Here is a 60948-nt window from a genome sequence, read left to right as displayed (position 1 = left end):
GATAATACAGGGGTGTCAGTATTGGCACAGACGGGGTTAATCTCTTCCCAGAAGCAAAGCTTCTAGGGTGGGCTTATCCCATAACTACAAGACCCCCTCCGGATTTTTTGTTGTACCCACTGGAACCCTAATGGGGCCAAGCCACAACCTGTTCCTCCCCGCCCCAATTATATCATGGCACAGGGTCTGCTCCCAAGAGGCTTAAAGGAACAGTAACACCAAAAAATGAAAGTGTTTAAAAGTAATGAAAATACAATGTACTGTTGCCTTGCACTGGTAAAACTGATGGGTTTGCTTCAGAAACACTACTATTGTTTATTTAAATAAGCTGCTGTGTAGCAATGGAGGAAATTGTGCTATATGGCACGAGTTAATTAGTGGATAACAGATAACACCATTATGTTCTACAGAGCTTATCTGCTGTGTAACCTGAGCCTTTTCTCCTTTGAATGGCTGCCCCTATTGCTACACAGCAGCTTATTTATATAAACAATAGTGGTGTTTTTAAAGCAAACACAGCAGTTTTACCAGTGCAGGGCAACATTGCCGAATATTTTGCATACATTGTTTGCCAAACAGAAGTTTAATACTGTGTGTAACTAGATTATCTTCCCAGAAGCTTTATAGCCAGGGCCCAGACATACTGATTTAGGGCCCAGTAGCTTCCAGTTACAGCCCTGGCTGATGGGAAATATGTGAAATGTAAGTAAGGAAAGGCTCTATCACAACTGGTCTGGGTCCCGCAGGTTAAAGCAATTCTATCCCAGAGAATAAAATCTAAGAAAGAGTAGGGAGAAGTTTAGAGCCCTCTAGTGGCACAACTGGAATAGTGCAGCCCCCTCCGCCCCAAACACATTACCCCAGCCTTTCCCCCCATTCCAGCACATGCACTCAAGCGGCAATAAACACTGAAATTCAACACACAGCTGAACCCTTTAATTGTGAGATTACACACGTTAAATAAAACATTGCTTTTTCTTATGTAATTGGGGGTCCCACACTTTGGAATTACTTAGAAATAAGCCAGAGGGGACACAGCTTTAGTCTGGCACCTGCATGTAAAGGGCAAATGCCACCCTGGAAGATTTGCCACTGGCATTTAAATCCAGGAGACCCCCAGATCTCCATCACTTACTAATGTTGGTTTCCAAGTTTAGAGGACGCCATGTGCCCTGTGTCCACTTAACTCCTCGAGCTCCATAAAGGATGAATCTTCCAGGCACCATGGGAGTGTGACAAAGTAGATGCATTCAAAGGATTTCAGAGACTTCTGTCTCTCGTGTGTTTTATCCCATAAGGATCCATTGTCTTATTTAGAAGGACTTTAGATTCCATGTTGTTGAAGGCTGTTCTGCCCCTACTGGTCAGAAAAGCCTCCACTGTGCCAACAAATCACACCTCCAACATAGGGCAGATGACTAGTAAATATTACAACCAATGAGAACAAAGAACGTCAACTTGAATGATTAAACTCTATCCAGCTATAAAAAAATAAACCCTAAATCCGTGAATGTTATATAATATCACAAAAGCGTTTCATTACTTTGCCTTTAAACCAATCTCAGATTAGTACACGGCAATTCCATGTGATCCCGTCTCTGCCTGTACAAAAGTTTGTCCACATACTAATAGCCCCGTCCACACAAGCAGCAAATTAGCGTTACTAAGGGCAAACAAATTATTTACAGACAAAACTAATTTTTTAAGCTTTTTTTTTTTACAGAAATAAAAGTTTCTATTCAGTAAGAGTCTGGTCCTTCCCCCCTATATCACATATTTATATATATATTTATACAATGTTCCCCCTTGCGTCCCAAAACAGAAATACTACTTTCTACTTTGCCTTTATTCTACCATTTCCCTAGTTGTGGGGTGTTGGGGCTTTAAGACACTTGATGCAAAGGATCCAGCATACCTATTAAAGGGGGTTAAAAAACAAAATGTGTTCATTAACTTAGTCTTTGTGGCTGGGCTTTTATATGCATGGTGGCATTTTTGGGGAGACTGTGGAAGGGTCTCAGGGAGTTGACGATACCCTTCCTCTCCCCCTTTCATCAGAATGCAAGTTGGGGTTGCAGGGGTGCAACTTGTTCTCAGTATTTGGGGACTTTGGTGTAGTCTTCGCTTTGAATGTTGCGGCACAGGCACATGGAAAGGATGAGACCCAGGAGCTGTAGGGGTTAAAAAGTATAAAACATACGTAAGATCGGGGGGAAAAAAGAGGTAGCCAGAGGGCAGTCACTCAGCATAGATGAGATTAATAGAAGATATATAATACTAAGAAAAGAAATGGAGGATGTGTGGTATAAGATTACCATAACCCCAGGCATGTTCATATGTCTAACTACAAAAAAAAAAAAGTGGAGATCTTATTCCGGGAACTATAATTAGGCATTTTGATACTCTAAATTTAAGATGCCAATTCCTGAGGGTGCCATTTGACCTACCTCGATGACTGCAACTCCCACGCAGACTCCCAGAATGATGCCAAGGTTATCCTGCAGCCAGCTCTCTACTCCCTGCATGCAGCCCTGCAACACAGCACGGGTAGAGCATAGAGTAAATACACAGCACCAGGGGGCGCTACCAGCACATTGACTATAACGCTTCCTGGCATTACTCACCACTTTGTACACGGCCGACTCCAAGGAACCTTTGTACTCACAGAAGCCATTGGAAGAAGTCTGGTTTGTCATACAAGAGCAAGGATACTCATTGGTGGAGTTTTTAATCAGTGCGTTCTCAGTCCAATTCTGATAGCTGGTCCAACCGCAGCATTGGAGCTGGTAAGAAAAGCAACACAGAGACAACTGAATGGAGTGGAAAGGGGGTATTGACCAGTCCTGTGCTTGGCCCAGTCTACAGATACAAAGAGTTACCAGTATTGCCCATATTAAAGCCAAAAGTGCCACCAATAATCCCCCCGAATAGCCAGTAACACAATCACTACCCTCATATATCCAGTGCCACCAGCTCTACCCATAGACACAAGTGCAACCCCCAGATGCTTAGGGACACCCCATAAAAATAAACCCAGTTGTGCCTGCATACCCAATATATAACCAATGCAACTATCACGCCTGATATCCAGTGTCCCTGACATACCCAGCAAAAACCCAGTGTCTTTGGCACAACTAATAGATTCCCAGCAGCCCTGACTCACCAAGCAAATCCCAAGGGTCAATGACACACCCAATAGATACCTCCTATCACTAGCTCATCCAATAGACACCCAGTGTTCCAAACCCACCCTACAGATACTAGTGTCCGTAACAACTAGTACCACCGCCTCTCCCTGCCCCCCAACTCACTGAATACATTACATCTAGTGTAAATGACAAGCCCAATATATGCCTAGTGTCAACAGTTCACCCAACATACACCAACACCCAACAGATATCCCTTACCACCAGCACACCCAACAGATACGCAGTCTCCCTCACCCAATAGGTACCTAGTATCACCAGCTCACCCAACAGATATGCAGTCTCTCTAACCCAATAGAAACAAAGTATAAATGGCACAACCAATAGATACCCAGTATCACCAGCTCACCCAACAGGCACCCAGGGTCACACAAATACCCAACAGATACCCAGTGTCAGTGGAACACTCCAAGTACCACCAGGACATCCTATAATTATTCAGTGCTAATGACTTACCCCAACAGGTACCCCATACCAACAGTATACCCAACACAATGTCACTAGCACACTCCCAAAACCCACTGCCACACCAAATAAATATAAAAAGCTACTAACACATCCAAAAGATCTCCAGTATCACGGACATACCCCACATCACCAACAAAACAGATGTTGTTGTTACCACAAGCAGATGATACCAGCCCTATCCCCTGCTGAACACCTTTAAAACCCTTGAGAACCCCCCATACACGTCATTTCACACACTAGTGGTCCATGCCCTAGATCTTGAACTTACACTTCTCTGGATATAATCCCAGGTGGTCTCACAACTTGTGTTCTTTCCATCTTCATAGTCATATGTGACAATCAGATCATGGATGATGGAGGACATCTCGGTCTTTAGCTGTTTGAGGGACATAAGTAGGGGTGAGATTGGGGGGTTTCAATTTCATGACACTGGTACACAGCAGATCCCTCTGCCAGACTGGAGAAGGGGAATAGAGAAAGTGGGCCACAGAAGCAGGGAGGCTCTAGCGTGATAATGATGGGCTGCTAGAATGGTCAAGAAATAAATTTAGAGGCAGAAGGACAGCACCAGTCGACCAATCACAAATCTCCTTACCGTATCTCGCTGTAGGTAAATCAGAATTCCGGCTGCAACTTGAGCGATCAGGATAATCAGAAGGAAGGTGAAATACTGCAATAAAACCAACAGATGTTCAGTAAAGCCAGAGCAACCAATCAGCAGTTAGTGTTTGCACTAGGCTAATGAAAGGAGAAAGCTGATTGGTTACTATGGGTTACTGTGCTTGTTACCTACCAGGCCCAATAGGCAGCGGATCTCATTCACTGCTCCCAAGCAGCCCAGGAATCCCATCACCATTGTGCAACCCCCAACGGCGATGAGAATGTAGGAGCCTGTTCTCAGGTACCAAGAAGAGGTCTCTGCGGACAGGGGGGAGAACAAAGGACAGGGCATAAGGCACACGCAGAAAAGGACTATTCAATTGTTATTATTTTATATCCAAAAGTGCAATATGGCCTTCAGCAGCCTAGTCTGGATGTTTTTAAACCATTGGAGTATTCATTATTCAGTTGGTGGATCCAGTTTGGCATTAGTTATGGCCAGGTCTCTTTTTCACTGGGCAGCTTTCCTTGCTCCGAAGTGCCCAATAAGAACTGGGGGAATTCAACAGGAGGGATCTTCAAGTTGTTGCAGGGAACTGGGTGTTGTAACATATAAAAACGGCAGGCTAACAGACTCCAGGGGAATGTAAAATATTGACTATTGACCACCTTCCACCTCCCAGATGATGCTGGGTACACTCGGGTACTTACGCAGGACCGATATAAAGCTGGTTTTGTCCACGAGGATCCATATTCCAAATCCAAGGATCACTGCACCAAGAATCTGGGAGGGACAAAGAAAGAATATCAGAGTCCATCACTGCCCTCTAGTGAGCACAGTTAGAACTGCATTGTGTTGGCACTGATTTATGGTCTCTCCCATCTAGAGCTGGAGTGGCCATACTTTACTAATGCGAGGTCTACATTTAGTGATGTTGTGCCAATATGATCTACATCCATAAAAGCATAGTTAGCATTCCGTTCCATGGAAAATATTATTTAAATATTGATTTCTGAGAAAATGGATATTGCTATATTTAACATATAACTATTTCTTATGTAACCTTAATTTAATAAATATCTGAATGAAACGAATGAAACAGGAGGGTGATTTAGACAAGTTGTTTGTTGACAGTGTCTTGAGATCTAATGATCATCAGCTAAAGGTCTACTGGTAGATCCTGATCTACCTTTTGGTCACCCCTGATCTAGAATCTATGAGCAATGTCGTTATTCCTGCTAAATTGTGCAGAGTATAGAAGAATATCCATGCCTCCATAGTTTTATGGGATCTCTCTGTACAGACTATGAGCAAACTTAGGGGGCTGTTCCTGCTGAATTGTGTTTAGTACAGAGGAATACCTTTGTTGCCATTGTTTTATGGTATCTCTCTGTACAGACTATGAGAAAACTTAGGGGGCTGTTCCTGCTGAATTATACTTAGTACAGGGGAATACCTATGCTGCCATAGTTTTATGGCATCTCTCTGTACAGGTTATGAGCAAACGCAGGGGGCTGTTCCTGCTGAATTGTGCTTAGTACAGGGGAATACCTATGCTGCCATAGTTTTATGGGATCTCTCTGTACAGGCTATGAGCAAACTTAGGGGGCTATTCCTGTTACGCAATCATGGCCCTCTTTGGCTGCCTACACAATCTGTACTCAGGCCCGGATTTGCGGAAAGGCCACCAATTTTAGGGGCGGCATGCTGCCCAACCACACCCACATTAGTTCAAAAACATTGGGATGAGCAGGAGATACAATCATTCTTTTTTTTTTAATTTCCCATGCGCCAATCCCCATTTATCCAGTCCCGATGATGAAAATTTGCACAAATAAAAGCGAGGGGACAGGGACGAAGAACGGCAGTGGGCCTAGGGGTGCCGCTTTGTAAATCTGGCCCTGTCTGTACTCATGTATGGAGATTATAGCACAGCAGGAGAGTTAAGGGAAGTAATAAACAAGCATATGCCAGCTAGTCTCAAAGATAACATCACATTATTCTGGGCCTTCTTAAAAACCTCAGAGTACAAACTAAGCTGTAAGTGACCTTTAATAAGGAAGTACACAGCAGTGAAAGGGTTTACACTGTATATCTATAAACAATAGTGCATGCCAACAAACTGGATCAACTGGTCCCACCGGGTAGAGAAGGTGTCAAGTACAGGGAAGAAGGGGAGTGGGGCAGGAGAGGTGCAGGGTGGGGGTAGGCCCAGAATAATGATATATGTATGTGTGCTACAGAACTAGCTGCGCCGCACTGTTGGTGGGAGCTACGGGAGAGTCTGTGCTTGGTACTCAATGGCACAGGGGGGCAGGCGTCTCATATCTCAGAGAAAGCAGCAGGGATGGGTCTCATTACTAGAATCCCCTCTGTAGCTCAGAAGGCTGGGTTTGGTGCAGGCAATATGTACTTTGGACACAACTATGCCGCATTTCCCAGCATGCACTGCATACCCCCCCTTCTTTCTCTTGAAAAAAAATTGCTGAGTAGTGGGGGAAGAATCTGAACTCTGGTAGACAAGTTGCTTTCAGGGATGGCTTTGTCCACTGCCAAAATACCATGAATCCCTTTAACCCCCTGTCTTCCTATCATGGCAGCCTGCTCTGTAATTCCCTGGGATACTACCCCTATGGTCACTCCAGATCTGGGATCCCATCATGCATTGCCTGTTCCTACAGGACAGAAATGGTTAACATTGGGGTGGAAAAATTCATTCCCATAAAAAAGAGGGAAAGCACATTCCCTGCATTCCCAGGCTGAATCCAGCTGTCTCCATTCTGATACAGTCAGGGTCGGCAGCTGCTTTCTATCTGCCACCACCTGCTCCATCTCCCTGTCTGCCCCTTGTACTCATGGCCTCCAGCCTTCTGGAGCCCACAGTCAGTACCAATACCTGGTTTGGGGACCTGGGTCAGTGCACAGATATATGGGGTGCACTATACTGTATGAGCATGTTACAGTCAATAAATTGGATGTGATATCGAGGGAGGTAGGTCACTGTCAGCACAAAGATAACTGCAATAGAGGGAAGCACTATCAGTCCAGACTCCTGGGATGTGCTACTGAGAGGATCAGGATACTTTTAGTGCACTTCATTACAGTGAGATTACTGGAGTATACAACAGAGCAAAGTATATGGGAATATTTGGGTGCACTTTAGTGGGGAGAAGGTCACTAAGTTCAAATACTTGGGGTGCTCTACACAGGGAAAGAGGTCGCTGTAAATACAGAGGCACCAGGGCTGTGCTACAAAGGGGAGCAGGTCCCTATGAGTACAGAGACTCCTGGGGTGCACTATGGAGAGGAACAGGTCAATATCAATATAGGTGGATTACTGAGGGGAGCAGAACCCTAACAGTACACAGTAACTTGGGTGCACTACAGTGGGAAGCATTTTCAATATTCAAATAAAGGGATGAAAGTGGAGTGTGTCTGAACAGGCTTGGTTACTGCTTACAGATTGAGTAGTCTGACTACTAATACTAGTGCCATGCTTTATATAAGGCACAACAGCTGGCAGGCAGTGCACAATGAGATGCCCATCTTTATCTATCAGTGTTTATGCCAAGCAGGATATAGTGGTTCCACTGTCTCACACATTCATGGGTTAATGTTCATCCAATGAAACGTTCCAAATACAAATACACACACTGTCTCTAAGAAAATATTTTTCCTTTTTTATGGATCTGTCATTGTCAGGTGCACGTTAAATTCTGTTAAAGGGGGGGGGGTGTCACCATCTTCAGTGGCACCCAAGGAGTTAAAACAAAAAGACCAGCAGGAGTCCGTTATCTGAAGCTTGCACAGCACAGACAATGTTTGCCAACAGGAAACCATAGATCACAGAGCCTTATCTCTTACTTATTTTGGCACAGTCTTTAATCAGAATAGGAGAGGGGAAAAAGCACAGATAGCTCAGGGTGTGTGCTGGAGCACTAATTCTAACCTACAAAAAAAAACCCACTATGTTTGTTCCAGATCTAAAATTCTCAGCCATTCGCAAGGGCCCAGTGCAGTCAATTTCAGGTTGGGGCACACTTAGGAAAGCAGAGGGTGGAGTGTACATGTTATACCAGGAGACTAAAGGCAATATCTCCCCTAAAGGGCAATAATAACGCCAAGCTCTGATGTTTATCCAAACACTGTTACAGCACACAAATGGGTGTCTGCAGGCTGGCTGTGTTCTATTTAAAGGGATACTTCCTTAATAAAAAGTTATGCCTGGAACCTCTGTGTAAAGACCTGCAATGCTGAAAAAATACTGACAGTCATATGTATGCATCAGTTTAGTGCCGGGGATCATGTGACATACCTTTCTGTTTTGGTCAGTAGGATGGGGCAGTGTTTTTTTTTTTTTAATGGAGCTTAGTAAGAAACTGCCTTTTTTACTAGAGGCTAAGAATTTTTTTAAGACGGGGCTGTACACAGACACACTTGTTTGCACTTGGATCTGGTGCAATACCTCAGTGGAAGCAATGATCTAGTGGGGAGATGTGTGGCCATTAGGCGCCTTCTCCCCCTGAACCCGGCCCTGAATTGGTGCACACTGTGTTGGGACCTCTTTGGAGGTCTATTGGCTCCGGATCTCATCATGCTTTTGGGCTGCAGGGAAAAGGATAAAAGGGTTCCCCTAGCCTCGCGGGGAAGGGAACTTGAAGACCATTGCCCCGTCTGTGTCTTATGTGCAGGGGAAGTCGGGGATAAAGGGTTCTACCCTAGCCTTCGGGCGAAGGTGGTTCAGCAGATTCCTGCTTATCCCTGACAGCTTTTGGCCAGATAACCTGGAGTTTGGGGACTTAGCCTTTTTTAAAACTAAGTCCAATTGCACCCCTAGCACTGTGTGTACACTTGTGTGACAAAACACTTAGGGTGACTGAAGCTCACCTCGAGCTTCAATGAAAAAAAAACATGTAACTGGTTGCTATGGCCACAACAACATGGCTACTGACATTTTTTATGAATAAATATAAATAAATTATACTTGCGCGTCCTAAGTAGAACCCCACCCTGGTGTGCACCCTACTTACAAAGAAGAGGAGGTTGAACAGGAACAGGAAGTACTTGGTGACTTTCATGCAGCCGCTGGTCGCCATTTTGTCAGTGTGTCAGGTCCTGAGAAGAAAGGAACAAGGCAGCCAGTTATCATGTGGCCTGTGTATAAGAGCAGTGTCTCATGATGAGAAATAACCTAAACCAACAGTAATTTTAAACATCTTTATGGGTCATTTTTACACGACCTGGATGTGCCAACCCCCCCCCCCCCGATTTCCTAGTTTGCCTGTGCCCCAAACTTTGTGACTGTAAAAACAGTCACACAAAAATTAAAATTAAATATTTCTGGCTCCCTAATCCTGAGATACAGGATCTGGTTCGGCGTTCCCACCTCACAAGTGTGGCACCAAATAAAGCAAAAATATTTTATTCCTGCAAGAAAACAATGTGTGATGTGGATTCAATAACAACAGAGTTTGGATATACTTTAAAATGGCGGAACAGTGGCTCTTCCTGCTTCCCTTGCTGGTAGTCATGTGACTGTGTTTACTTCCTGTGCAGGGGAACAGTAGGCCCGGTATCCTGTATAACATTATAATAGAAGATGTAAAGTCTCAGAAGACTTAAGATGGCTGGAGGCCAAGGGACCAGAACTACAGGGAATAGGTTTTGTTAACCTACAACTCCCAGCATCTTGCATACGCTGGGAGTTGTACCTCAAAAACGTCTCACTTACAGAGCGCAGAAAAGCAAACGGTTCCTGTTAGCTGTTATTGCAGGAGCCGCTCCCCAATTCTTGGTGTATTTAGCAGAACCTGCAGTGTCAGCTCCAACGTGAAGGCAAGCTGGGACGGCAACACTGCCCGGGGTGCCGGAGGCTCAAAGCAGATTTTCTATTACACCCATATAACAGACACTAATCTGGCATGACTGAAGCAGCATTGTTTTATTTTTAGGGGTGCACTGTTTTTGAAAATACTGGATGACTTTTAGCACAGCACACATGTCATTACTAAAAGCACAGCCTATACATCACACACAAAGCGCTACTACACAGCAGCATGTTTAAAGGGAAACACATCAGTTACTAGTGCTGCTCCAATAGTTTTCCAAAGGAGCAAACTGATTTTTTAAATTTAATTTTGAAATCTGACATGTGGCTAGACATATTGCAAGTTTCCCAGGTGCCACCAGTTATGTGACTTGTGCTCTGGGGCTATGGACACACAGGGTGTTGTCAGTGGTCACACATAGCGGAACTGAAGCGGAGGTCAGCGTGTGACCGCACACAGGCAGATTGAATTCAAATCAATGGAGCAGGGGCCAGAACATATCTGCTTTTCTCAGCCTGCAAAAATAAGCCTGTGTGTCCATAGCTGCTGCACTAGAAATCGGAGTAATATCACCCCTGCCCCTCCCCAGCAATCCATCAACACAACAATAAGTGTGTGTATCTTTAGTATGCTGGGAATAAGTAAATTTTGGGCAGAGACGCGCGCTGCTATTTCGGGAGATTATTCGCCCAGCAACAAATTGCTTCTGCTTCGGCGACTAATCTCCCCGAACTGCCGTCGGCTAGAATGTAAATCGCTGGCGGGATGACACTCTGATTGCTTCGGCTTTCCGAAGTCGCCCAAAGTTTCCTTGCGAGGTGTTCTGAGTACCATCCGGGCAGCGGTTTACGTACATTCTAGCCGGCGGGAAGGCAGTAGCCCGAAGAAGAAGCAATTTATAAATAGCAGCGTGCGTCTCTGCCCTTTAGCCCCAAAAAATACACATTATGTACTATTCATAGTAAGAATGAAAATAACAGCTGGAAAAAAAGTTTTTTCTTCTTTTGCATAATTTCCCTGCTGTAAGGGAAATATTAACGTTAACTAAACATTTACAGGGTGACATAAAAGACAGAATGGACAATGTTTGTTCCGGTCAATGAACAGCACCCATATGATTAGTAAATGTAACCTGCTGATTGGTTGATAAGTTATAAGTACCAGACCAGTGCATGCTGCAGACTGCACTGATTTATAAGCAACAAGTACTTAGTTGTTTATTTCTCATACACAGTGCAGGGGAATCTTATATGGGTGGTTTTTAGTGGATGAGTTGGCAAGACTGTGCACTGCTTGCCAGCAGGGTTGGCAGGGGAAAAGAGGGAGTCCATGTGGAAATATATGAGGAACAGAAAGTTTAGAAACACAGAGCTGTTAATGTTAAACAATTGTAGGATAAACTCAAGCAGCTGCCAAGCATCCTACCAGAGAGTCAGCTCTTGCGCCAAGAAGCAAGTACACAGCATGCTTCATGTATAATCTGGATAGGAATTCCCAGACCTGCTGTCTAGTGGGGGTTTCTGGGAATAGAACAAATGACTAGCAGAAGTCACATGCCCCGATGTAGCAGGATGTTCATACAAGTTTCTCATGACAATCCTCCTGATTTTCTCAGGGCCCGGGGCCAATCACATGGTGCCCTGGGGATCGGGTAGGACACAAATCCTTCCAGTGACAAGCCTAATATAACAGCATCAGCCTGTTAGCAACAACATAAGAACCCTATTTCTGTAGCTGCCATTGGACTACAATCCTTAGCCAGCTGCTACAGGTATAGGACCTGTTATACAGAATCATGCTCAGGACCTGGGTTTTTCCGGAGAAGGTGTCTTTCTGTAATATGGATCTCCATGCGTTGTCTATTAAAAAGCATTTAAACATTAAATAAACCCAAAAGGACTGTTCTGTCTCCAATAAGGATTAACTATATCTTACTTTGGAATGTATTGTTTTATACAAAGAAAGAAATCAGTTTTAAAAAAATTGGATTATCTGATTAAAATGGAGTCTGTGGGAGAAGGCTAGCCCATGATTTGGAGCTTTATGGATAACAGGTTTCCGGATAATGGATCCTATACTTGTACTACTCCCTACTCCACATCCTAAAATGTACTGATAAAATTCCCACACCTAGTGCGTCCCATGAGAATATACACATGGGGGGGGGGTAAAGTTAATTGGGGTGGTGCTGTTTTGCCAAACAAGCAAGTTTAAAATCCATTCCATCTCGCTAAAGAGTCTCTGTGACACCAGGCAGCACTGCTTTAACCCCAAGGCCGGGGCCACTGTCATCCTTCGTTTGCAAGGTCAGCCTCCCGGGGCCACAAGCTGCTTTCTATGTGCATAAAGGGGACACTTAAGTATTGATAGAAGCAGGATGGGCTCATTGTTCCCCCTAACTTGTCGCTGGGTATAATGTGCGAAACACAAGCCCAGCCACACTAGGAGTTGGGTGTGTAAAGGAGGCAGAACAATACTCCCTCTGTATGTGGAACAGTTGGGATATCCCTTAGCAAAGGCTTAAATGTGGCAGCCGACGGGGCCCCAACAACAAAAGAAGCAGAAGAGCCGAGTCTGGCAGCTGGAGCGGCGGAGAAGAGCTGTGTCCGCATCTGACCCTTTGTGTCTGTGCTGCTATTGTGCCCATGTAAATGAAGCAGAGCAGGAGCTGGTTCCCAGGCGACATGGGACCAACTCTCCCAATGACACAGTGAAGCCCTGCCATCCAATGTATAGAAACAAGATTCACACGAGGGAGGTAATTGAGGGGGGGGGGTAGGAACCCAAACACAAGGTGATGGGAAATGATCAGTAATCTCAGCTGCAGGCAAAGCAGTTACTTGGAGCTTTACATCAAGTTAATCTTCAGCGAAAAAACAAGTGGCAGTCATGTTTGACCCATCATCATGGATGTGATTTACTTAGACTTTGCTAAAGCATTTGATACAGTGCCACACAAAAGGTTACTGGTTAAATTAAGGAATGTTGGCCTGGAACATAGTATTTGTACCTGGATAGAGAACTGGCTAAAAGATAGACTACAAAGAGTGGTGGTAAATGGAACATTTTCTAATTGGACCAGTGTTGTTAGTGGAGTATCGCACAGCTCTGTACTAGGTCCCTTGCTTTTCAACTTGTTTATTAATGACCTGGAGGTGGGCATTGAAAGTACTGTTTCTATTTTTGCACATGATACTAAATTGTGCAGAACTATAGGTTCCATGCAGGATGCTGCCACAGAGTGATTTGTCTAAACTGGAAAACTGGGCAGCAAACTGGAAAATGAGGTTCAATGTTGATAAATGCAGGTTATGCACTTTGGCAAAAATAATATAAATGCAAGTTATACACTAAATGGCAGTGTGTTGGGAGTTTCCTTAATGAGGAGCTAGAGGTTTTTGTAGATAACAAGTTGTCTAATTCTGGGCAGTGTCATTCTGTGGCTACTAAAGCAAATAAAGTTCTGTCTTGTATAAAAAGGGCATTAACCTCTTATGCCTCTTTATAGGTCCCTGGTGAGGCCTCATCTGGAGTATGCAGTGCAGTTTTGGACTCCAGTCCTTAAGAGGGATATAAATGAGCTGGAGAGAGTGCAGAGACTAAGTGCAACTAAATTGGTTAGAGGGACGGAAGACTTAAATTATGAGGGTAGACTGTCAAGGTTGGGGTTGTTTTCTCTGGAAAAAAGGCACTTGCGAAGGGACATGATTACACTTTACAAGTACATTAGAGGACATTATAGACAAATAGCAGGGGACCTTTTTACCCATAAAGTGGATCACCGTACCAGAGGCCACCCTTTAGACTAGAAGAAAAGAACTTTCATTTGAAGCAACGTAGGGGGTTCTTCACAGTCAGGACAGTGAGGTTGTGGAATGCACTGCCGGGTGATGTTGTGATGCTGATTCAGTTAATGCCTTTAAGAGTGGCTTGGATGATTTCTTGGACAGACATAATATCAAAGGCTATTGTGATACTAAGCTCTATAGTTAGTATAGATATGGGTATATAGAATTTAATTAAAAGTAGAGAGGGGGTGTGTGTATGGATGCTGGGTTTTCATTTGGAGGGGTTGAACTTGATGGACTTTGTCTTTTTTCAACCCAATTTAACTATGTAACTATCCCTTGTTTATTTATATAGTGCCTGCAAGTTACTCGGCAAGTTATAACATTGATTAAAGAAATACAGATTGCAGAATTAAATAAGGTCTGAGTGCCCTGTCCACAAGAGCTTAAAATCTACAAGCATAAGATATAGACTACTAAGCTGATGATAAAAAAACTAACAGATACTAATGCCCATGCCCTGGTAAGGACTGTTCTGACTATAAACGGACACCCCAGTTTCACGACTATTCCAATGCTGAAGTGGGTCTTCTGGCAAATCCCAGAAGGGACTTTCTAGAAGTGCTTAATAGAAGCACTGTTGACATTCTGGCCTTTGTCTAAGACTATCTAGAGAACGAAGAGAGGATGTTGTTGTATGTCTGTATGGTAACTGGAAATAAAATCAAGATGTAAAAAGTCCCTGAAATGCAGTGTCTGGAGAGGTGGAAGTCAACCAGGAGGCCTTTATCATTGGGTCTGCTAACCAGTCTCACCACTCTTCCTTCTTCATCTCATAGAATGATGAACAGTCAAAGTTGTGTTTTCCTTAAGTTCTCCAACCCTAGTACTTAGGCAGCCAAGGATTTCCATCCCTAGCACCCAACGTTAGCACCCAGGCGGCAAAAGGGTCTCCAACGTTAGCACCCAGGCGGCAAAGGGTCTCCAACGTTAGCACCCAGGCGGCAAAGGGTCTCCAACATTAGCACCCAGGCGGCAAAGGGTCTCCAACGTTAGCACCCAGGCGGCAAAGGGTCTCCAACGTTAGCACCCAGGCGGCAAAGGGTCTCCAACGGTAGCATCCAGGCGGCAAAGGGTCTCCAAAGTCGACACCCAGACGGCAAAGAGTCTCCAAAGTTGACACCCAGTTGGCAAAGAGTCTCCAACGTTAGCACCCAGGCGGCAAAGGGTCTCCAACGTTAGCACCCAGGCGGAAAAGGGTCTCTAATGTTAACACCCAGGCGGCAAAGGGTCTCTAATGTTAGCACCCAGGCGGCAAAGGGTCACCAACGTTAGCACCCAGGCGGCAAAGGGTCTCCAACTGTAGCATCCAGGCGGCAAAGGGTCTCCAACGTTAACAGCAGGGCGGCAAAGGGTCTTCATGACACGACCATCTAAACGGTCAAAGCAACAATTAGAGATGCTCAAGCCAGTCTGAAACCCCGTGATACAATCTGCTTTATCCAAACATTGGGTGGAAAAACCAATCCAGGTACATGGTTCCCAAGGGTCCCTTGTGCAACATTTGTCCCATTCGTAATGACCCTACAATGCAGATCCTACAGATGGCTGGAATGGAGCAGGTTAGGATCAGGTGCATCAGGAGTAACAGTCAAATTCAAGACAAATGTCCCCTTTAACGGTTAGTTTATTCTATTCAAAATATCTCAAATAGAACACACAAAAAAAAAAACACCTGTGAATTTTGTAGTTAACCATAACTACTTCTATTTCTAATGATGACTTGTAAAAAACAAATAAATAGCAATAGAAATGCACTTCCGCCTGCAGAAAAAGGAAATAAATAGCAGATGCAGATTACGGGCAACTCTAAAAGGAATAATGACTCATTTGACACTCCGAGGGAACTCACTACTGAAAGTCTAGAACAAAAAGTACCTATTTGTGCCTCCCCCAGGTTTCCACAAGGTTCCATACAATGAATTAACAATAACACAACGTTGTTACAGCTTTGTTGCCCTTTAACACACATGTGCAACAGAGGAATCCTCCCCAAGTAGCACTGGACGGATGAGAACAGGAAAGGAAAATGTTCTGCAGCAGATCCACGTGCCACTGCTGGGGAGGGGGGTGATGACTGAAGCTGGTGACACACAGGGTTTTTCGGATATTGTGCAAAATGGGCAATTTTATACATACACCAACTCTATGCGGCCATGTGAATATGAGCTTGATATAAAGACAAGGATCCAATACTGTCATTTAAAAAAAAGTCTAGTATTGAACATGGCAAACCTGGACTGTGTTCTGACTAATGATCTGAACTTAGTTGGTGTGTCAGCAGTCAGAACAAACACTGCCCATATATAGTGACACTGCACTTTCACACGGTGTTCTGCATACGCTGACAGTCTGTTTACATAAAATGAATGTCAATCAAAGGAGTAGAACTTAGTAATGTTTTAAGATAGAAATGCTAAGTTCTAATTTGGGGGTTGTGTACCAAACCAAGACCCCTACAGCCCTTTAGCAGTAAAGTTTTGTTCCCCTGAAGATGCCCCTGTAGCTCCCCATCTTCTTTTCTGCTGATTCACTGCACATGCTCTGTGCAGCTGTCACTTACTGAGCTTAGGGACTCACAATATACAGTACACATAGAATATAATTGTCACAATACGAGGTTGATTAGTAATTAATTCTGAGTCACAATTACATGGCAGCTCAGAAGTCTGCCTCAGAATATAATAATCAGCCTGTAGCATCAGCTTCTATGGCAAGTGAACCTCACTTTCTGCTTGATGATTTCCCATGCTCCCTAAGCTCATCCTCCCACCAGCAGCCCAGAACCCACTGAGCATGTGCAGTGCCACTGACACCCCTAACAAGATGGGGAGCTGCTGGGGAAAACTTTAAAGGCCTGGATTGTTACTGTTATAGGGTGCTGCACCTCTTGGCTGTTCATTATATAAAATACAAACTACAAAATACATTTCTAGTCATATTCATTTTTAGACTGTAGTTTATCCTTTAACAAGATAATAATGAATAATTCACACTGGCATAACAGGTATTGTTCCCAGTAACTAGGGTGAGTGGCTGCTGGACAAACAATCACAACTGCTATTGTTATTGAGCTTTGTTTTGCTCCTCTATCCTCTGAAAGTAAATATCTTTGATCTGCTGTTTACACAACACAACTCAACGGAGATATAAATACACTCTTCACGATAACAGTAAAATACACTGATTACTAGTGATGAGACATGAGTCACCTTACAGTAAACTTCTGGTATGTTATTGAACTGCCATTTCTAAGCAATTGTTCAATTGGCCTTCATTATTTCTTTTTTTATAGTTTTTATACCGTTATTGCTTTTTATTACTCATCTTTCTATTCAGTCCTCTCCTATTCATATTCCAGTCTCTTGTTCTAATCAATGTATGGTTGCTAGGGTAATGTGGACCCTAGCAACCAAATGGCTGAAACTGCAAACTGGAGAGCTGCTGAATAAAAAGCTAAATAACTCAAAAACCACAAATAATAAAAAATGAAAACAAATTGCCTCAGAATATCCCTCTCTATATCATACAAACTTTAAACTGGAAGTGTATGAGCTGCAGCTTATTGGCCTCTATATTGAGCCAAAATGACGGACACACGGACTGATATTTAGTCATGGCTTGGCCAGTTACCTATAAAGGCTGGGTTGAATATCCATTCAGGTGAGAACCAGATTTGCCTGTGGATGTGGTCCAGTCCCCAGGGGTCTGCAAATGTCCTAAATATGATTGGGGCCATTCAGGCAACGATCCATGGGTAAGTAAGGCAGTCATATGAGCTTAAAGGGATACTGTCATGGGAAAACATGTTTTTTTCAAAACACATCAGTTAATAGTGCTACTCCAGCAGAATTCTGCACTGAAATCCATTTCTCAAAAGAGCAAACAGATTTTTTTTATATTCAATTTTGAAATCTGACATGGGGCTAAACATATTGTCAGTTTCCCAGCTGCCCCCAACTTCCATTTTTAAAACCACCACTTTAAAAAAAAAAAATAAAAAGGAAAAGATGCTCACAGTAACCTAATTTACAACACATAACATTGTGGGCAGTAATTGTAGGATGTGTGGGTTGCAATTCTAGAAAATATTCAGTTCACCCTTTCTGTGTCGTTAACTGGTTTCCTTTAAAAATGCAGAAACAGTCACTTCCGTTATTCGCAAGTCAGGGTGATGGTGCAAAGCTCTCGTGAATGATACAGGAAAATGAGTTTCACACCAGAGAGGCTGGAAGACTTGGCGTCACCTGCAACTGACATGAAGGAAGTGAGTAGACAACATATGGAGGTGGGTGTTGGCATAAAGGTGTGGAAGATTGGGCAAATCAGGGGCACGGTTGGGACAATAAAAGAAGCATAGGCTGATAATGGTTTGGATCATGGGCATTACTGGGCAGATCAATTAACTACTCAATTAGTCAATTTATCTACTCCTGATACAGAGATGCCAACCTGGATCCGAGGTGATGCAGGGACATCTTAGCTGTACCTGCCCCACCCTGAATGCCACCTCGGCCCAGCCCCTGCCATGCTCTATTGCTTTGGATGATATCAGAAGGCTTTAGGGGGACAATGCTATGCATTTTAATGGAGCTATGGGAGCAAATTACTGACAGTGGTAGGCCAGAAGATTAAATTATGGAGACTCCCAAGAAATACAAGGGAGTTGACATTAAATATTCATACACATTAATAAACCCATATACTGCCCAATAAGTTGCAGACCAATTCCAAAAACCCAAAAGCCTTGAGACAATTTCATCACAACCCTCCTCTCTCTCTCTACATCTCCCTAAGGGCAGAAGACAGTTTTAGACAAAGTCGGATCCAATGAGAGAGGCGGCACTGAGCAGTTTATTGGGTTCTCATGTGAGTTTAGGTTTGTGACACTCCTTGGGATTATTTTTACAATCCTTCTTCCAACTATAGTAATCATTCATACTATTTTTACAACCCTTCTTCCAACTATAGTAATCATTCATACTACTGCAGACAATGCACTCTCATTGGGTTAAATGCTGCTACTTTCCTTTCAGTATGACCCTCAAGTGACTTGATGTATTTCTAGATTTGTCAAAACCATGAAATCATCACCTATATGGAACCTGTATGATTCTTATCAGAATACCTTACGCGTTTCACATGCTATCACTAAATGCTGGTAGTAGAAAGAAACACATTAGTCTATTTTTATCTGGCACTTCTACTGTTAAATAACCTAATATATTTTTACCTACAAACCCTAGGATAATAGTCTCTGGGAAGGGAGTGTGGCTTTTGGATAGCAGGTATAGTATGGAGAGATGGTGCCTATAGTAACAGTGGATAATAGTCTCTGGGAAGGGAGTGTGACTGTGGGATAGCAGGTATAGTAGGGAGAGATGGTGCCTATAGTAACAGTGGATAATAGTCTCTGGGAAGGGAGTGTGACTGTGGGATAGCAGGTATAGTAGGGAGAGATGGTGTCTATAGTAACAGTGGGATAATAGTCTCTGGGAAGGGAGTGTGACTGTGGGATAGCAGGTATAGTAGGGAGAGATGGTGTCTATAGTAACAGTAGGATAATAGTCTCTGGGAAGGGAGTGTGACTGTGGGATAGCAGGTATAGTAGGGAGAGATGGTGACTATAGTAACAGTAGGATAATAGTCTCTGGGAAGGGAGTGTGACTGTGGGATAGCAGGTATAGTAGGGAGAGATGGTGCCTATAGTAACAGTGGGATAATAGTCTCTGGGAAGGGAGTGTGACTGTGGGATAGCAGGTATAGTAGGGAGAGATGGTGCCTATAGTAACAGTGGATAATAGTCTCTGGGAAGGGAGTGTGACTGTGGGATAGCAGGTATAGCAGGGAGAGATGGTGTTTATATTAGCAGTGGGGAAAACACATAAAATGGCTAAAAGTAGCTGTCTGTTGGTGGCAGCTTTAGAATGTTATACATGTTCTTCACAGCAATTGCGGATAGTTTCAGCATTCATGGGCTCTTCTTCTCTTGCTGGGTAAAATTTGGAAGAAAAATAACAGAACATCAATAAATACTGAAAATAACTAAAAGATGTGTCATATGCTGCGCTTTTTGCCTCCGTTCTCCCAACAACCAGATAAACAGGATTATGATGAACTGCCCAATTCGCACCAAATGCGTCACTCATCATCACACATAAACTACTGGCACTCTCTTCTGCTTTTTGATACTGACACATGTGGCAACAACCGCACTCCAGTCTCGGTTTACTGGCAATTATCCAACACAGCCATAAACTACCTCCAAATCTCCCTCAAATGACCTTCAGGCTGGGCCCCCGTAACTCATACAAAGGTTACAGATATATAGAAACATTGGGGTAACAGTCACCCTGCTATAGTTCCAGGGGTACCCAGAGCACAAATAAACACTCACCCCAAAACTCCCCCTAACGGACCTTCAGGCTAGGCCTCCTTAGCTCATAACAAGGTTACAGATATATAGAAACATTGGGGTAACAGTCACCCTGCTATAGTTCCAGGGGTACCCAGAGCACAAATAAACACTCACCCCAAAACTCCCCCTAACGGACCTTCAGGCTAGGCCTCCTTAGCTCATAACAAGGTTACAAGTTAATGGATATAAATTGACTATATAAAGGGAATATAATGCCAAGAAGTGGCTGTAAAGTTATCTGGGGGGGGGGGATTCCCAAGTACTTGACCACCTTACAGAGAACAGGGGGCTTAATAACATCTCTCCTTCCCTTGCTGGCAGCCCCAGTCCCATGGTACATACTCATTAAACTGCACTTTTAGACTGACCGACATTGAGACTCAACCCCCCCCGCCCAATACTTTTGTAACAGTCTGTGCTGAGAAGGGGTTAAATAAGCTGCAGGGGTTGAGCAAGGGGTGGGGGTCCCACTGTACAAACATGATGCTTTGACAGAATCCCTCTCCGCTGGTCTCCCCTGACAGCCATTGTTCGGGATAAGCCCCTTTATTCTCTCTCATCTCTGCTCCCCCCCAATCCTTCCCATTCCCATGGTGTCTCCCAGCCTTCCCTACAATGGGGGTGGGGGGGGAAGAGAAGCACACTATCGCTTGTACTACACTACTGCTTAGAGGTGCGACGGTGTACGTGTAAGGATGATGCTTAGTTCTGGGGCTTCATATTGGCCTTAACATAGACACAAACTTGGTGGTTTCTACAGTTCAGGCTCTTTCATAGGCAGTATCTACAATTGAGACATCCCACTGGGTAACCTGGGGCTGCATAGGACTTCCCAGTGCTTCATCATGGGCCTTTCTTCTATAGAACATTATTACTTTATGTGCTTTTGACCCTAAAACATGTGGGTTGAGCAGATAATCAGAACTTTACGTGAGCAAGGCTGGACAGCATTGTCTTAAAGAATGTACAATAAAAATGCTAATGGGTTGATCTTACAAAGAGAATTAAACAAGAAAAAATGACTTTGTGTTGCCTTGAGTGACACCAAGGACACAACTTTCAACTGGGCCTTAAAAAAAAATCATCTTGTAATATTTATTAATTTTTGGCAATGAAAACAGGGAATTTTGGCCGCAGGATATACAGTGAGAGGTTACAAAGGGCCATTCTTCCAGCGTCACCAAACAATGTGGATGAACGGAGCTTGTCTTTCAGATCTGGAGCCAAAAGTCTAATGACTTGATTCATAATTGCCATTTAATAGAAGCAGGAATAATATTTCAATTAGCATGATGCCAGGTGGGTGGAGAGCATGTGTGAGGGAAGGTATCCGAGGGCAGTAGGACTCAGGGTAGGACTTGGGGTATTGTGAGCCAGTGATGGCAAAAGATGGTACATAAAACACCAAAAAGCAAGCATATCTTGGTATAGGTTAATGGAGAACTAAACCCTGCACAGACCCCCTCTCCTCAACGCGACTCCCCCAAGAAAGACCCTGCTCCCAATAAACTGAAAATGCAGACCAGTTGGCAGTCACCATGTCTGGACACTGGAATCCTATATGCTTCAACAGCTCATGGTCCTAGATGGAGATCACCACCAGAGATCCAAGAAAAGTGACACCAAACCTTAGCCCTGAGACAGCTGACTGCTGACCCTTTACAGTCATGGTTATGTTCATCTTCAGCATCTTGACAGCCAAACATTTAGTATCAATCTAACCGGATTCCTGTTCTTGGAAGGATCAATTATACAACTTGCCAAAAGAAGCGTCACAACATTCCCTCACCCCACAGCAAGGGTGTCACCCTACACAATGAACCTCATTAGATGCCTTCTCAACAACAAGAGATAATTATAGTTCCACGTTGGGGCCGGAAACCCCCAAGATCATTATGTGGATAAATTTAGACTCAAAAAGCTACAACTCTGGGAGTTCTGGTCTGTTTAGATGTTTCTGTCTGGAGAGATTATACGAACAACTGGGGTTTTTTTCTTCTCCTTGCTCAAGGCAAAGTTCTTCCTTGAAGTTTCCAGGTTTCTGTCCCATCCCCCTTCTGATAAGACAGAGGTTTTATCCTCCAGCTTCACAAAAAGATAATTATTGGCCCCAAGTGTTTGCCACCAAATGGCTCAGCAGGAAGAAGACAAGTGTTTTCTTAGCCTTTTCATTGGATAATCATCTGCTGATTGGGTCACTTGTAATTTTATCAGAGTTGGACATTCTCTGTCTTCAATTGGTCATGGATAGGCCAATCCTCATAAGCTCCTCTTCGACTCCTCATGGTAGTTGCACCATATCCGCCAGTGTATGGATTTTCGCTGCATGCCAAATTCTGGTTCCAACCAATATCCATGCTCCATCCCTGGAGCATGGTGGAATTCAGCAGTTGTCCAAACTGCAGCTCTTCAGCTGTTGTTGTACAACGGCTCATAGAACCACTGTGTTATAGTTCAACGACATCTGAAGATCCTACTTATACTTTAAAATAATGGGGCAAGCAAAGCCTCTTTTGTCCCAGGCCCTAGCTACCCCTCCCTGAGGGCCCCTGTGAGGCTGAAAACCATCTCCATTCATCCATTCATACAGTTATGACTTTCCTTCCAGTATACTCCAACCTGAGCACAGCTGCTACAGCCCTCTTTATTTATGTACCTGGGTTCAGGAAGGAGCAGTCATAAACCCTGACCATTCGGTGACATTTGAGGCCCAGGAATTCCCAACAGCTGCAACGTTACAACAAAGCCCTGTAGGAAACGATCCCGTCTTTCCCTTCATTCCTGGCTGGAGGTGCGACATAGAACAGCTCTGCACATTCTCACAGCTCCGGGGTGGAAAACAGGATCAGGGAATCGGCCAAAATCCATCCCACAGACCAAAGAGGAGACGCTAAATTACACGCATGGAGCAGAGAGGACAGTCCCAAGCCTGGGGTGGGTTTGAAGGAAACAGTACATTGCGACGGATAAAAAAAGACCAACAGAAACTTATGAATAAATGCACACCAGGACTATAAAACCCAGACAAACATCTAGCACCTATGTATTCATTTATATTGTGCCCTAAATATTACGTTTACCCCATAACCATAGTTGGGCCCGGTACATACACCTCCACTGAACCTCAACTGTTCCAAGAAAGGGAATTGGGAATGCAAACAGCCAGGCATGTGGATACTGACACTGAATTACAGTGTATGACCCAATGGTGTAAAAGTGCACACTAACTGATATATATGGCCCTTATCTTCAAGGCTAGAATTGTTCTTATAACCAGCCATTGTACTGCGTGCAGATAAGATTGGCAGTCAACATTTATTGTAAGGGGTTCCTGATTCCATAATTACCTACAAACTACCTGGTATAGCCCGACCCATATTCCCATAATTCCATCTGTACATGTCACATGGTACAAACAGACAAACCCCGGCTACAACATTGCTCTTACCCTTCGACTTCTCTTCTTACACAATGCTAAGGAAACACCGTAGAGTTGGGCAGTACCATAAAATGACACACACAGGACCTTATATATGTGACCATATAAAGGCACAAGGATATAGGCTCAGTTATACAGAGAACTCTGAGTATCACTCATGTATTATAAGGGATAATGTACCCCCTACTCTAAATGATAAGGATATTAGAAGTCACTGAGGGGTTGTTCTGTGACCATATAAAGGCACAAGGCTGCAGGCTCAGTTATACAGAGAACTCTGAGTATCACTCATGTATTATAAGGGATCATGTGCCCCCTACTGTAAATGATAAGGATATTAGAAGTCACTGAGGGGTTCTGTGACCATATAAAGGCACAAGGCTGCAGGCTGAGTTTTATAGGGAACTCTGAGTATCACTCATGTATTATAAGGGATAATGTACCCCCTACTGTAAATGATAAGGATATTAGAAGCCACTATTGTGAAGGCCCTATGCGTATGTTTGGTTATTATTGTACCTTTAACAGGACAATCTGAGTCAAATTCTGAATTAAAATGCCTTGATTTGGATTGTTTGGGGACAGGATGTTACACAACGCATTTGTTGCCAGACATAAACAAATCCAGATAACAGCTACTGATTCTCATGCCAAAGTACACTGTGAACAAGGGAAGACTATACAGGCCACTCGTTAGTAACAAGTACAAACAGGCTAACCAGGCTCTTGGGCCATATGTCTCACCTAACGACATGTAATTAGCAGGTACCACTCGTTAGAGTTGCTCTGTGTGATGCCGAGACTGTTCCACTGTTAGGAATGTAACAGAAAAATCTTCATAATCACATAGGTGAAATATCTCCTTATAATACACAAAAGCCATGAATATCCTGTAAATTATATCCTTATAAACGGTGAGTAGTGATGTCATCAGTTATAAACGGAGAGTAGTGATGTCATTTCTGTCACATGACTTACTAAAATTTGTGTATTATAATAAATAAAGTACCCCCAGTTGTAAAATATGAGGATATTAGAAGTTACCTCGGAGTTCCATGACCTGTATAAAAACACTCGGCCTTCGGCCTCGTGTTTTTATATGGTCATGAAACTCCTCGGTAACTAATAATATCCTTATATTTTACAAGAGGGGGTACTTTATTCACTATATAATACACAAAAGCCATGAATATCCTGTAAATTATTTCCTTATAAACGGTGAGTTCTGATGTCATTTCTGTCACATAACTCACCGAAACTTGTGTATTATAATAAATAAAGTACCCCCAGTTGCAAAATATGAGGATATTAGAAGTTACCTCGGAGTTTCCTGACCTGTATAAAAACACTCGGCCTTCGGCCTCGTGTTTTTATATGGTCATGAAACTCCTCGGTAACTTATAATATCCTTATATTTTACAAAAGGGGGTACTTTATTCACTATATAATACACAAAAGCCATAAATATCTTGTAATTTATATTATAAACGGTGAGTTCTGAGGTCATCAGTTATAAACGGTGAGTTCTGATGTCATTTCTGTCACATGACTCACTGAAATTTGTGTATTATAATAAAGTACCCCCAGTTCTAAAATATGAGGATATTAGAAGTTACCGAGGAGTTCCATGACCTGTATAGGAATCTTACACCTGCTTCTCTCTAAGAATGCTGGGTCTCACATAGACTGGATATATCCAACCTCCCCCTGGGATAAGACAGCAAAGAACTGGAGAACCAGTACAGGGAGGTGAGTCTGGATCGCAGCCAGGTGAAACAAGACTCTCAACTCAATCTCAGATCCCAGAAGGAGGAGGAGGGGAAAATGAGATTCCGCCGCCCAGGTAAACACAAGGTGACTTCTGCCCCCGGACGCAAGGTCACCAGGAAAGGCCTTGGGGCAACGACATACAGAACCCTGGAGAGTCGTATACACATGAATGGAAATAGCTACATTGTTGCAATGATTCTGTGCAGCAGGGGATTAGGAAGTCGGACTGATATCAGTCTGCCCCGGGGCAGGTAGTGTGTGTGTGTGCAAACAGTGGCCAGAGATAGGAGAAACAGCTCTTAACAGCTCTTAACACTCTATGGAGCACCATAGGATCCAGGAAGGCGACTAACTGAAACTGGGGGTTGCCATTAATTGGGGTTATCAGTGGTTAATATCTGCTGCTGGTAACTGGCAGAGATTTCATAGCCAATCAGGAAGTCCCTGCAGTGCAGATTGTGCACTTTTCACTGTTTAGCCTTTTTTTTTCGTGTAACGCTCCTCGCCATGGTTCTGTTTTATTTTTTTCCACTCCATCCCCCTGTGCTTATGTGGCTGCAGGAGGAGTCGCCACTTTGTACTGCACATCTCTTTCCCTATGGGGCCTATTTACTGGCCTGCACTTTATCCAGTTGCCCCTGTTATAACTCAGCATGGTGACTGATAGACCCTGTGCAGGGTGTCCCCAAGAGAGCAGGGGGGGGGTCACATATGCCCTATTTCCTCCTAATTGCCGACTGTGCCCCCCTGTTGCACAACATGTAGCAGCCCATCTTGGCTCCCATACCCGCATGTGAACTCAGTTACACGTCTGCGGTTGGCACAGGCCGATTTCATAAAAAAACAGCTGGAAACTATTGCTCCCTAAGTCAAACTGTCACCGAGGGGACGAGCCCAGCAACAACAGGGTGCCGCTTACACCCAGCTAGATTGTCAGCTCCTGGGGTTAACCACTGATACACTGTCCTATCGTGAGTTCTTTCTCATACTGAACAAGTTAACCCTTCTTACGGCCCAAATTAGAGGGTTATAGTTACCCTTTAATTGCCGTTCCAGTATTCAAGGCACATAAGCAAACACAGCAATGCTGATTCAGGCAGTGTTCATGCGTGTCTCACAGCCCCGCCCCCTTTCGCAGGTAATAAAGGCAATTAAGACTGTAGCCGATTGGTTAATAATTAGAAACTTTCCAAAGGTTTGCGGATTGTTTCAGTTTCCATTCACTGTATCAGATGGTTTTTTTTAGGCGTTGGATAGAATTTAGATTTCATTCCTGAACCAGCAAAAGTATTTTTTTAGTTGTAATATTGGTGTGTAGGTGCATCTCAGGTCATTTTGCCTGGTCATGTGCTTTCAGAAAGAGCCAGCACTTTAGGATGTAACTGTTTTCTGACAGGCTGTTGTTTCTCCTACTCAATGTAACTGAATGGGTCTCAGTGGGACCTGGATTTTACTTTTGAGTGCTGTTCTTAGATCTACCAGGCAGCTGCTATCTGGTTACCTTCCAATTGTTCTGTTGGTAGGCTGCTGGGGTGAAAGGGAGAGGGTGATATCACTCCAATTTGCAGTACAGCAGTAAAGAGTGACTTATCACAACTGTAGAGGTTCCGTGTGTAGATGAACCGCACCTCTCACACTTTCCACGAAGCTTCCTGCCCTGGTGGTGCAGATCTCTCTAGACGAAGGGAGGGTTAATCCCCCCCAAAACGTTGATGCACAGGTGGTCACTTTAAATAAAAGTAGTAAGCTCCCCACCTGCAACATAAATCTTCTACATTATCAGAGCACAAGTCACATGACTGTGGGCAGCTGGAAGACTAACAATATGTCTAGCCCCATGTCAGATTTCAAAATTAAATATAAAAAAAATCTGTTTGCTCTTTTGAAAAACAGATTTCAGTGCAGATTTCTGCTGGAGCAGCACTATTAACCGCTGCATTTTGAAAAAAACATTTTCCCTTGACAGTATCTCTCTCGTAACGTTTAGCATGTTATAAAATGGCTCATTCTACTCAACTTTTCAATTGGTCTTCATTATTTTTTTTTTATATAGTTTTTTAAAATGATCTTGTCTTTTTTTCTGACTCTTTCCAGCTTTTAAATTGTCTCAGAATATCACTATGTACAATACCTCATACTAAAAGTTAATTTAAAGGTGAACAACCCCTTAAATCAGATTATCCCCCCCATTCTAATATTGATTCCCCCTCCCCCCCAAAAAGAATTCCCTCCTATCCATGGAAAGTCCAATTCCAGTTCCAGAAACTTGGCAATTCCATTCCCGGAAATCACCTGGGGTTTTTTTTTTTTTTAAAGGGGCAGGACAGTTTCAGCTGCCCCGTGGGCAGTCTGAATAAAGTGTAATCCATGGCCATGTGTGCCAGCTGGGTATATGGACTGGGCACCAGGGAGAGCATTCCTGGAAGTTCACCAAAAAGAATCACTGTCAGGAGAATAAAGGGGGAAGCTACAGATGTAGCCCCTATAAATCAGATGAAGTCAGCAAAGCAGCAGTTAATTCAGGGGCCCCAACCTATTACAGAAAGTGCAATAGAAGGGGCCACACAGCTGCCCCTGTAACTATTGAGACCGCCCCTCCCGTATTACCTGTAGTAGGAGGTTGTGAGTAACCCAGGTAAGTCCAGATCCCAGGCTGCTGTTTGTAGGAGGATCCTGATCCCAGAAGACAGTGAATGGAGTAGATCCCGGCTCCGGGCTGTCTTACGTAAGCAGATCCCGATTCCAAGACCACAGTGTCCGGTACAAGCGCCTCCCGCACTCCCTGCAGCTCCTCTGAGCGAAACTTTCTGTGCAGTCGCGTTTCAATCCCCCTAGTCAGGTGGGCGGGGAGACTGACAAAGGTAGGGCGCTCTGCTGCCGACCAGCGGCGGAGATAGAGAATGACAACCTGCCTTGCGCAGCCTTCTCTTGGCAACGCTCCACTAAACAGAACACTGCGCCACCTAGCGGCCAACCTTAGACCTGCGCGTCAAAATTGTAGGCGCGATCGTTCGCCTTTTGCTTATTAATCCTAAACGAATTTCGTTTGTCCTTGATTTTTCCCTTTTTTTTAATACTTTTCTTGGACTCTTTCAAGCTTCCAAATGGGGGGTAGGGATGTCGCGGACTGTTCGCCCGCGAACTAATTCGCGCGAACATCGGCCGTTCGCGTCCGCCGAATGTTCGCGAACGTCGCGCAACGTTCGCCAATTTGGGTTCGCCTTAGCTGGCGCTTATTTTTGCCTTCTCACCCCAGAGCAGCAGATACATGGCAGCCAATCAGGAAGCTCTCCCTCCTGGACCACCCCCACACCCCCTGGACCACTCCCCTTCCATATATAAACTGAAGCCCTGCAGCGTTTTTTCATTCACCTGTGTGTGCTTGGAAGAGCTAGTGTAGGGAGAGAGCTGTTGAGTGATTTGAGGGACAGTTGATAGTAACTTTGCTGTCTAGTAATCTACTTGATACTGCTCTGTATTGTAGGGACAGAACTCTGCAGGGATTTGAGGGACAGTGAGTTTAGGTTAGTTAGCTTTGCTGGCTAGTAATCTACCTTCTACTGCAGTGCTCTGTATGTAGCTGCTGTGGGCACTGCTTCTGATCTCATCTGCTGACTGCTGTAATAACCCAATAGTCCTTGTAAGGACTGCTTTTATTTTCTTTTTTGTTTTTTTACTTTGCTACTGTAAGAGCCCAGTGCTATTAGTCTAGCTGTGTTGGGGAGTGGGACTGGTGTGCTGCTCCTCCTAGTAGTTCACCACTACCAGCACCAACCAGAGTCAAAATTGTTACAAAGTATCTTATTTGCACCTGTTAGCTGTTCTGAGCTCTCTGCCAAAAGCTAATTAAGTTAGAAACTGTTTTTTTTCTGGCTGTTCAGTGCAGAGAAAAGAGGGACTGGTGTGCTGCTCCTCCTAGTAGTTCACCAGCACCAACCAGAGTCAAAATTGTTACAAAGTATCTTATTTGCACCTGTTAGCTGTTCTGAGCTCTCTGCCAAAAGCCAATTAAGTTAGAAACTGGTTTTTTTCTGGCTGTTCAGTGCAGAGAAAAGAGGGACTTTCCAGTACAAAAGAGGGACAGGGGGTTGAGTGGTCAAAAGAGGGACAGTTGGGAGGTATGCAAGTGCCACCTAGCTGTGTGAGCTTTTTCACATTCTGTCTAAATAACAATAATAATTCCGTGTCCGTAAACATCACCTGAGTGATGTTTTTACAGCAGCAATAATATATTCCGTATCCACTACTGTATACATTGCCCTTGCAGGCATTGTTTGCCCAGTCTTTAACCAAGTGCCACCTAGCTGTGTGAGCTTTTTCACATTCCGTGTCCAGAAACATCACCTGAGTGACGTAGTGTGATTTCTGCCCTTTACAGCACAAAACGCAGCGCTGTGTCAACAATGTATTTTTCAGATACATTTTTGCCCTTGATCCCCCTCTGGCATGCCACTGTCCAGGTCGTTGCACCCTTTAAACAACTTTAAAATAATTTTTCTGGCCAGAAATGTCTTTTCTAGCTTTTAAAATTCGCCTTCCTATTGAAGTCTATGGGGTTCGCGACGTTCGCGAACCGTTCGCATTTTTGGACGCAAGTTCGCGAATATGTTCGCGAACATTTTTTCCGCCGTTTGCTACATCCCTAATGGGGGGTCGATGACCCCATCTAAAAAGGCAAATGATCTACAAATGTATGGTTATTGCTACATTTATAATTCATCTTTCTATTCAGGCCTCTCCTTTTTATATTTTTGTATCTTATTCAAATCAGGGTGTGGTTGATAGGGTAATATGGACCCTAGCAACCAGATGGCTGAAATGGCAAGCCGGAGAGCCGCTGAATTTAAAGCTAAATAACTCAAAAACCACAAATAATAAGAAAAAAATAAAGGCTAATAGCAAATGGTCGCAGAATATGCCTCTCTTCATCATACTAAATGTTATTATAAAGGTGAACAACTCCTGTAAGGGACACCTTCAGTGACTGGGGCACATGAACAAATATTGTATCTCTGCGCCATAGAAGGCCCTGGTTATGGTTTCTGGTTGGCACTTTGATCTATGCCAGGCTGATATTTACACACAGTGATTGAAGGGGGCTAAAATGATGGATAGTTAGTGTGAGTACTTGTGTCAAAAATGTAAGGCTCACCCAACAATGAATAGGAAAATCTAGACTCAGAAGTCAGACTATGACATATTTATATAGCACAGTTACCCCAGCATTTATATAGCACATCAGTGTCAGACTGGGACACCAGGGGCCCACCCAAAAATCTTTGACCAGGGGCTCTCGGGACTCTCCACACACGGTCCGAAAATCGCACGAATCCATGATACGTACAATCGGATCGTTGCATCTATGGCCAGCTTTACTCTTCCTCTCCTCACTCAACCTCCCAGTCTCTTTTCTTTACACACTATAATTTATTATTCCATTATTCTTTGTTGTCATATAAATAGGGAATGACCATGAAAAAGACCAAATATTTAGCAGCAGGAGGGCCCACTGACACCTGGGCCCACTGGGACTTTTCCTGGTATCCCGATGGGCCAGTCCGACACTGTAGCACGGTGACTGGCATTTATATAGCACAGTGACTTCAGCATTTATAGAGAATGGTGGCCCCAGCATTTATATAGCACAGTGACCCCAGCATTTATATAGCATGGTGACTCCAGCATTTATATAGCACAGTGACTTCAGCATTTATAGAGAACGGTGGCCCCAGCATTTATATAGCACAGTGACCCCAGCATTCATATAGAATGGTGGCCTGGCATTTATATAGCACAGTGACCCCAGCATTTATAGAGAATGGTGGCCTGGCATTTATATAGCACAGTGACCCAAGCATTTAAATAGAATGGTGGCCTGGCATTTATATAGCACAGTGACCCCAGCATTTATATAGAATGGTGGCCTGGCATTTATATAGCATTGTGACTCCAGCATTTATATAGAATGGTGGCCTGGCATTTATATAGCATGGTGACTCCAGCATTTATATAGCACAGTGACCCCAGCATTTATATAGAATGGTGGCCTGGCATTTATATAGCATGGTGACTCCAGCATTTATATAGCACAGTGACCCCAGCATTAATATAGCATGGTGGCCCGGCATTTACAGTATATAACGCGGTGACCCCAGCAGTTATATAGCACAGTGATCAAATTCACATTTCACCATACTGTGCTACCAATTAATTTCAAATCAATTTCTAAGTAATCTGGGCACTTTAGGGTGTTTTTTCAGACAAGCCACGGGTTGGACCAGAGGATTATGATGGAAACTGGGCTGTACAGGACAAGGGTTTAAAACTAATCTTTTAAGGTTCCCCTGTAGCCTACGGTTCCTTAGCAGTTCATCCCTGTACTGGAAACCCAGAGATTCCATAAAATTAGTAATTTGAAATCAGAAGGTGACAGGGATTGCGCTAATCTCAGCCTTTAATCTGGATTATTTACAGACTAAAATAGAGGTGGGTGGTTTTGTGTTACATAAGGAATCAGGAGAGCGTCTCATCGGAAAAGTGCAGCAATTGCCCTAAAACTCTTTCCAGTGCGGGTTATACCGGATGTATAGGGGCTCTGGGAAGAATCACTGTTTTTTGGGGGGCTTCTTATACGTAAAGCACCTGCAAGTTTATTAAAAACCTTAAAGGGGTTGTTCACCTATAAATTAACATTTAATATGATGTAGAGTGTGATATTCTGAGACAATTTGCAATTGGTCTTTATTTTTTTATTTGTGGTTTTGAGTTATTTAGCTTTTTATTCAACAGCTCTTCAGTTTGCAGGTCCCAATTACCCTAGCAACCATGCCCTGATTTGAATGAGAAACTGGAATATGAATAGGAGAGGCCTGAATAGGAAGATGAGTGATAAAAAGCAGTAATAACAATACATTTGTAGCCTTACATAGTGCTTTTTTAGATGGGGTCAGTGACCCCTCATTTGAAAGCTGCAAAGAGTCAGAAGAAGAAGGCAAATAATTAAAAACTTTAAAAAATAATAATAATGAAGACCAATTGAAAAGTTGCTTAGAATTGGGCATTCTGTAACATACTAAAAGTTTATTTAAAGGTGAACCACCCCTTTTATCAATCCCCTCCACTCAAATCTTAGTGTTGATCAGATGTTATTAGGCTGCTCCATAATCCAGATTTTGTCATGGCCAAAGGTGGGAACCATAACTGTACCTATAGGGTGCTTGTAGTAGTTCATTCATGTAAGTGTAACAGTTTTGCACACACGCACCTGTCAACATCCCCAATTTTCCAGGAGAGTCCCAGCAGGCAATATACCAAATGGAAAAATGAGGGAGAATTGAGTTTTTGAGGATGGGGGGGGCTGGTGTAGCCAGGGGTCCCAGGGATTTATGGTCACCAGGCAGCCCATGGGATCCAGAGTGTACAGAGAGATCCTATAAAACTATAGCAGCATAGGTATTCCCCTGTACTAAGCACAATTCAGCAGGAACAGCCCCTAAGTTTGCTCATAGTCTGTACAGAGAGATACCGTAAAACTATGGCAGCATAGGTATTCTCCTGTACTAAGCACAATTCAGCAGGAACAGCCCCTAAGTTTGCTCATAGTCACAAATACCATAAAACTATGGCAGCATAGGTATTCCTCTGTAGAGCCATCATCATCCCTTTAATATAACCTGGCGCTAATATACTCAGTAAATCAAATTATAATCCCCCATCATAGAAAAGTCTGTGCTACTGGGGCAGATTTCTCTGTTTCAGAATGGTACAAAGGGCTGTGCTGATGTACATTAGTGTGTGTGCTACGGCCGTACCTGTTGTTGCTGGAGTCCACAGTTTGCATGGCAATTCATTTAGATGCATGGCTGCACATAAATCAGTTCAGTCTGCAGCATGCATCTCCACAAGCGTTTTTCGTCGGATCGGCACCCGGCAACAAAATCCGTCGTTATAATTGGACTGAATGAAAATTCGTCAATAACAACTACACAGTCCGACTGTCGGATGAAGACGCTGCTTTCTACGTCCACATCCGACAGTCGTGTCCAGGGCCGCCATCAGTAATCTCAGGGCCCCATACGAAAAAATTTCCTGGGCCCCCTGGGCTGCACCCACCACAAGCCCCACCTACAGGTGGCTATGGTTAATAAAAAAAACATAGAAGAACATCAGAGCAGCCTCTTTCTTTCTCCTGACAACTTCCTTGACTACTTGGTGGTCAGACTGGCCAGAAAATGACCAGCAGGTGGAGCTGTTGTAACAGAATTCATTCATATTAACAGGACATGTATCCTTTGATATCTTGCAATATAAACAAAATAAATAACAAATGTACATTGCAAAATTGCTTAGAACATCATCCTCATCAATTTTACATTCACTTATTTTAAAGGTTTACTTATTTAAAGAGAGAGACAGAGGAATGGAGGAAACTCTTAAAAGATGTTGCTGCTATAATATATATATTGTATTTATAAAGGGGCAGTACAACCCTCCTCGACCCACATGTGTCCAGTGAATAGGGTTGCCAGAGTTTTAATTAGGAAATGTCTATGGTTTCTATTATTTCTTTCATCTAAAATTGAAAGGAAATCCAGTTCTACTTCCTAGTCCCACTGAGCACAATCCAAACAAATCGAGGAGTCCTTGGAAGTAGAAAGTGGCTCAATTCATTGAGCTAATGCTGGTTAAAGAGGGGGAACTGCCCCTTTAACTAGGATTCCTGAAAACATTTGTAAAAATAGAAAGAAGGCGGGGGAAATTGTGTACATACATAACACACCCATGTTACACACCCCAGACATGCCAGTATAATCACTAGATAAAATGAATAACAGCAACATTAACCCCAGATATGCCAGTATGTTTACTACAGAAAATGAATAATCAGCATATTAACCCCAGGCATGCCAGTAATACACCACTGTAGAAATGACCAATGAGCACCACACTAACCCCAGTCATGCCCGTAAGATCATTGCAGGATGTGAACTGAAAATGGGAACGACCAAGGTCACGGGTTCATTGACGATTATAGGAAATTCTAGCTTGTATTCCTGGGTGTTCCATAATTGATTATTAATATTTTCCTGGACTTTTGACCCTGCCTGAACCTTCTGACCTTGATTCCTGCTGCCTGCCTACTGAACTACTGCCTGAACGCTGATGACGATAACTCTTGATCCCTCTGGTTACCGCGAACTTGTCCTTAAGCTTCCTCCTTGGTCCGACCTTCCCTGCCCTTGGAGCGGATAGGCCCCTGCCACTAATTTAAGAACCCCCATTAGTATTTTGGACACTGCTAATTTAATGAATTTGAAACAATAGCTCCACCTGGTGTTCATTTCGGTCTGACTGGACACAGACAATTAAGTTGCTGAGAAGAGGAAAGTCCTGTGATGTTTCGCTTCTTAGAACGGACTCTTCTTGGCTCACAAACTTCATTCTCTGAGCAATACATTTTCTGCCAAGTGTATCTGGTCGGCCAACAGATGGCACTGTTTGCTTCTAATTCATTATATGAGCAGTGTACAAACTACAACTCTCTTGTGCCTAACATTCCTACAATATAAGTACAAAGCTACATTAACCACACCAGCTTTATTTCTCTTTGTCCTGTATTTATACAGACAAATATACAGTATATGCCGTACATAGAAGGACCAATTCAATTGCCGGTGGGGGTGCCAGTGGCATTATAAGAATGGCTTAATATTTCTCTATTGACCAGGGTACTATCTGTATAGAGATGTACTTCCTCTTCATGCCACTAGAGTGCAGCAAAACCCAACCTATGAATAATCTTACATTAGTGGCACTAGGGAAGTTAGTGTCAGAACGGATACTGAATATAAACCAGAATGTAACTCCAGCCTCAAGTTTAAATACAGGGATAAACATAACTATAACAACAAGTTCTAGATATGGAATATCCAGCAGTTCCTGAGTTGCTGTTTTGTTTGGCTCATCAGAGCAATTGTGCAAAAGTGATGAATACATTGGCGGTATCTCTGTGCCTACTAACTTCTGCTGTTACTGGAACAGATCCTATCTGATTCCAATTGGAAGCAACAGTCCTGTCCTGCTTTATGACTGAGATTCTAGCTATCTGTATAACAGAGCATTCTGTCCCAGTGACTGCACAGATCCTGTATGATCCCCATTGGAAGCAGCAGTCCTGCCCTGCTTTATGGCTGAGATTCTATCTATCTGTATAACAGAGCATTCTGTCCCAGTGGCTGCACTGAATGTTTACTGTAAGTAGCAGTCCTGGCAGGATGATAGTATCTGTATAAAGCAGCCCCCGGTGTGTTCTGTTTGCACAGAGATACAGCTGAGATACATTAGTTTATGTCCTTCGAGGACATCATGGAAGAAGAGAAATCATCCTCTCGTTAACGGTAGTAACATTCCATAAAACTGACTAATTAGCATTAACATTTGCAGATTTAAATAAGAAAAAGCCAAAAGTAGAGTTGGAGTGTGTCACAGAGAGAGACCCCTGGGGGGGACTGTCGCCAGCCTCTTTCCATAGAGAAATGACTAAACAAAAGGCAACTGTCAGAGCGGAATTAGCGAGCGGCGTGATTTATGGCGGCTCAGGAAATATAGCGCTGAGATGCAGGATATGGGCTGGATAGAATGGTGTCCATCATGCCAACAGCTGCCAGTGTGTTCCCAACCCTTCCATGGGCACAAGTCCTGCACTATCCAAACCCTTAATAATAGCAATGTTAACACTAAACTTGCTGATATGTTTGTATTTTACCATTGGCCTGGTCAGTCTTGAAAAATGTAGGGTATTACGGGCAAGGTTGAGGGGGCATTAGAGGAACCAATGAAAGCTATAGTAACATTATAGGGGGCATTTCCTACCAGCAGGACATGGTGCAAAAAGGGGGGAGCAATCTGCCATGTTTAAGGTCCTTATGACAAATGTTGTTTGGACTGCGGCAGAGGAAGGGTTAATGTTGCTTACTCCACTACAGAAGAGCAAACATCTGCATGCGTGGGTTCCAAGAATGTCCTCTTCTACCCCGCAAAATGCCAGAGGCTGGGGGAACCCATCCCGCTTTTCCTTCCTCCCCGTTCTCACCATTCCCACTCCCTGAAACCACAAATGGAATGCCTGCGTATGTGATGCCACAATGGGAGTGGGACACACGTAGCATGAACATTTCCATGCAGGAAGACCCCCTACAAATTCAAGCTTCCAGCCAGAGACATTTATAGCACGTCAGTGAGTGAGGGTCTGTACCCATAATCCCTCCTGAGAACCCAATGTTCATTATACACCAGTGTTTTTCCTTGACTTTTGGTTGATAATGTCCCAGCTTATTGGAGTTTCCCACCTACTGATGCTTGTTGGTACCCAACGATATATGGTGCCCACTCTGGACACCGATGAACACAGTTTTGCATGTACACTAAACTTGGGTCTACATTGGGGTAGACAATCCACCAAGGTCTCTATTTGGGCTGTTTATATGGTGGAGCCCTGGACAAAGAAGACTTTTATGGATATTGTTGCTGAGGTTGTATTATGGGGGTTGAAGAGCTGCAGAATGGACAACTCTGTTATAAAGTGTTACTGTGGCCATCTTGTTCTGCTATCCCCATCTTACCCTGTTGTCTCTATCATGCTCTAAAGTTGGCTTCTAAGCCTACAATTGGCATCCTCTTTTAGTGGCACTATTTAGCCCAACTGTAACCATCCATTCCAACAGCTTCCATCTTGCCCCAGTGTGACATCTTGTCTTACTGTTCTGTTGATTTCTTATCCTACTGTCCTACCATATTGTCCAACCATTGCCATCATGTCCTACTGTCACTTTGTTGTCTTATTGTTGCCATCTTGCCATACTGTCTTCATCTTGTCCTACTATGGTGATCTTGCTTTGCTACAGTACACCTACTATCCTACACTCTCCTTAATTACCCCTAGGTGGGTGGGCCCCAGGGTTGTCCCTTGGGTCCTACTCCCTTGCTCTGGTTTCCATTGAGATCTTTGAATGCTTTGTTGCTCTACCTTGGACCTTAGTATAACCATGACCCTTTGGTTATCTATACCTTCCCAAGGTGCTGGATGGAAGGACTGTACTTTGAGCCTGTGAGCAGACTAACACTGAGGTTAAAAGGATCTATTTTTGCCACTTCTGGTTAGCTGGTGACCTAATCCACTGAAGATGTTCTATTAACAGACTCGGCAGCATAACTTCCTTCAATGCGTCGTGTGGGAACAGATGGGGATTTTTATGACCTCCTAGATGTAATACCTCATTTCAAGAAGCCAAGCACTGCTCATGGAGGCGACTTATGAGCAGCTGTCATCACCACCGCTGGAGAAATGCACTCAGCCCACAGCTCAGCTTGTGCACAGATGGACCCGAAGCCTGGAAGATCTTTGCCTACAATGGAAGGAAAGCCGACACACACACAGTGGGGCTCACCACCAAGAGCACAATGGGATTACACGGCTGGCGCATAAGTCATAAAGGGTCTGATGAGGACAGATACAAGTCAGTTTCCAGCTGCTTTAAAATGGAAGACGTTTAGTTTTTCAATTCATAAACTTAGATGACTCAGTGATACATTAAACTCTCTTGAAAGACAAGAAACATGTAGGTTCTCCATTGTTTATGCTTCACTGAAGCATCTCAAGAAGCCCATTCTTGTGTACCAAAAACAGACTGAACGTTAGTGATCAATTGTGACCACAAATAACTCCTATGATTCCCCAGATCAGAGGTGGGATCTGTTATTTATAGAAAAGAATGAGAAAAAGATAACGCTTTTCCCAAAAAAGAGGGTCTTGCCTATTTGCTCATGATGTAACTGTCAGGGGATGAAAGCTGTGGTGGCATCAGAAGTTATTAGGCACCATAGTAAAAATGTTTTAGGGGCCCCTGAAGTGCAAGTGTGGCTCAGGAATAGTTCAGTTTTTAGGTGTTCATTGTCCAGCATTTACAAAATCTTATTGTTTAATTGCAACATGTTGTTGGGTCCTGGGAGTTGTACTTCAGTGACAGGTAGCAGCTTGGGCAAACTGATATAAAGTGTAATTGCCACCATTTTCCGCTACTGTCATCTGCTCTACAGTCATCATCCAGTCCTACTGTCTCTATCTTATCATACTCTCAGTCATCCTAATATCTTCCTTTGGACTTACTGCTGCCATCTTGACCAGCTGTCTCCATCTGATCCTACTGTCACCACCTTGCCCTACTGTCTTCATTTTGACTTACAGTCTCCATCTTAAACTACTGTCTCCAGCGTGTCTTATTCTCACTACCATGCGCTACTATCTTTATTTTGACTTACTGTTTCCACCTTGATCAACTTTCTCCATATTGTCCTACTGCCACCACTTTACCCTACTGTCTTCATTTTTTACGTACTGTCTCCATCTTGATCTACCGTCTCCATCTCATTCTACTGTCACCATCTTACCCCACTGTCTACATTTTGACCTACTTCCTCCAACTTGGCCTATTGTCTCCACCTTACTGTTGCCAGAATCTATGGTTATGAATCATCCATCTTAACTTACGGTCTCCTTCTTCTCCAACTGTCAACAACTTGCCCTATTGTCTTAATTTTGACTGACTGCCTCCATCTTCACATATTGTCTACCTCTTATCCTACTGTCACCACCATGCCCTACTATCTTTATTTTGCAAAAAGGGAATAGGATGGAGCACACAAATTCAGCAGCTTTTACTGCAAAATATCTATGTAGCACAACATGTTTCGGATCTTCATGGATCCTTTTTCAAGTGTAAAAAAGGATCCATGAAGATCCGAAACATGTTGTGCTAAATAAATATTTTGCAGTAAAAGCTGCTGAATGTGTCGGACTGGTGTGGCCTAATCAGGAGAGAGAGCAGCAACAGATGGTGGATTTTTGTTAGAACAAACCTGCCTTGTTTACTATCTTTATTTTGACTTACTGTCCCAATCTTGCCCTACTGTCATCATTTTAACTCTCTGCCTCCGTCTTCAGCTTACCTTACTGTCATCACCATGCCCTACTATCTTCATTTTGACTTCTTTTTCTTCTACATAGCTATAAAACTGGTCACAGCCCTTGGTCACACTTAGAGTCAACTCATACTTTTTTCCATTCACCTCTTTGGGAAATCAGACCTTACCCTACCTCTAATTATTATTATTATTATTTGTTAAAGAAAACATCCCTCAGCACTTATTTTCACTTTATGCATTGCAGTCATGATAAATTAAGTTCTCCAATTTATGTGTGATGGGTCAACTGTGTATATTAGCTACCTGCAGGGGAACCATGCACATAAATTATGACCACTGCAAATTATACACCGAGTACCTTTGCATCTTCGGGGTGTGCCACAGAAGCTGAAGGAAGGTGCAGGATATTGAGAAGGTGAGCTGCAGGATACTGAGATGTAGGAGTTTTAGATGTGGACGAAGGTGAAGAACAAGAGGATTTGAGGTGCATCAGAAGCTGAGGTTCAGCATATGTTAAGGTTCAGAACTTTGAGATGCAGGAGGGTGTACGTCATTGAGGTGGAGCAGAAGCTGTGGTGTAGGACACTAAGATGCCAGAAAGTGAAGGACACTGATGTGTGTCAGAAGCTGAGATGCAGGAGACCAAGATTGTACAAGGTGAAGGAAACTTTGTCAGAAGGTGAAGGACACTAAGACATAAGCTAAGGTGCACTACATTGAAATGCTGGACAATAAGTTGCAGCAGAATCTGAGGTGTAGGTAGGTGTAGGGCCCTAAGGTGTGGCTGAAGCTGAGATGCAGGACACACTAAGGTTGACCACTGTGCAATTTTACGTACATCACAAAGAGCAAGAGAAAATATAATTTCCCACACTAGACTGTGTAAGTATGGCCCAGTAGGCCTAAAATCAGTCACATTCTTCAAATAGTGGGAACAAGTTCCAGTCTTCTGATGATGCCAAAATGGCTGAGTTTCTACTGAAATATACAATAGATCTCAGGCAAGAGAGGCTTGTGGGAAAGCACCGGGTTCCAACCATTGTATTGATTTAGCCATTTGGTTTCCCTAATGAGAAGCAAAACCTTGAGCCCAAGAGAAAGGAACAACTGCAGAAAGAGAAATGTTCCCTTCACAGAGAAAAGCAGACGGACACCACAACTCGGCATCTTGGCTCTCGCTCGCTCTTCCAGCTTCCAGGAAAGGCAAAGTCGGAGCCCAGACACACTCTGGGGAGCAGGCAGAACCAGCACACATTACTTTGCTATGTACTCAGACCTTTTCAAGTTCAGCCTGAACATCTCACTGTTTATTGTTATACTCAGCATATGCTCAAGGCCTTATTTACTGCTGAGCCTTCAAGGGCCATGTTCCACGCACTTTACTGGAAAAGGCTTCATTTGGACTCAATGGGTGTAGCCATTAGGTCGGGCTTAGCTTGTGGTCAGATGTGGGACTAATGCCTACAAAAGGAAACAAACCTTTAAAAAACCTCTTGTATCAACCCCATGAACCATAAGCACAGGTCAAAGGACAAATAGGACCCACCAGGTCTAGTCACCAAACCAATAAACATATTCAGAATAAACCCAATAAATAATCCAAGTTAACTTTTTGTTTGTCTTTAAGATTTGAAAATACAAAGGCATTGGGCGGGAGGGGAAAGCAGATATTGAATCCATAATGGAAAAGTCTGGGCTTGGGAAAGGGAAAGTGTGAACGTTCCATCTGGATCAGCTTCTGTCCTTGGTGGCACCTTAAGCTGCGGATGCAGTGACTGTGCTCTCAGCAGGTAGAGCGTTTATGATGTAGGATGTCAGTCAGTCTCCATGTCCCGCACACCTCTCCCGCTCTGCACTTCATGCTCCCCTATAACTCACTCCATATGGCTAATGGTTTGCAATGAAGCCTCGGCACATGAATGATCCATCTTGGCTTTTGATTCCCTGTCCTGGTGGAAATGTTCAGCATAGCGTCACTGGGTCCTCTTAAACACCACTAATTCGTTCAATGCCAAAGATGTCTCCCCGACATGTCTCTCCGCAGTAGGGAGGTGTCGCTGATATATCACAGTATGGGGGAAACACATGCGTGGCCCCACCAGGAAATTCACTGGGAAGGCAACTTTTCAAGTGCAGCATCCGTGAACATTCCTCATTGCTGCCTGTTTATATAAGTACTGAGTTTGTCTGGATAGATCTAATTTCTCATGGTCGGAGGCTTCGGCATAACAAATACTTCTGGGCATCCCACGTGCAAACTGCCATAATCACAACTCAACAATGACTTATTTTGGTGGTTTGGTATTAAGCCCTATTTGGGGTCCAAGATTTGGGGTTCCAGGGTTACCCAGAGCACAAATAAGCACTCACCCCTAATCTCCCCCTAACTGGCCTTCAGGCTGGGCCCCCTTAGCTCATAACAAGGTTACAGATATATAGAAACATTGGGGGGTAACAGTCACCCTGCTATAATTTCAGGGGTACCCAGGGCAAAAATAAGCACTCACCCCAAATCTCCCCCTAACTGGCCTTCAGACTGGGCCCCCATAGCTCAAAACAAGGTTACAGATATATAGAAACATTGGGGTAACAGTCACCCTGCTATAGTTCCAGGGGTACCCAGGGCAGCAAAAAGGATAGTGGGTGTGTGGGATTAACCTTGTTGGACATTGGTCCCCACCCTTGTGGGGTTCAGTAACTGAACTGTTCTTCCCAATTAAGTTCAATAAAGAGGTAGGCTAGCTGTTCCATCACAACACAGGAATAGTTAATGTGCAGTAGTTTGTTACACTGTTAATGAAAAATGATATGTAATTTGACCACTAGAGGGAGATCCTTGCACAGATTTAATGGCTGAGAGCCATATAACACAAAAAGATGAATTTGCTAGTGCAGGTGTGACTGACAAATGTAGGTGCTAAATAACAGTTACCATAGAAGACAATCAGTATTACATATGAGCAGCCTACTACAAGCAAGAGCTAATCTTTTTGGGAAGGTGACCAACAGGCTACTGTTAAAGTGAGGTGGATGTTCTCAGCCTACCCACTTATGCTCCTTGTCTGTCTAATTACAGCCTCCATCCAACTCCCGCACCTGGTAAGCCACACCCTCGTCTGAGCACTTGTGCAATTTGCACAATTTTTCCCCCTAGTTTTTAAGATATTAGCTGTTTTTACAACAGTGCCGCCTGCTGTTCAGTTTGGCTGACTGCATACATGCACAGTTAGCTGAAAATGTATTTTGTGAGAAAACTAACGTCTCTTGATATTGTTCTGCTTAGAAAATGAGTTTAGTGAGCATAGAAGAGTCACCTGATGTTTCCCTGGACAGTTCCAACATCACAAAATTGTAGTCAGCCGGTTGAAATGAACAGCAGGTGGCACTGTTGTTTCACACAGCACTGGGTTCCCTTTTTTTTAAAGGGATCCTGTCATCAAATGCACCAGTTAATAGTGCTACTCCAGCAGACGTCTGCACTAAAATCCATTTTTCAAAAGAGGAAACAGATTTTTTTATATTCAATTTTGAAATCTGACATGGGGCGAGACATTTTGTCAATTTCCCAGCTGCCCCATGTCATGTGACTTGTGCCTGCACTTTAGGAGAGAAATGCTTTCTGTCAGGCTGCTGTTTTTCCTTCTCAATGTAACTGAATGTGTCTCAGTGAGACATGGGTTTTTACTATTGAGTGTTGTTCTTAGATCTACCAGGCAGCTGTTATCTTGTTACCTTCCCATTGTTCTGTTGTTTGGCTGCTGGGGGGAAAAGGGAGGGGGTGATATCACTCCAACTTGCAGTAAAGAGTGATTGAAGTTTATCAGAGCACAAGTCACATGACTTGGGGCAGCTGGGAAATTGTCAGATTTCAAAATTGAATATAAAAAAACATGTTTGCTCTTTTGGGAAATGGATTTCAGTGCAGAATTCTGCTGGATCAGTACTTTTAACTGATTCATTTTGCAAAAAAATTTTTTTCCCATGACAGTATACCTTTAATTATGCCCCCCGGGGAGCAAAGGGTTTTCTGTCGGGACTCAGAATGTCCGGATTTGGGCTCATATGTGTTTTCAGCAACAAACCAGGGGTAGTGCAGTGAATTGGTGCTTTCGGCTCCCCTCTCCTTGGTAGAGGCACCCCTGTGGGGCAATAGAGAACAGCCTGCAGAAATAGGGATGGAGAACAGGTGAAAGGGTCGGGAGTTTCAGGAATTGGGGGACAAGCTCGGGGTAGAGACAAATATGAAAGGTGGAGAAAGAGAATCAGTATAGAGATATATAGAACAAAGGGAGTCTATCATCGGTCTTTCTGTCTGTCTGTCCGTCTGTCTCCAGTTTGAAAAGCAAATGGAACATAATGGGCTAATGGTGTCAGTTTATTCTGTACAGATGAAGAATTTGAGAACATGAGATCAGGTCTGGGTGTAATTAGCTGGGGCCAGTCCCTGGGTTTGATATTAACACCCAGATATTTTAACTTCTTTACTAGCTCTACAAACTGAAAGTTTTACCACTAGGTGGCGCATGCAGTGGCCTCTAACAACAGAGCAGTCATTCTGCTGACATCCTTGGAAGGTGGCATTGCTGCAAAGGCTTGGGTCATCATGGAAGCCACCACTGCACCTTGGTACGCTGTCACTCGCAGATCTATAGATGACAAGCCTAAGCAAACAGACGCACAATCTCTAACTTGGACAATTTGCCTTCTAGCAAACAATTACTAAATCAAGCGCTTCTTTATTCCCATCTTTTATATGTTTATCAATGGGCAGGGTTTTTATCCCAATTCTCCCGCATTCATTTGTTCTCTGATCTGGGTCTTTGAAGGTTAATCCTGCCGTCTTTACAAGGTCTCCACTGCAATGCGAGGGTTAAACGCCTTCTGAATGGGCGCTGCGTTGTGGGAATGAGAATGGTGGATAAATACAATGCATTATTATTGTTATTATTCACATCTGGAGCTTGAAGTCAAATCCTCTGCTTGACGACGATGCTTTATTGAGATCAAAATCCAGACTCCAATAACTTTCAGGGCTTGTATTTTACGAGCTGCTATGCACTTTGGTAACTCACATCCCCCCTCCCCGTCCTGCTTGCGCCCTCCTCATGTGTCTCCTGTGCTCCTGTTTCAGTTGCAGCCTGGGCCCATACCCGGCCACTCAGTGCCAACGCCATTCTCAATAGGTGCTGAGATGTCCTTCCTACACAGAATTACACAGTGACAACGCAGAACTGATTAAGTGACTAACAAGTCAGGGATGTCTTTTCTACCCACCGTAATATTGTTTAAAATACCTCCCCAAATGGGCTCATTATAATACCATAATACTACAGCCTACACTTAGTTCAGCAGGAACTTGCTTGGACTTCCCCTGTACTAAGCACAATTTAGCAGGAACAACCCCCTAAGTTTGCTCATAATCTGTACAGAGAGCTACCATAAAACTATGACAGCATAGGTATTCCTCTGTACTAAGCACAATTCAGCTGGAACAGTTCCCTAAGTTTGCTCATAGTCTATGCAGAGAGATCCCATAAAACTATGGCAGCATAGGTATTCCCCTGTACTAAGCACAATTCAGCAGGAACAGACCCCTAAGTTTGCCCTTAGTCTATACAGAGAGATCCCATAAAACTATGGCAGCATAAGTATTCCCCTATACTAAGCACAATTCAGCAGGAACAGTCCCCTAAGTTTGCTCATAGTCTGTACAGAGAGATAACATAAAACTATGACCACATAGGTATTCCCCTGCACTAAGCACAATTCAGCAGGAACAGTCCCCTACGTTTGCTCATAGTCTATACAGAGAGATCCCATACAACTATGACAGCATAGGTATTCCCCTGTACTAAGCACAATTCAGCAGGAACAGTCCCCTAAGTTTGTCCTTAGTCTATACAGAGAGATCCCATCAAACTATGGCAGCATAGGTATTCCCCTGTACTAAATACAATTCAGCAGGAACAGCCCCTTAACGAAGCAGGATTCAGCAGGAACAGTACCTGAGCTACCAACCCTGACCTATTGCTGATTCTGTGATATCTCTCCTCTCTTCTGAAGTTGATGCTGATCATTTCTGCACCTGGCAGCTGACCAAACCCAATGTTCTTACCAGGTCATGCCAACCAATGTCCAGCACACAATTTCTTTTAAAGTTTCTATAGGACCTTTTGGGGTTCATTCATGGATTCCAAGATGGCAGTGATTGTGCCAAGCAATGGGATGATATCAGTCCTGTCCCCCTGGTGCTGCCCCAGTAACACTGTACATTCAAGTTGTGGCCTGGGAACAACCTGCCCCTAAATCTGCCCCTATCTGAGTAAAATGATCACTTAGTGACCCTACAGCCTCTTGGACTTGTTTCAAAGAGCAGATTGCGGAAACGAAATTCTGGCCAGTGACCCCCCCCAGCACCTGTCTCATTACTGAACAACCATCTGCATGAGGGGGTGGGAATAATTGGACCCTCTCTGGCCCCCAGGAGCACTGGCCCGGCTCTGGTGCCTCCCTATTGGCTCCATTATGTTATACGAGGCTCGCTCCTTCACTGACATCTCTGGGAAATGAGGCTCAAAGGAATATAATAAATAGGGGTATTTAAGTCCTTTGCTGGCTGGAGAAGCACTCGGGCTCTGTTTAACAATGTGGGAAGGTTTTGGCTTTTGTGTCTCATTATAGAGAAAAGGCCATGGAAAACTGTGGGGCTGGGATAACAGCTCTTTGCATCCTCACTTTATAGGGGACCCCAAGCCACAGGCATCTCATTGTGGGGCTGTCTGACGCCAGAGACTGGGGCCCGCTAACATGCCAGCCATGCACCCCCCATCCAAGACTGGAATTCACATAGTGATACAGTTTATATATATTTATTCTCTTAAAATAATAATAATAATAATAATATAATCTTTTCTGTAACGGTTAATGGGCTCTAAGGCACAAGTAACCCATAGTAACCCACCAGTGATTACCAATTCTCATCCAGTTCCAGGTAGAACAATGAAAGCAGAGTTTTGATTGGTTGCCACTGGTTACTGCCCAGGTGCAAATCTGCCCACTGTTTATAATTGAGCCCCAATGATTTTTGGCATATCCTGCCCAGTTTGATGACATCTAAACACCCCCACCTATCTCTGACATCCCCAGAGGTGGCAGGTTGGGAAATTTTAAAGGGGAAGTCCGTTGAAAGAATGAGAACAATTTATTTTCATTCATTTGGAACCCTACCTGTCTCGACTCATTCACCACCACATTCCCATAAGACCAGACCATTCCCATCCGGCAGAACATTCTTCTCCATGTATTTTGTTGGAGATGAACCAATAGAAAATGCCGTGACTCTACATGTGTGGGGCAGGTCTGGACACTGTCGAAAAAACCCCATTGTGTTTATACGAAAATCATTTCATGTCTGGCTGCGGTTCCTTTGAGTTTCTGTTTGGTGCCGATTGGGGTGTAGAATCTGACACTATAAGGGTGCCGCTCACATACGGGAAGCCCTCTGTGCCACGGAAAATCAATTTCAGCCTCAGTTACTGTTTTGCTAATACTCCAGGAGAGGAGAATAGGCGCCTGGCACAAATAACTTGGCATTCAGCACAGTGGGCACAGGCTATTTTTCAAATAAATTTTTGTGAAATTCATATTTTCAATCATTAATGCTGAGGGAACCATATAACAATGCCATGCCCTTTCCTGCCAGCTCCTGCCCCCCCCCCATTTATATGGCCACGTTGCAGGGTACAAATGGAAGGACCCATTGACCAAACAACCTCATTATGGACGAACCCATCTGCTCAATATAACAACTCTAGCACTTTTGGGATCCAAGCTTTAGTACAGATGCTCTGCACCCCAGAACCAGGACTTTTGGCCGACTCCCTCCCAAACTCGGATATCATATACTAATGATATCGCCAGGTTCTTAGGGGCCCATACCTGTACTATTAACCTCCATGAAGGCAGTCACTATAATTGACAGTCCTCTGAGTCTTGGGCAGGCTCTCTCCCATCCACAAATGCATAATCTAATTGTCAGACAGGGATTTGTTTGGAATACTAAACTAGATACGACTTTGGTTTCATTGAGATTGTTCCAAGCACTTGAGTGGGAAGCCTGTCCATACTGTAATTTGGCTTCATCTTCCCAGTTTTGGATGTGGTGTGACTGGTGAGAAATGACACCTCCAAGAAAGTTTGCATTGCAAAGGTCCCAATGTTTTCTGCCTGCAAGCCACATTCAAATGAAGAAAGTGTTGATTGGATATTTGTTAGCTCCAGCCTGGAAAAAGTTTTGTTTGTCAGTAATATTTTATCTTTCTGCCTCCAACGCAGGACTTCAAACAGGAGCACTTACTTGGAGGCTGTCTGGGCATCAACAACGGGGGAGATGATTAACATGTAGAGCCAATGGTTGAGTATGACTGGGAGGAAAGCGCCAAGAAAATCAATGAAATTAGGCGTAAAGCAAAATTCATGGAGGTCAGAGGGTTGGGCAGTGGAGACAAGAGGGCCTATTTTGATTCCAATACTTCAAATACAGAAAAGGCAAATGTGCTAAATCAGTTCTTTTCTTCAGTGTATACAATAGAGGAGTCTGAGTTCACAGGCTCACTTCATGGCTGCACTGATGGCTCAACTCAATCTTGTCCGTGGCTGACTCCGGATATAATTCATAAAGCTTTAATAAAAATGAATGTAAACAAGGCTCCAGGGCATACACCCACGGGAAGGGCCGCCATTAGAAATCACGGGGCCCCGTACAACAAAATTTTTGGGGCCCCCTGGGCCCCGCCCACACTGACGACCAAGCTCCGCCCCATATCCCGCCCACATCGCAGTTAAAAGACCACACAGACATCAGCGCTAAAAAAGTAACCCCCCCCCACACAAGTTGTAAAAAGCTATTGATGGTCAGGGCCCCCTTATAAAAAAAATTGGGGCCCCAAAAAAAAAAATGTACATTTTTTTTTAAAACATTGGTGGCAGGGGCCCCCTTATAAGTTAAAAAAAACTTGGGGCCCCAACAAAAAAAAATGTAAAAAAAACTAAAAAATAAACAAACATTGGTGGCAGGGGCCCCCTTATAAGTTAAAAACAAATTGGAGCCCCAAAAAAAAAATTTGAAAAAAAATTAATTTTTTTTTTGAAAAAAAAAAAAAACATTGGCGGCAGGGGCCCCCTTACAAGTTAAAAACAAATTGGGGCCCCAAAAAAAAAATTTAAAAAAAAAATATTTTTTTTTTGAAAAAAAAAAAAAACCTGGTGGCAGGGGCCCCCTTACAAGTTAAAAAAATTTGGGGCCACCAAAAAGAAAATTAATTTTTTTTTTTTAAAAAAACCAAAAAAAAACAATGGTGGCAAGGGGCCCCTTACGAGTTAAAAAAAAAATTGGGGCCCCAAAAAAAAAGTTTTAAAAAAAAGATTGGTGGCAGGGGCCTATAGAATATTAAAATAATACATTGGTGGCCAGGGGATTAAAAAAAAAAAAAACCACAAACTGGTGTTCAGTAGAATTGAACTCATGGCTTCAGTACTTCAACTTCGCCTCCTTTCGTGACTTCGGGTCTTTTCACCTCTTCAGGACTTCAATTTCGGCTGTTTTCGTGACTTCGGGTCTTTGCGCTGCTTCAGGACTTCGGCTTCGGCTGTTTTCGTGACTTCGGGTCTTTTCGGCGCTTCGTGACTTCGGGACTTCGGCTTTTTCCGTGACTTCGGGTCTTTTCGGCGCATCGGCTTCGGCTTTTCGGCACTTCCGCATTCGGCACTCAAGAGGAATGACGTACGGCTCGGGCGGATACACCTACCAGAAAAATGAGAATGGCCCCAACGTTTCGGCATGGCCCCAACGTTTCGTCACCAAGGCCTTTGTCAAGGGGATTCTGAATCCCCTTGACAAAGGCCTTGGTGCCGAAACGTTGGGGCCATTCTCATTTTTCTGGTAGGTGTATCCGCTCCCTTGCTGATTTCTTGCTTGCTGCATGTGACTAATGGGTGGTTAATTTTCTATGCTACTTTTTAACATTGTATAAATTACGCCATGTATTGTATGGCATTATCTATGTAAAATGTTTTTTGAACAATAGTAAAAATTATTTTTCCAAACCACCCTTATGTCCAATTGTTTTTGTTTTGAGTGTGCAAACATTTAGATTTAGTAAATATAGTTTATTTATATATTGTTGTTGCACCTTCTCTTTCAATTCCCACCCCTTAAATGACTGGTCATCCTTCCCAAGTCCTGTTTCTATCCCATAGACATCCCATTGGCCTGTCTCTTGTCTCTCACCATTCTCCCCTCTTGGCTCCCCCTCAATGCACCACTCTCTGCACTACTTTGCCTATAAAGCACATGCAGATGCTCTCAATGTCTAAACCAATCTCAGAGCCCAGGTAGGTAATGGGCTTTGGCAGCACTTGGCAGCCTCTCATTTGCCTCTTTGCAATTTTCCTGTAATTGCACTTCCTTCGTGCCGCCATCTGTGAAAGATCAGGCTGTGGGACTGGCAGTTTGGCAGCTCTGGAACCCCTCACAGCAGCCTCTCAATCACCCAGGAGCCTGGGTGAGGTGATTAAAATAAGTGACCTGACTCTGTGTCATTCCTTTGGGGTTGCTCAGCATGCTGGGAGATGTAGTCTACAGCAACTGGGGACTGCAAGTTGGCCAACCCTGAGCTAGTGATGTGTGTGTGTTTATATATCTCTGTTGCTTCCTGCTGTATTTTGTTTGCTGCATTTGTTTTGGCCCAGGTAAAGTACATACAGTATAGAAGAATATCATGCCATGAATGAAGATGTAGAACATCTTAGTCCATGCACATCACATGTCCTCCACTAGAAACCCTCTTGCTATGGTCCCCCTCTCTTATTATGGTGGGGTTCAGAGCCTCTATGTTATATTTGCACACAAATGCAAAAAAGAACAAATTATCAGCGTTGTTCTTTGGAAAATGATAAAAGAAAAATGTCACAGAAGTGGAAACGGATATTGACAGAAGGGTCCCTTTCTCTGTGCCGCCATCACAGAGCCCAAATTGTGCCCCTGGGCATCCAGTGTCCTCTCCTTTTCACGAGCAGAGCAAATCAATCACTTGGTGCATCCTCTGCCCCACGGGGGGACAGACACAAACGGGGGCACTGTTATGTCTATCAGCCTGATTTAAAGAAGTCATTAAATAATTACACAACAATATTTTCTCAGTGCTGGATACATCTCATCCGTGAAATGGGAACTAATGTCTGGCTTGAAAAATTAGATCAGGAAACCCCCAAATCTGCAGATATTGCACATTCACTGCTCTCTTCCCTCATTTGCCCTGGGACCTGGAATCTAAGGTCAAACTCAGAAATTACACATATTACACTGAAACCAACCAACCCGCAAAGTAAAGTATATTCCTTGTTTTAGGGGTCTCCCTGTTATAAAGATTGCAAAAATTTCAGCCATAAAGCAGGACAAGACTGCTGCTTACAATGGGGATCAGATAGTTACTGTGCAGCCACTGGGACAGAATACTCTGTTATACAGATAGCTAGAATCTCAGCTGCCATAAAGCAGGGCAGGACTGCTGCTTCCAATGTGTTTCAGGACCCACTCTCAGACATGAAATTCCATTTTGGCCAAGTTTGGCATTCTTAAAATAAATGTTAGTCATTGCTTTACTATAAAGACAAACCAGAGTTCCTCACATCACACCCAGGGGCCTCTTTCCACTTCCCAAATGATGAACTTTGTCAGAACCAGGCCAGATCTGTGCAGCGTCACCCCCGAGCCTGTATAGAGAATAAGCACTGGGCTGTGTGAGTAAAGTCAGCGGCGCTTTGGGAGTCGATAAAATGGCGTTTCATTAAAACCAGCCACATGACTAAAATGATCAGACTCCCTTCAAGGATGGGTTTGTAATATTCTACCATAAACAAACCATAGATCCTGACACTAGCTAATTGGGCCGCAGAGGACTATGGGAAATATATGCCAATCAGGTCTATTTAGAAGTTTTACTCTTGTCATGGCCAATCAGTGGGGAGCTGAGAAAACGCTGCACACGGTTCCACCCGCAGAGCGGACATTCCCCAGCACTGGAAAATTCAGCTTTTCCCCGTTTGAACATATTTCTGGCAGAAACAGGCGAGTAATTAGGAACCAGGCAGTGAGTGAATGTTTGGGCCTGGGCTTTGTCCCAGTAAAGAGAAGCAGAGCCCCATCATGTCCATGGCTTGTGTAGCGCTCGCAGGATACAGCACAAACACTGATGGGGGGCCTGTAGGGATTTCAGCTTGATGATCCCCAAAATCTGTGGAAGTGACATGGAAGTGATGGGATACAGGAATGGTTTTCCCTAATGACCTTTTAGTGCAATTCCTCTTTCATTTTTAACCCCTAGGTTGCTGCAGACAAGGAAAAGTCAGAATAGTTAGTACAGGGGAATACCTATGCTGCCATAGTTTTATGGGATCTCTCTGTACAGGCTATGAGCAAACCTAGGGACTGTTCTTGCTGAATTGTGCTTAGTACAGGGGAATACCTATGCTGCCATAGTTTATGGTATCTCTCTGTACAGACTATGAGCAAACTTAGGGGCTGTTCCTGCTGAATTGTGCTTAGTAAAGAGGAATACCTATGCTGCCATAGTTCTATGGGATCTCTCTGTACAGACAATTAATAATTGGGTATATTTCCCCTTTAAGCACCCAGTAAGAACTCTAAAGCCACTGACGTTACTAATAAGGTCCAAGTTAGGAGAAGGGCCCGGCCAGTGGAACTTTATGGCAGCCAAAATCTTGTGCAGATTGTTTAGGGAATGCTGTTGCATTTGGTCGGGGGATGGCAAATAAATTAAATGTTTGTGCTAAAAACGCAGCTTGTTCCATAAACAGAGCCGAGTGAGTTCAGTGGGGCCCTGGGCTTCCTACCCTGGGCATTATTGGACCCCGTGCCACCCCCACCCTCTGAGCAGCACATCAGAAATTACCCAAATGTGATGCACTGGGGAATATTAGATTAACCTATTAGTGGGGAAAGAGCTCCCCTTTGTCCCAGGGAAAATCAGAGGGAGTGACTGGGGGCGAGAGGGGCCCTCCACTCAGTACATGTGACTCACATTTCTCTATCTGCGCCGACCACATAAAACAAGTCCCCAAAGTCACATCCTAATTTCATTATGTCTAAAGGAACAGTGTGGCCTTTGTGCAGCGCAGATATACTTGCCCCTCTCTCGTTCCCCCGAGCTAAATTCCTACCTGGGCAATGACATCTGTATATGACTGCCGCCATATTGGTATTGTTTGGGGGTACAGCGTCCCAAATGAAAGCTTGTAATTGGCCTTCTTCTACCCCAATAAAATTAAACAAAGGGAAAAAGTAGCCCTCTTAGATATCACGCCCCCTCCTTTTAACAGGGTTACTGATTGTAAGCTCTTTGGGACAGGGATGTAAATGATATTTTTTCAGTCTGATGCTATTCAACATATGGTATTATGTTTGTGAACTTAGACTATACACACACACACGTGGCTACAACTCCCAGCATGCTTTAACTCTTAATGATATGTTGAAGAATGCAGGGAGTTATAGTATTTTCCCATTATTCGTTCAACTTCTTTTATATAATATACTTACGTTTTGGTTTCCTTTAAAGGGTTTATTAATCTTTGAGTTATATTCTTACACCATTTGTGGCTTTTGAGTTATTTAGCTTTTTATTTCAGCAGCTCTTCAGTTTGCAATTTCAGCCATCTGGTTGCTAGGGTCCAAATTAACCTAGTAACCATGCATTGATTGGAATAAGAGACTGGAATACAAATAGGAGAGACCTGAATAGAAAGATGAGTAATAAAAGTAGCAACAACAATACATTTGCAGCCTTACAGAGCATTTGTTTTTGATGGGTTAATAACTAGTGATGGGCGAATCTGTGCGAAAAATTCACGAAACGCATTGAAGTCAATGGGCGTCAAAATAATTTTGACGCTCAGAAATTGTGACGCAAATTTTCAGGTCTATTTAGAAGTTTTATCTTGGTCAAAATTTTGACGCGCGAGAATTTTTATGCATGTGACTATTTTGACATGCGTCAATTTTTTTTTTTTGACGAGGTGGATTGTACTGTGAATTAATTTGCTTGCGCCGGAAATTCACTGCAAATTCGTGTCTGGCAAATGTATTCTCCCATCACTATCAACAACCCCCAGTTAAAACCTGGAAAGAGTCAGAAGAAGGCGGCAAATAATTCAAAAACTTTTAAGCAAATAAATAGCGAAGACCAATTAAAAAGTGGCTTAGAATTGGACAGTCTATAACATACTTAAAGTTAAGTTAAAGGTGAATTGCCCCTTTAAGATGCTCTAAAATGGGTGAACTACAATTCCCAGAGTTCTCAGCTACCCAGCAGCCCAGTTTGTGGCTGTTCTCTGATGTTATGGGGAAAAAGAAGTAGAAAAGGTAATTAATTGTCGCCATTTGCTGGGCCGGCGCTGTCAGGGCTATAATATAACAGCTAATTGGTCTGTGTCCAGGCTAATTAGTTAAATGCTCGCTAGACAAGCTGTTTAAGGAAACCACAATAAGATCTTTGACTTTCACAGGTCAGCGCTTCTCACTGGGATCCCAAGCGGTTGTTGTAACCTCTGCTAGACCTGTCTGTGAGCCCAGAACTGAGATGTTCCCATTGCTGCACAGGGGATTTAACATACAAAGATTAAAGGGGAACTTACCATACATTCAAAACTTTTAGCTTGGCGACAGGTACCTGCTTACCTCCTCCATACCTCCAAACATTTTGGAAATAGAAAGAGTGACAAAAAGATTTGCCTCACGGAGCGTGGTGAAATATTTTGACCAAGCCCTTTTTTGTGGCTACACCCTCTAATCACCATGTCCATTTTACATAATCTGGCAGGTTTCTGTGGTTTTTATGTGTTATTACATGTTTGCTAATAAAGGTGAATTGCCCTTTAAGCTGCAAATCACAGTTTCCCTGCTTATCTTAAATCAGTTTAAGTTGGGAGGTGTGACCTCATCATCTCATGCCAGTCTGATTGGGCAGTGGAAAGGTGGTAAGTGCCCATACACAGTGGTAGCTTCAAAAAATAGTTCTTTATATGTAAGAAGGACCACAGGATGCACCCAACCTACCCCACCCCAGGGTGCCATCCTGGGTGAGATGGTCAGGCACGAGACCAATAGAAGGTGAGTATCCCTACAGGTGGGTGAGATTTAAAGGACAAAGCTTGAATGTTTTGGATGTAGGGGACGGGCTGAAGGAACCAGCAGATACTAGGACTTGAAACAGAAGATCCAACTGGTTTTTGAATGGATGCAATTGGTCAGGTGCAGAGAGAGGCAGAAGTAGAGGCACAATGACCCTAAACTTTAGGTTCTGCCTATTAGGTATGGTCCAGACTGGAGTTTGGCAGCAAATTGTTATCCATTTCCTCGTTAGATTTGTGTCTCTGCCTTTGGATTTATCCTCTAGGCCCTTGAGCACTGTGTCCAAAGGTGGATACGAATCCAATGAGGAAATGGACTGTAACTAGTGCAAATCTGTCCCGTTTCGCCGAAAAATTCACGAAACTACGAAAAACTTCACGAAAGATTAAAGACAATTTTTCTCTCAAAATGCATTAAAGTCAATGGGCGTTTTTCCTTATGGTGACTTTTTGTGTCCTAATGCATTAAAGTCAATGGGCGTTTTTCTTATGGCGACTTTTTCCTCCATGGGCATTTTTTCCTATGGGCGTTTTTTCACGGCGAAATCTCGCTGCAGTTTCATGAAAAAAATTCACACATGCCAAAATTTGGAATTACTCCATGAATCCATGGCTGGCAAATAAATGCTCATCATTATTGTAACTGTACCAAGCGTTTCTCATGGAATCCAGGAAACAGCAGGACAAGCTGGGACTATGTGCAAACCATAATAAGCGAGCAGCTCTTGCCGGGAAGTTGGAAGCTGTTCCTGATTAGTGCGTAGAAACAACCAACAAGCCAGCCTGGAGGGGCATAATCTGACATGTATCCGCTCTCTGAGTAACACTCACATATTATAAGTAGGGTTGCCACCTTTTCTGGGAAAAAATACCGGCCTTCCTATATATTTATCTTTTTTTTTCCCCTATTGATAACATTGGGATCAGTCATAATTTTTACCAGCCAGGCCTGTAAAATAACGGCCAGGTGGCAACCCTAATTATAAGGGATAATGTACCCTCTACTGTAAGTGATAAGTATATTAGAAGTCACTGAAGGGCTCTTTGACCATATAAAGGCACAAGGCTGCAGGCTGAGTTATACAGGGAACTCTGAGTATCACTCATGTATTATAAGGGATAATGTACCCCCTACTGTAAATGATAAGGATATGAGAAGTCACTGAGGGGTTCTGTGAGTCCTGTGACCATATAAAGGCACAAGGTTTATTATAAGGGATAATGTATAGACATGAGTATCGGTGCATTTCATTATATGAATGCAATGTATTAAATCTTTCATTTTCCCCCAATTCCTGATTGTCGAATCCCAGTAAGACAAATTTCCCATCAAGACTCGCTCCCCTTCCCTTGGGCTTACACCCGCATAGCCTAACTGGAAGCTTCTGATCTCCTTCCTTTCCCTTAATTCAATTATTGACATAGAGATCCATGAAGCTTTCATGCAACACGGTGAGGAATTTGAAGCTGCAGCCGCCTGACATGTGCAAGGTCCATATCAAAGGGGGAACGGACTTCAGGGAGATTTGAAGGGATGGAGGAGATGTCAGGAATAAAGGACGGGGAGGTCTCAGCAGTAACCAAAGCAGAAGGAATTCTCTGAGTTGCCTGAGGCAGTGGAATGACCCGGGGTGAGAGGGCTCCCCCTGTCAGAGGTGAAGCTTGTCTAAACACAAAGTCTCATCAAGACTAGATGAGGATTGGGAGACGCAAGAGCTTACTTTTTTTTACCCGTTTAGGGCTGGAGAATGTCTTTATAGTGATGTGACACCCGGGAAAGAGTCTGGTAGCAATGAAACCATATTGCCCACAATACTATATGGAATACTGGGTTGGAATGATAGGTCCAACATAAACTGCCAGTCTTAGGTTGGATGAAGCTGAGTTAGGTTTGGCATGGCCTACGGGCAATCTGTCCCATGCTCTGATCCTCAGCCAGAGTCGGACTGGGCAGCGGGAGACCAGGACAAACCCCGGTGGCCAGACCCACTCTCTGCCCAAGTCTGTTGTTTCTGCCCCAACCTCCCTCTCTGGGCAGGTTGAGGCAAAAATACAAGTGCACACGTGTCGGGGGAGGGGAGCAGGTTCTGAAGGTGGGTTGCAGTTGCACTGGGGGCCCGGAGGGGGCTTTGCGACGAGGATGGAGGGGGGGCCTGAGACAGCAGTCCCAGTATGCCCCCAGGCCCCCCAGCCCAACCCTGCCTGTCCTCAGCCGTTCTTCTTAATCTTCCTCTTCCCTTTTACTGCTCTTGTCTAAGGGAAACAATATTGAGACTAACACCCTTATGTATAAATAGAGTCAGGGCTGCGTTGTATCTTCCAGGGAAGGAATGCTATTAGCACCCAATAATCCACAGCAGCTACAGTCCATACAGGGTACATGTAATACAATATAATTGTATCCCCCATATAATAGGCACAAAATAACTGAGAACATATTTAGACAACTCAACTCAGAAAAAAGCGGGTTTCTCTGCGGCCAAAACAAGGACTGGTCTCCCCAGTTGCCGAGGCTGTTAGTAACAGTGCGTAATCGGGGGGGGGGTTGAATATTTGGAAACTTTTCAACAGAAACCCGCAACAATGAAACACCCAGTTCAATGGAGCCATCAGATAACAACCCACCCTTATCCGAAACCTGATCCAACGTGTAAGAACTTGGGAGTGAGACTGAGGTTTTTATTTTGACATTTGGTGGATTATGGTGCAATATCTCCCCGCAGCTTCATCTGTTGCAGCTTCTCATTATGTTTAAAGGGGCAAGCCACTCAAAAAGTTTCATGAGTCAGAGCCAGCAGTACAGACACAACGTTTGATGACATTTAGAAATAACTTTAAAACCACTAAAAATGTTTCATAGCTGTATATAGAGATAATAGGGAATGGCAAGAAAGGAGGGAATGCCAACAGCCGGTTAATATGATTCCATTATGGTAAGATGACAACAGTGCAAGATGGCAGCTATGGGGCAAGATAATGGCAACAATAGCAGTGCATGATGAATGCAGAAAGGGAATGGTGACAATTGGGCAAGATGGCAGTTGTAGGGTCATATAATTAAAGGAGGCAATAGGGTATCAGGTAGTATCAAGGTGGCATTTTGGGGGTTGTATTCTGAGCATTCGGCACCATTCAGTACTGAGGGAAATTTGTGTCTCCCCCCTTCCCCATTTACATGTGCAGATGTGTCAAAGCTCCGATGGCAAGTCAGGGGAATGCAAATGAGCCTGGCACTAGCCACCAATGCTTTCATGTGGAATGAGCTCACCGAGGCACGGCACTGCCTGGGAAAGGACAGACACAAGGGAAGTTCAAAATATGTAAAAATATACAATATACAATGTACAGATCTTTGTCATTTCTGTGATGTTTTTGCCCATTTTCTGTTGGGAAAATATTGTCCCCAATATTAAACTTTTGCAAAAAGTCCATTGCCCTTAGAGTGTTACTTTCTGCAACCCCAGATTAGTGCCTTTGGTCCCCTGTAGCTAGAACCTTAAATTCTCTCTTCTGCTACAATTGGAAAACCTTTTAAGAGGGATTCTTCTGTCTACACTTCCTACCAACAAATTATTTTCTGTAGGGCTTGTATGTGAGGCTCAGTGCCGCTGCCCCACTGTAACCTGTATTAAAACAAGAATACCAACATTATCAAAAACATGATATATAAAGCCCTCTTAAAATGGCATTCCAATTGTAGCAGAAGACAGCATTTGAGGTTCTAGCTATAGGGGACCAACGATGTAGAGAGTAAGGCAAGATCAAGACAGCGAAAGATGAAGACAATAGGACAAGATGGAGACAGGAGGGCAAGATGGTGACAATAGAGCTATATGGAGACAGTAGGCCAAGATGAAGGCAACAGAACAATATGGAGACAGTAGAGCAAGATGGAGACAATAGGACAAGATGGAGACAGCAGGGCAAGATGGAGACAGTAGGGTAAGATGAAGACAATAGGACAAAATGGAGACAGTAGAGCAAGGTGGAGACAGTAAGGAAAGATGAAGACAATAGGACAAGATGGAGATAGTAAGGCAAGATGGAGACAGTAGGGCAAGATGAAGTCAATAGGACAAGATGGAGACAGTAGAGCAAGATGGAGACAGTAGGGAAAGATGAAGACAATAGGACAAGATGGAGAAAGTAGGGCAAAATGGAGACAGTAGAGCAAGATGGAGACAGTAGGGCAAGATGAAATCAATCGGACAAGATGGAGACAGTAGAGCAAGATAGAGACAGTAGGGAAAGATTGAGACAATAGGACAAGATGGAGACAGTAGGGAAAGATAGAGACAATAGTACAAGATGGAGACAGTAGGGCAAGATGGAGACAGTAGAGCAAAATGGAGACAGTAGGCCAAGATGAAGACAATAGGACAAGATGGAGACAGTAGAGCAAGATGGAGACAGTAAGGAAAGATGAAGACAATCGAACAAGATGGAGACAGTAGAGCAAGATGGACACAATAGGGCAGGATAGCTAATAGTAGGGCAAGGAGCAGACAGGAGGAAAAGATGGAGTCAGTAGAATAAGATGGTATGGGTAACACTTCATATAAATAATGCACACACTGAAGCACCTCAGTTGATTTTGAAGTACAACTCTTGACTGGTCCAAATCCAGTAATGTGGCCCCACACAGTCTGCTTTCCCAGTCCCTACTGTGATAGCCCTACAGCCAATACCCTACCCAATGAATTATTTCTATCCCTTTTCAACATTTTTAAAGCTCTCTATATAGTTAACGTTGGATAGTCGCATATAAAAGAGTAACAGTAGGTGGATTATTCATTTAAGAATTGCTTACTCCCTCTTCCAGAATCCTCTGCCTGCCTTTGCTGACGCATCCCACCAAAGGCATTAAAGCCAAATACCTGACTTTGTTTGTAGATTTTAAAGCCAAAACAAAGCTGTGGATCCTCAGAGCATCTTTGGGGAGTCTGGGTAAGAGCTTTATCTTGACATCTGTTTGTATTTTTTTGTCCCAGCGAGAAAGCAGCAGCCTGTGGGCCCCTTGCTGTGTCGGTAACTGATATTTCATTCATAGGCATCTCTACTGACCTGAGGATCAATCCAAGTTTTCAGTGTCACCCCTTTAACCTCCTCGCCCCCTCCCAGCATGCAGTTGGTTTACAGAAAGTTTAACACCCTCCGTCTGCAAGTCTTATGGAACCCATTGTACTTTGGGCACGCAATCTTATTAACTCTTTACATGGGAAATATGCCCTTCAATACTTTGGGTCAATGTTAATTAAGAAATGTTTGTAATGAAAGATACATCAGTTACATTCAAAAACAAGGTAGCAAACCAGTATTAATATATACATTGTAGGACCAAAAGTATCTGGAAACCCTCAGTTGGAGTAGTCAATGCTAGGTTCCAAACTATATCTAGGGTTAGGGTTAGGTTAGTACAAGAACACAGGAGAGCAACATAAGCATGCAAAAAGTTCCTAGGCCAAATATGGACTGTGATTGGTTATTGGTAACCTCTGTGTGGACTGGCAGCCTACAGGAGGCTCTGTTTGGCTGTACAACTAGTTTTTATGCAACTAAACTTGCCTCCAAGCCTCAAATTCAAAAATAAGCATCTGCTTTGAGGCAACTGGGAGCAACAGATAATGGTTTGGTGAGCAGTATGTTGCTCATGAGTCACTGGTTGGGGATCACTGATTTAGATGAATCTATTTGGTGTTGGATAGCTGCCCGAATGCTAAACTGGAAAAGTTGGTGGAGGAGGAATAATGATTTAGGGCTGTTTGGGTCCCTGGTTCCAGTGAAACCTCAAGGCTACAGGATACAATGATACTCCTGAGAATTCTGTGCTTCCTACTTTGTGTACTGAGCCAGGTCTGTACAGAATGGGTTTGCTGAGATGGGAAGACCCTGACCTCAACCCAACTGATCCCCTGTGGGATGAATTGAATCCACAACTGTTAGCTAGGCCTGGTCCCCAACATCAGTGCCCAACCTCACTGATGCTCTTGTGGCTGAATGGAAGCAACTCCAAGCAACAATGTTCCAACATCTAGTGGAACCTTCCCAGAAGAGCAGGGACAGTTACAGAAGCAAAAAGTGGGCCAATTTCACATTAAGCCCTTGGTTTGAGAATGTAAAGTTGGGCAATGAAGTGCCCAGATACATTTGACAAGAAACTGGTATGATTGCCGCTTATGATAG

The 60948-nt window shown here is 43.6% G+C and overlaps 1 protein-coding gene across 1 annotated transcript; it reads right to left on the bottom strand.

The window, feature by feature from the left end:
* Window positions 1–919: 919 nt before the first annotated feature.
* Window positions 920–28376, bottom strand: cd82.S (CD82 molecule S homeolog). The gene is given in 9 exon segments (NM_001092348.1): window positions 920–2171; window positions 2448–2531; window positions 2625–2783; window positions 3943–4050; window positions 4270–4344; window positions 4468–4592; window positions 4986–5058; window positions 9306–9390; window positions 28186–28376. Coding segments are annotated over 8 exon segments (768 nt in total). The 5' UTR covers window positions 9372–9390; window positions 28186–28376; the 3' UTR covers window positions 920–2093.
* Between the last annotated feature and the right edge of the window lie 32572 nt (window positions 28377–60948).

This window comes from Xenopus laevis, chromosome 4S (assembly GCF_017654675.1).
Source record: "Xenopus laevis strain J_2021 chromosome 4S, Xenopus_laevis_v10.1, whole genome shotgun sequence".
Lineage (NCBI taxonomy): Eukaryota > Metazoa > Chordata > Amphibia > Anura > Pipidae > Xenopus > Xenopus laevis.
This window is presented reverse-complemented; position numbering and strand designations above follow the sequence as displayed.